At 46.3% G+C, this 71,144-nt stretch overlaps 2 protein-coding genes across 2 annotated transcripts; both read right to left on the bottom strand.

Moving 5' to 3' along the window:
* Nucleotides 1-4,977: 4,977 nt before the first annotated feature.
* Nucleotides 4,978-5,877, bottom strand: NFILZ (NFIL3 like basic leucine zipper; the record flags this gene model as incomplete). Its single annotated transcript, XM_082331135.1, has 1 exon — nt 4,978-5,877. The coding sequence occupies one exon, from the start codon at nt 5,875-5,877 to the stop codon at nt 4,978-4,980; it is 900 nt and encodes a 299-aa protein (XP_082187261.1).
* Nucleotides 5,878-41,502: 35,625 nt separating this feature from the next.
* On the bottom strand, nt 41,503-69,940 carry ZAP70 (zeta chain of T cell receptor associated protein kinase 70). The gene is made up of 13 exons (XM_082331570.1): nt 69,773-69,940; nt 51,864-52,320; nt 50,360-50,520; nt 49,589-49,727; nt 47,935-48,013; nt 47,155-47,195; nt 45,913-45,961; nt 45,144-45,324; nt 44,246-44,452; nt 43,790-43,982; nt 43,063-43,203; nt 42,419-42,531; nt 41,503-42,049 (listed from the first exon to the last, which is right to left on the bottom strand). The coding sequence occupies exons 2-13, from the start codon at nt 52,263-52,265 to the stop codon at nt 41,926-41,928; spliced, it is 1,830 nt and encodes a 609-aa protein (XP_082187696.1). The 5' UTR covers nt 52,266-52,320; nt 69,773-69,940; the 3' UTR covers nt 41,503-41,925.
* Nucleotides 69,941-71,144: the final 1,204 nt, after the last annotated feature.

Raw genomic sequence — 71,144 nt, 5'->3', positions numbered from 1 at the left:
CACAGAGGTGTGGAGTGAGCAGCCACGCGCGGGGGGCTGTTCTGCTGTCAGCTGTCACAGTGAGAAAAACTACATTTTTGATTTTATAAATAAAACATCTCTGCCTGAGGGAGCTGCAAAACAGTGGAAGTGTGCAATGCAGAGCCAAATTTAACAGCTTTTGCCTTCAAATGTAATTTGCCCAATGTAATTTCTAAATTTCACCTCTGCCCTAAGAATAAACATCACCAAGTGGTACTGATAAACACAGGCCTGTATTTTCCAGTGTAAATAATGATGATATTAAATCTGTGGCATTGGTTTACATGTTTAACCATGGGTTGAAACAACAGTATAATCTTAAATGCCAGTTGATACTGAATTGGGCTGTTGCTTTTGACCATTCTGTTCTGGTAGGCAGATAAAAAAATACCAAAATAGGTTTCCAAAGAGATACAGGCAAGAAATACCTTCCTCACCTCCCCCTCTTAGGACACACACAGAGTTTTTTTATTATATAACACTCACCCCACTAATTAACCAGCTTGAAAATGACCTGAAATTACTCTGGAACAAAGATTAGTTAATAAATTAATGTCTAAGCCTGAGCAGGAGTGGAAATAGGTCAGCTCCCTTCCAGGCAAGCCTTGCAGCTATCATCATCTGAAACGATTAGTACAATAATGGCTCTTATTTGAAGATGTTATTACATGTGCAACTTGGGGATGGGATAATCAATAGAGATGGCTGGATCTCTCCCAGGTACCGGTAGGAAACTCTCTAGGACAGGGGAGCAAAGGAGAAATGCAAGTGTGGAGGGAGGGGAAACACCTTCCCTGCCTCCATCCCCTCCAGGCAAGCGGCCCCAGAGGGGAGGAAAAACAAAACCTGGAGCAAGAGAAATAGTGGTGAAGGGGTTGTAAGAAGGTGTGAGATGAGCCAGGTGCGGGGCTGGGGCTGGCTCACTTCACACCCTTTCATGCTCCCCTGCTGCTGTTGCACCCTTCTGCTCCCTCCGTGAGGGCCTGCCAGCTTACACCGCCGTGAACCCCGGCTCCAGGTTTGGCCCTCGGTTTGTGCAACAGCAGGGACACAACAAACAGGAAGCATTACTCATTTCTTCATCGTCTTCAGATGAACTGTGCCTGCTCCCCACAAAAAGTCACCTTTGGGCACCTGCAGGTTTAAACCTCTCAGGGTCGTCTCGCCCTAAGCCCCAGGCAGCAGGGCTGGGGAGGGAAGGCAGGTCCTGGGGGCTACCTCCCTCCCTGCCAGCACCAAGCCCACCCTACATAGCAGGGGGAGCTGACCTCCCCCCAGCTCTGCTGCCACGGCCAGGCCGCTGCCTGCACCCCACAACGCTCGCTCACAGCTGCTTGCTGCGCCCTGAAATGGCTGCAGGCTCACGGAGCCAGAGAAGGGCCCTGCACAGCAGTGAGAAAAGCTGGTCCAGCAGTGATGGGGAAGGGCAGGAGCAGGGGGAGGCAATTTCTTCTAGCGAAATAATTTCTAAGCTGCCTTCTTGCTATGGGCTGTCCCTACCTGTTCTGAGGGGAAGAGAGGACAGGGGGAATAGGACAGGAAATTGAACCACTTGTGGTTTCTTTTAATCTGAAAGCATCACTGTGTCAAGTTTCACACCTGAAGAGCGGTTGCAGCGCTCTGGTTTCCCTTCATGCCAGCGAGTACGGTAGAGCTGCCCCCCTCACACTGCAGCCCCGGGGCTCTGGCCTTGGCAGCTGCGGGTGTGAAGGTCTGCCCATTTCCCTGCACTGACCTCGGCACAAAAGTGCCAGGGACGGGCAGTGAGTGGGGTTGACCCTTGTGGGGTATCGCTAGGAACGGTGGTGAGCTGTGCGAGCCCCGCCGCACCGGCCAGCACACTGGCAGCGCGGAAGCTGCAGGACTCCGCGGTGGAGAACTGAGGGTTCTGCTGTGAGAACATAGACACAGACAGGGGAAAAACATATTTATGGACAGAGGAATCAGGAAGGTATGTACCCCACAGCCTGCTTAATCTATGCCCTTCATTGCCGCTACCTGTGCTCCTGCTGAGCAGGACTTGTCTCCACGGGATATATTTATCACGCTGGCTGTTCATGAGGAGGAAAGTTCAGTGCAGATACAGTGCCAACAGACAGGCCCATACACCTTTCGCAGCTTCTGGAAACAGAGTTTTATTAGGCACAACATGTTGATATACCTCCACAGTTCAGATGACCTTATGTACAGCTCACATAAAGGGCCCCCTTTTCCAAACTGATTCGAGGCATTATTACATCCCATGTCAGGTAGCATGATTTGTCCTTTTACATGGTCTCATTATTGGTGCATTTCTTTATTAGCTATAAAATGATTTCTAGAAAAATACTCTTTGACAATTGTCCTTATTCTCCAGAGCCTGAAATGATAGTGAGAACACCGTAACACGAAAAGGAACAGGGTAGTCCTGTGAGCAGCAGAACTGGCGAAGCGGAGACTCCCAGGGATCTGAGCTAGGAGGTTGAGCTCCCACTGTCCTCTCTGGTTTCCAGTAGGGCTGAGCAGGCAATGCAGTTTTTCTGTCAGTAGCAACATGGTAGATGAAAATGTATGGTTGGGGCAGAGGAGAACAATGTTAAGTTGTTTATTCTCTTTGAGATCTGTCTTCTTCCATCAGATTGGGCTGTATTTGTCCAACATGTCAAAAAATGTTTAGGGCTGACTGACAGACACAGAAGCATCAGAACTGCATTAGCCTCCTTGCTGTAGGAAAAAAGAGAAAACACAAAAGGAGAACTGAGGACAAGAAGTTGCAGATATACCTGGGATATATCTCTGAGAACTATCTTTGCCTTGTAAACTGAGGTGACTGAGGAACAGCATAAAGTAGGCTTCAGAGACCTTCATGGGGGGCTACTGCTCACTGAGGCTCAGCTGGCTTTCAGCTCAACATAGCTATAGCTCAAGGTGCCTCCTGCCTTACACTAAGCCCCGTGCTTTAACCCTCGGCTGGGTTAAAGTTCTCCAGCTGTATTGCGCCTACTCCGCACTCGCTGCCACGGCTGCAGCGCAGGCTTTCCCAAAGGCTAAGCAGTCAGAAAGCAGGATGGACAGGGAAAGTGTCCAAGCAGATACCCCAAAGAATACATACACTATATGCAGCATGTGCGTATGTAAAAGGGAGCAAAATGCTTTAGAAGGGGAAAGGGGGTGAATCCAAATGCATTAGATAAAATCAAACAAAGTCTGAAGATGTGGAACACAGCAGTCTCTTGAGACACAGGATGGAAAACCCTGCCACCAGAAATAGCTAAAACCAATGTGGAGACGATGCTAGACATGTCTTAGCACAGACACTCCTTGAATGCTTGGGGATGGAGTAGAAGCACCATGTGAGAACCAAGCAACAGCTTGCCCAGTCTGAGAGCAGGTTTCCAACAACGACGCTTTGCTGAAGCTTCCCAATACATCTCACTGTACAAATTCGGTTGGGAGGGAGCATTTCCCACAGCCCAACTGACACGGGTGAAGACTCGGGAGGGGAGCAAGCTGGTAGCGTTATATCTGTAAAGGGGACCCACCTGCAGAACATGTTGGGACACCTCTCTCCCTGCCCTGGGCACTGTACGCTTCTAAGGCTCCTCCCTCCTTCACAGAGGGATGGAAATCAGAGCCTCCATATCCAGGAGATCTCTGAAGGAGCAATGTGGCCTTTACTGTTTTTGCAAAGTCCAGCCCATTCTGCTCCATATCTGCAGTTGATCCAGTGATGCTGCACACTCTGTGACAGCAGGGACCCAAAAGGTTACAGTTATGAGTATTATATTCCTCTATTATTTCTGAGTGCTGCAAGTATGCCAGGTACTGAAACTCAAGAGAAACCTTCAGTGCTAGGTCTCCAGTTCAGTCTCTCCAGCTTCCACAGTTTGGTAAATAGAAATAATGGATGAGTACATCCAGTGTGAGTCCAGCATTGGGCCAGTCGAGATTTACCTTGATTAATAAAGCAGCCAGATGTTAACTGAGTTGCTCATTTGCATCTAAAGCTGGTAAAATAATTTTAAAATCATATAAAAAAATCTAAAATGTTGAAATGCTTTTTAGTCAGTTAATTAACAATTTTGGTATAAATTATCTTTTTGCTTATTTTTTTTATTTTATAAGTGATTCATTTCCAAAAAAGGAAATGGTTCAGCCAACTCAGCTAAAGGTGAGAGAATGTTTTCAAATACAGAAATACCATTTCTGGAAATGTCTTATTTCAAAGAAGGAAGTAAAAATAAAATACGTTTTGCATTTCAGTATAAAACAAATATTTAGTCCTCCGAAATAATCATTGCAAAGATAAATGGAACTATCTTCTGGACTGCACTGTGTCCAGTCAAAGAGAAAAAGAGTTCATTCTCTCTGAAGATAAATTATGATAAACTAGGAATAAAATGGACTAGGTTCTGCTCTCATTTCATGCCAGTGTGAATCCATTGCCTTTTTATCACTATCCCTTTTTCTCACTCCAGAGAAAAAGGGTGGGTCTGAAACTGTTTCCATCCACAGTTTCCCATGTCAAGCAATTAAGACTTCAGGCACATTCGTGAGGATGAAGGCGGCGATGAAGCAATGGTAATTAAAATGGTTGCCACCCTCAGCAGCTGTAGTTGTGTTACACGGTGTGGGCACCACCTCCACTGTCTTAGCCTCTTCCTGCCTCTGGTCCCTTCACACCTCAAATCTTAGCTTGGTTTGTGAGCAGAGCAGCCAGGCGAAACTCAGACTTATTCACACTGCGACCGTGGGGTCTGGTAGGTCTCACCCACCAAGATGAACGTCATGGCCAGCTGCAGTTGTGCTGTAGTGATGCAGCCCAGCCCTATAAACTCCTTTATCATTTATGCAAAGCAGAGAAAATTACTTCCCTTTTTGAAGCATAAGACTTTCCCCCCCCCGCCCTCCTTCCAAACCCTTCATGTCTTTGGAAGGTCTTGCATTGGCCCCACAGTGGGCCATTCCTCTGCTGCCTCAGTGGGAGTCCAGGCCACTCTCCTCCAAGCTGCTGAGGGCTTTGGTCTTAATCCGGAGCTTGTGAGGTAGGGCAGCATAGGTTCGGCCCTTCAGATGGTCTTCTGAAGGGCAGGGCAGGCTGCATGGGGGTAGAGGAGAAGTTTTGGGCACTCGTTGCTCATCATCTTCATCAGAGGCAGTTGTGGTGCTTTCTTTGCTCACCTCAGCTGGACAGGGAGAAGGGCACAAGAAGCAAGCACTGCCTGACAAAGGCAAATGGAAAGCGTATTTGTCTGGGCAGTGGTAATTGAGGAATGGAGAGCAAACTGTGGATCTGAAGGCTGCACCAAGCTTCTTTGGCTGCTGAAGGCCAGGCGTGTCCATGGGAGCTGGCTTTAAATCACAGCCGAGGCTGTTTCTGGATGGGCCAAAGGTTTTGCAGGAAAAGTCAGCTGGCTCCAGCACCTTCGGCACAAAGCTCTTCGTTGTGAAGAAGCAGGACTCCCCAGCAAAGGGCTCAGCCTCCAGGAGTGGGGAGGCCGCTCTGGGCCCTCTGAAACAAACTCCCAGGAAGTCCTGGAGGGAGGGGCCCTGGTAGGTGCTGGTGTCTGGGCTGATGAGCCCAAAGCGCAGCTTCAGGGACAGCAGCTCTGTCCTGAGGATGGCATTCTCCTCGCTAAGAGCAGCCAACTGGCTCTCCATGGCAAAATCATTGAGGCGCCTCTTCTCCCGTGAGCGCTTGGCCGCCTCGTTGTTCTTGCGCCTCTTCTCCCAGTACATGTTGTCCTTCTTCTCATCTGGCATGAACTCCCGCTTGCGTCGGGAGGGACCGCTCACCTTGCCGTGGAGGAGCTTATCCTTGTTCTGCTGAAGCGCAAGCTCACTGATGGTGCTCAGTGGTGCCATGAAGTTTTCCATGGTCGTGAATACAGCCGGGGTTCTGCCAGAATTAGAACATAAAACTATTACCACTAAAGGTGCTATTAATTAATACCAACAAATAAATTAATATAGCCATGTGATTGTTTTATCTCTGTTGCTATCACACCAGGAACACTGAGTACAGCACTGTACGCACACATAACCAGAGGACAGCTTCCCTCAGCTATTTCTGTCATTTTGGAGCCACGTTTTCAAAATACTGTCAGCACATCAGTGCACTCACATCCCACTGGTGTCTGCAAAGTCCATCAAGGGGTACCAAAAAAATGTGTATGACTGAGCAGAGTTAAAAAGGACATATTTTGCCAACTCAGCGAACAATCACAAACACTTTGCCTAACTAACTTTAATCAGGAGAATAAAAACTGCTCTCACATACTATTAATCTCCCACCGGTCTCTTACCAAGCAAATAAGTCTCATTGCCCCTGTTTTACAGACACATGCAGAAGAACTGATTTCCCTCAGTTACACGCCTTAGTTAGCAGATGAAGCTGGATTACAAATCTACTGCATCTAATCAGTCCCCATTTTTCCCTAAAACCCCTGGTCTCACCCTGGAAAGCTGGATTCAATGAAGTTTGTGATTTTGAAAGGCCTGTAAGCAAATGTGGATGAACACTATGAAAGTGCCATCTAGGAGCTTGCAAGTACCTGCTGAGCAGTAGCATGGCACCAAGTGCTGGCACAGAAGTGTCCTTCTGAAGACAATGACCACGGTACATTCCTGACTACGGTAAGAAGCTAGCAGAGAAGACCAATGATACAAGTCTAACTTGTGAATTAAATTAATAAGGGATCACACTCCAGACATCCCCATCTAAGCTACAAGCTTCCTGTAACACGGCGATCTTCCAGGAAAACCACATCAGCCCTCCTGCCTCTGGGCAGAGTGGGAGGGATTGTACTGAGTGTCTAGAAGTAAGCAGCTGCGTGTGGTCACCTCAGACACCCTCTGTCCTTCACAGCGACCTAGTGAGGGAGCTTAGCATGACATATATCTTACCCTGAAGTAGTCACTTACATTTGATCATGTGAGCTCCCTGGACTGTTGTCTATTGACTGTAAGAAAGCCCAGAGTGACTAATTCTGATTTAGACCTTGCGGGCTTCTTAGGTCTGGTGAGAGGAATCACATCTTGTGAGCCTAACTTAAGTTTTGGGAAACTACTTTGTAGAGTCAAGAGGAGACAGCTTGTTATAACAGCTTTACAGGATGGATGGGGAAGGAGCAGAGAAAAGATCCCACTCAGAAATGCTTCACTGCCAGACTGCTCAGGACCTAGGTCCCATCTAACAGAAAGCTGGGCCAGAGGGAGCAGCCAGCACTGAGCCTGACAAGCCATCACCTGATAAGCCATCACCTCTCAAGGATTACCCTAAAATGGTAAAGAAGGGCATAATTGTTTCACTTTGATTAGCAACTAATGCACTGAAGCTTTGGTATTTGCCACGTTTTGATCCCCACAGCCCTTGCACAAGGCCCTTCACTTTAGCCTCATGACTACGTGACTGTTGGGACCCACAAAGACCAACACACAAATGGTGGTCAAGATGCCCTCCGCATTGTCTGGCTGGTTGCAGTACACTTTATTAGCACTGCAATGCAATCATGGCTCACCACATAGCTAGAATAATAATAGTACCTGTTTACATAATTGCAAAGTGCTTTTTTGAGTCATGGGGACAACATCACCAAGGTTCCTGGCAGGGCTGGTCAGAGTGTTGCGAGGAGGAGGGCTGGCTGACATTTTCAGCTGAAAATGTTTCCCCCCACTCCAAGACAAAAATGTTTCAGGCTGAAAATTGCCCAAACTCAGAGGCAATAAAATCAACATAACATCCAAAAGCCAAGCATTATTCAGTTTTTAGCCAGGAACATTCAGTTTGAGCATTTTTGGCTTTCAAACAGCTATTTAGGAATCAAATTAAATGGACTTATTCAGAGCTACAGGTGAAGTGAGAAGTCAAACTCCTTCAGAAAGCCTGGGCCATATACGTTCGCGCAGATAGGTGCTGTGAGCTTGTGAAAATCTGGCTTGTGACCTTTCTGAAAATCAACACAGCTAATAATCAGCATGACTAATAGCCAACATTCTTGCTAAATCAATTTATTGCATGAGTGACATTAATTACTCTTTTCTTGATGACTGATAACCATCTACAAGCAAAAGGGGAAGATATAGTTCAAAATAATTCAGGGCATCACTTTGGGCAGGGACAGTATGTCCCTCTGAACACCAAGGGCACTAGTTCAATGAAGGACATACAGAAACAGAAATGGTAAAGAACCGTGTTTGGGTGCTCCACTTCCTCTTCATGAGCATTCACATCAACACTAATCAAAAGAGCTCACACATCTGTGGAAAAAACCCAATTTCTAATCATTGTCCAGTTGTAATTTGTGTTTAGAGGTTTTGAAAATTTCCAGTGATCTTCACTTTCAAAATTTCATGTAAAAGACTACATTTGAATGGTCTAGTTTGCCAAGAGTGATTAGTGATTTCTTAAGAATCCAACTCATAAATCATAGAGAGGACAACATTTTGGAAGCAAAGTACTCTCCTTGTTTTCTTGCATAGCTCTTCTAGCACCCTATGCACTTTTATGCACTCTATGAGGCATAAAAGATCACTAGAGGATTTTGAAAATCAAACCATGTGAGAATGTATGTAAAGGAGTTCCATCATGTACACAAAGAGTTACGTACATATCATACAGCAGAAATGTGAACACTGAGCCTAAAAATGCTAATCTTCTGTGGAAGCTATTTGATTAAATATTCTGCAGCTTGCAGATAAAATATCAGCTATTTATTTTTACAGATTTAGAGACATTCAGTATTGGCAGGTTGTCATCAACTGTGATCTCTGCACAATGCAGACCTGCAAAATAGACAAATCCACATCTATTCGCTAACCGAGTTTGCTCAGTGTGACCAGAGTTTTGTTCTGGTTTAAATCAGGACAAGTTCCATGAAAGTATTCTCTGTCCAAATCAGTGTGATTTTGTAATTAAATACATTTGGAATGCGTGTGTTTGAATTTAGCTATAAGTCTTTGAGATCTCAAACAGTATGCAAAGGTTCTGAGAATAACTGAAGACCAAAACAAAGAATGTCCTTTAGCGTGAAGATGTTTGGGGTAATTCCTCCGGCTTTTGATCAAAATTACTTCTGATCTCAAAGCATCAAAGGGAGAATTTCAGTGAGTGTACCTGTGGTTTCTGACAGCGTCAAGAGGCAGAAATACACTATTGTTTCAGGGCTTAATCACTTACCAGGAATTTTTCACGTTAGTATTTGACGTGACTTCTTTGTTGAATGAGTCAAAGATCAACAGGTGGCTTTTTCACTGTGTAAACTCGCATTGGGCAAAGTAGTTTGTTTTCTCCCTGTCCTTCTCTTGCTCCTGGTGCCTGTCATAAGGAGATCCTGTAAGAAGTTTCAAGATTACTGTAATCAACACTCACTGTCCAATAGAGCTGGAAAGTGTGGGAAATAAAAGGAACCCAAACCATATGTTTTTTATACAGAACAAAACAGTTATGATGAACCCGAACTTTTCCTTCCAGCAAGCTCATTTCAGCCCATTGGTTGAACCTTTCCCGCCTTTGTTCAATCCCTCACACTCTAATCCATTGCGCCGAGGCGGGAATTTTCTTCAGACCCCAACTTAATGCTGTGTGAATCGAAGCAGATGGAAGTGAAATAGTGAGAAGTGGGGGTTGAGTCCAGGAGAAGAGGCAGGAGTCAAACCAGAGGGAGGGCACAGTTAGACTTACTTGGAGGTGGGGAAGGTTTGGAAGGAGGTTGGGTGTGAAGTGGGAGGCAGGGGAAGTTCTTATCGGAGGCAGGATCTGGCCTTTTAAGGGCAAGGAATGAAGATTTAGCTGGGCCAATATGTGAAAGCGTCGAGTTTTAGGCCACAGAGTCTAAACTCTACCTGTTATTTATATCTGCAGCCCACAAAGTCACACATATACCCACACGACATTTGTCTTGGGACTCTTCATGAGTGCAGACTCTAGCAATCAAGTGCACAAGGTGATACACAGCTTGCACTCGCAACGATGAGTGGAAACATTAATATTAGTAATAACAGTAGAACCGTTATGGTCAAGTGCATTATGCAACCAATATTTCCTAAGGTGCATTGGTATCCGTTGTTTCTGCGGCTATAAATGTAGAAGATAATTACTAATGTCTTGCCAGAACATTAGCCATGTTCTGTGTTATCTGCATCCTGAACAGAAGAGAAAGCACCAAAACCATTGTAAAATGATGGCATTCCTTCATTTTTCATCTCTGATTTGCACTCAATCTGCTAGTTCTGTTCAAACAGAGCATCTTTCCAAAGCCCTACTTTGCTAGAGAGAGCAGCCTTTGAAATTTTCCAGTCTCTGAGCAGGCAGAAAGCAAGCCACGTTTTTATGTAAAGACTGGTAAATATGTGAAGATATGCAACAAAAACTATCCTTGCCACTTCTACAATGCATCTGATCAGCTGTGAAGGGCTAAACGTGTAATGTCCTAGTTTAATGCCAACGCTAAACCATTTACACCTCTGTGAAAATGAGGACACGTTGTATTGAGGTTTTTGTACATGCACTCTATCTACCTGGTCGAATGATCCTCATTTCTCATAAAACTGCTTTCCTGCCACTAACAGAAGACCACGTTAGGGCTCAGGCTCCAGAGATTTGGTTCAGACCTATCTCCCCTTCTTTCTCTTATCTCCACCCTGAGCAGCAGATCAGAGCAGACTCCGATGAGTTGTACTTTCCAGCAGGTTGTACAAAGCCCTCCAGGAAAAACTTATATCTAACAGGAACTGATTCACTGCAGATCTACAAGAAAATATACACTTTTCTTTAATCAAAACACACTGCCTCATAAAACAGCTGGCGAATCTCACTTTTCTGTGATCGTAAGTCAAGCCCTCAACCCTCAGATTATTCTTTTTCCCAAGGATGTAGTAAAATTAGAATAGATCCTGCAACCAGAACAGCCATAGATTCAGAACAGTTTCTGTAAACAGATGCTAACTCACTATTTCGCAAGAATAAAGAACATGCGCTGGAATTATCAGGCAATAGATTTCAAAGAAACAAAAGGAAGTACATCTTCATCCAACATAAAATTAAAATTTGGAGTTTGTTGCCTCAGGATAATGTAGTAGTAATGTAGTAATCAAAAATAAAAAGGGAATCACAAAAAATATTAGGCCAAAGATCAGGCCAGGTAGACCTTTAAGCCGACCGAGTCTGACCATTCTTATGTCCTAAAATACTGCGTGAATTTGAGTATTAAATAAATTTCCAGCAAATGGGTTATAGATGCCGTAGAACTGAACTATAGTCATGTGTCTTACCTTTTCTTTGGATTAGAAGAGAGGATGAAGTGGATTACATACAAAATTAAATCATTTTAATATGGTGAATATCTATATTTTATTCTTCTTAATTTATGCATTTTTAATGCATGAATCTAAATTTTACTACCTCTCAGTATGAATTCCCTTTCTATAAGTTGCAAACTTTTTCTTACATCTTTGCATGTCTGTTTATTTCCCCCTATTTATATCACAAATTCATATCTACAACCATCAATAATGTTTTTGAGTTTGAAGCCTCGTTTAAAAACACAGCCGAGAGGATTAGTCTCAACTAAAACCACAAGAATGAAGACCCAAGCAGAAATCTACATATATTTTTATTAAAAAGGAAAAAAATCAATGTAATATAGAGTGCAAAGTGACTTGGTGTATCTTCCCTGTGTTAGAGATTTCTTTTCTTTACTCTGAAGTGAAAATGGTTGGTTTTCTGTGGTATTCCCATGACATAGAATCATAGAATATCTCAAGTTGGAAGGCACCCATAATGATCATCGAGTCCAACTCCCTTCTCCTTGCAGGACTACCTAGATCTAAACCATATGACATGCACAGATTTCAGCACATACTGTGTATTTGATTTGCAATATAACTTTAAACAAACAAAGGGAAGAAAGCTTCCAATTATTTTTCATAAAACACATACTTCCATTATGACATTAACTACCCTACAGACAATTTTTGGATCAAACTCTGATTCCCAGCTTCCTTATCACACTCGATTCAGCACCCATATACATAAGAGCCCATCCGTGGAAACATCACTGGAATTTGCCTACCTTAATTAAACTGGGAACAGAATTTAGGATTTAAAGAGTTTATAGCAGCACAAAGTTTGAGCCAAGCTACCCTTGCTTTACGCTAATATAAAGGAGCTTGATAGCTGCCTATTTTTTTACTCTTAAATTATATCATCCTAAACAAAATCAGAACTCAGATATTAATCTCAAGCCACTCTAGTACATCAGTATCTAACCCACAGAAGTTATTCAGAATTTACTCTGATAAAATGAGATAATAAACAGGCCCCAGTGAGCATGGCATGATTTACAACAGAAACTTCTGAAAACTTCTACCAGCAACACTGCGCTGTACAAACACTGCACTGCAAGCACCTTAGTAAACAAGTTTCGATCCTCGCTGCTGCTTCTTCACCTTAGTAGTAAGAAAAAAAAAAAATCTGTGGTTTGGTAGTATCTTACAATACTCTCTAAACCTACTGGCCTATTTAAGATAAAAAGACATCAGTCTAATGACTCATATTCCTGAGTATTTCACATTCATGCTAAAGCAGCGGTTAACAGGTGCTATTGAGGAATAGGTATTTGTATCTCAATGGGAAATAGCACGGTCTATTGATTAAAGCAGGCAGAAAAGGAGAAAACAGAGGAGACCCTAATGACCTGTATGCCTGAACTCCAGGCCAACTACTTCTGTGGCTGCTACTGATGGAAGACTCGCTCTTAGTGGTGTAGCTTTAAACTCAAATTCAAAGCAAAACTGACTCAGAAACAACTACAGTATGCCAAAGTCACAATTTTGCTCTGCGTCTATTTTGAAAACACACAAATGATTGTTGGCTCAGAGCGCCAAATGTTGCTGCAAGTCTGTCAATGTATTGCAGTGCCTTTACAGACAGATTTTCAAAATCAAGCATTTTCACCATCGGGCCAGGTTTTCTAAAGTCTTGTTTCCACCGAAGCTTTGCACTCATTTGGGCACTTGTTTGAAAATCAGATTCCAAGACCCCATAAGGATTCTCTGGAGCGGATCACTTTTGAAACCTGGCCACAACCACAGATGATGAACTCCTGAAAATCAAGTTTTTCTCTACGGAGTCTGAAGGATATATTGAACTTTCTGGTGTACTAAAATTCTAGGCTAAAAGATATTAAATCGCTGTCTCTTCAGCTTAATCACAACAGGTTGGTTGTTAGGGGCTTGGGGCTTGGTAGAATTAGTTTTGCCTTTTGGTCTTGAGGTATGAGACTTCAAACAATGTGAACCTACCCAAAATTACCAAACCACCTGCAGCAGAACTGCTAGGTGTTACAGCTTGTAAGCTGTATAAGCCTTCCTTGATTCCTCAGTTCTTGTGGTCAAAGCCCACACTACTGAGGCTGCATTGCTTATGGTAACTAGCCTCAAAACCAGTTCAGGTATTACTCTATTTGGAACAAACTGACCTCTAAATTTTACTGTGGGTCTACAACAGACCGTGAGACTAGAAATGTATTGCAAACCCCTTAAAACCCCTAAGTTACTAATGGTTCTTTGCAAGCAACAGATTTTTGCATTTCTTGGTCTGCAAATGCCTCAATGCGTGCTGCTGGTGAATAATGAAGTCTTCGCGGTGTTTGCTCCGTTTGGCTTGCCTCTGCACCCAAGACAGCTGACCCCGTCATACCATGGCTCAATGTAAGATACTTCATAAACGTTTATTTTTTTTCTCTGGGAAAGAACTTTAAAGAAATCCTTTTTCTTTCTCTGCTTTATTTCATAGTCTGGGTCGAAAGCATTGACTTTTCAGCAGATTATGCTTGGTGGGGATAGTTTAGTTGAATTCTGAAATACCGGAATCGTAAACTCAAGTGTTTCAGCTGAAAACACAAAATAATTAAGATCTTAGTATTTTCAGATAATTTTTGCTGATTTTTTTTTGAAACAACTAAAACTTTCGTTGGAAATCCAGCTATGTCTGAAGAACGTTCTGGATACTACTGAGTATTTTACAAACAATTTTAGTTGTCTTGTTCCTTCAGTTTCAGCCCCTACTTGGTAGACCCTGTTCCACGAACATATAAAGCACGAATAACTGAATTATTCTTTTTCCCCTTGCCATTTCTTCACTGCACAACACAGGGCAGCACAGAGATATATGAGCTATTTCATTCGGATGCAACGAGGCTGAGACAGACTGGAATTCCCCCAAGCTAAGTAATGCCAGCAAGCTCAATTTGGCAATGCTACCATGACCAGACTACATTTACTACTGAAGCTGGCTTACTGAGAGGATGCATAGTGCACAGATTTGCAGGACCAGACCAGACTGTATCAGATCTGCATCACATCGTTTATAGAAAAGCAGTAAATAACACATAAAACCATTACGCTACACAGCAGCGTAGATGGCAGGTATGAACATGTTAATTCTTCCGCGTGGATATTTTAAGTGGCAGCTTTTGGTCTGCTGCACTAACAGGAACCGGCAAGGTGTGGCTGCATGTACCTTGGGGTAACTCAGCCGTAAGTCTTTTCCAGTCAGCAGATTTTCACTCACACGACTGACGGGAGAAGAAGAGAACTAGCCCAGGAACTCACACGTCTGGCTCCGGGTGAACGAGCAGATGGATGCTCATGCGCAGCGTGCCGCTGGCAGTACGTGCAGCCCTGCATCTGCTCTCCACCTCTCTCTGCCTACCCAGAGGGATGGAAAATTCCATCCGGTTCATACTGAATCTGACAAAAACTGCTGTTGCAGTAGTTTTTTTAAAAGTGAAGATCGATTCACAAAGATAAAGCTCATAATTATCTGAAGGCTACCCCAGAGGTTACGGTGACGCCTCATCATGAGGAAAAGGTGAGAGGCAGTCCAGACCCAAAGGTAAGTCCCTTCCTCTCCGTAGCACAAGAATGTCATTGCAGGTTACAAAATCAATGAGAACTAAGCATGTGTTTAAAATTAAGCAGAGCCTAAGAGCTTTTTCTGAGACAAGGCCACAAATGCTGGCTTAAGCAGGGCTGCCGTCGACATTAGCAAGTCAGTGGCTTTCTGTCTTGGAAATTAGAAGTCAAGAACCACCAGGAAAGAATTGAACACATTTCTAATCTTTCCTAGATGCAATCATCCGTGGTTAGTAGGTCTTGAGGGTACATGAAATCCCTATTTTAAAAACGTAGTGGAATCATTTGCAAATGACAAAATCCCGCGCTCTGCAGAAGCTGCAAAGATACCACTGTAACAATACTTTAAGAGGAAAAGCAGAACAAATCCTGATAAAAACAAGGACCTCTCCCCCATCTGCAAAATCCATTCCCCAGCAAACACCAGTCATCAGGAAAGACAGCCTTCTCCTATATTTGATATTCCCTATTCCTTTCTTCATCTTTTCATATATCTGTTTCAAAACGCCCAATGCAAAATATTTTTTTTCAGCCAGTTAAACTTCCAGGACCTGCTTCATTCCCCATTCTCCTGCTCGTTGTGCAGTCACTTACATCAGCAGTCGCAAATTATTCCTTATATAGAAAACTGAATTAGGCCCTCAGCTTATCGCTGAGCCATAGAGACGCACATACGCAGTAGAGCCCCACAGGGTTTTGCTAACCCACCAGTGCTGTCATCCGGATTCCAGCCCTAAGAAATTATTTTGCTTTAAGCAGACAAACCAAAGTCAAGCTCTCCCACCCTTTCTCCCAGACTTTTCCTGCTCCTAATTCCAGCACAATCACTTTCAGAACGCACGACTGATCATAGCATCCCATTTACAAAAGTTTTTGCAGAACCTAAATAAAACTCATCTCATTGCTTACCCTCCTGTTTAAGAATGAGAAACTGATGATCACAAAATAGAAACCATTCACACTAAGATGTATAGAAATATTTAGCAGTTCAGGAGCGCAGCACCTCAAGGGCCACCAATTTCTGCACACGGCGCCTTTCTCACCGTTTTCTGGCAGGAAGACTCCCATCCTTGTGTTCTTTTGCAGAAGTCCTGTCAAAGGATCCGATGCTCTCTTAAAAGCTTTCCTTTTTTATTTTAAAGGAAGTAAGCCATCGCTACTGGCTTGTCTTGAAGGCTGCCAGGCCTCCTCCACTCATACGTGCGTGCAAAGGGCACTCACTGCAGAATGTGACCACATCTCATTCATTAATTGTTAATATCAAGATTTTCTGTCAGAAGTTTACCTTTCACTCTGCTATCACAGGAAATAAACGAAACTTTTGAAGATTTTACAAGGCAGAGTCATGCATTGGCCACTTCTGCCTGAGCTTCTACAATACACAGAACCGGTGACAGCCCACGTGTACTAAAGATGAAACTCCTAATTTCAGTCCCAAATCATTGAGTTTCTCTGTGCCCAACGCAACAGGGTGTTTATCAGTGCTTTATCAGATTCAAAATACTTACTTCTGGGTAACTAAAGTGAAACGCTTATGTAAATTCACATGGTCCAGTCCTAGAAATAATTTTTCCAGATTCAAACTGATTGCTGCAGTTTCCTTTTGAAATCATCAGAAAAGAAGATAAGGCTCTAAATTAGGACTCAGGTTTTGTCTGAAACTACACTAGAGTCAAATCTGGAGTGCCTCGATTAATGCTGTACAACTCATTCCAGATTTCTGCCAAAGCAGCAAAAATCAGCAGCCAGAGTATAATAGTCTTTACAGAAACCAGCAAAAGACAATGAACTATCTCTTCCATCCTTTGGGTTATTCCTTGCAATATTAATATTCACAGTACACTTTCACTAGATGGAAGCAGTGGGAATTTCTGCCTAAACTGCTTGACTCCACAAGAAAATAAAGATCCTCTTCCTTCTCAAAACACAAAGCCAAATTCTGCTGTTAACTGCATCTTATCTGACTTTCTGCTCTTAACTGCATCTTATCCGACTTATTGCACAGGTTTGAAAAAAGGAGGGAGCTGTGGCCTTGGCACAGATTTCAGCTAGGCACACGTCAGATTACTCACCAAAGCATTTTCACCTGCCAGAGCTCGTAGGTTCTGAGAGATCCCCAGGAACACGGGACCAGTCCTTGACTCCCCGAAGACCGAAACTCAGGGGAGTCAACTCAACTCCCCTAGTTGCCGCGGCCACATTGACATGGTAGCACAGTGAGAGCACACGTCAAACCAATACTACACAATAACCTAGCCAGGAAGCAGAGAACAACACTGCAGCCAGGGGAAACTGTGAGACAAATTACAAGGAGTGAGAAAGGCTAAACAGCAAAAACTGGATTGTGCTCTAGAGGCTTGTGTTTCAGGGAAAAAGTCAGGGCAGGAATCATAAGGATGAGGCCAGGTCCTTGGGTTGTTGCTTGCAGGTGGACATGTTTCAGAATCGCTCAGGCAAAAAATCCTGAAGCTCAATAAGACTTTTGTAATATCTGCTGTTTTCCTGAAAGCCTCTGCTAGCTGAAGTTACCTCATTAGGTAGAGTCTCAGCTTTCAATTAGAGAAAAATGTGTTTAGTTCTTGTAGATGCAGAGGATTAAAACTGTAACATTGAGGAGTCTCAAAACCAAGGCAAATAAATAGAAAGCTTCCCGTCAAAAACAACAACGAAAAAACAACCCCACAAACAAACCAAAACAAAACCAAAAGTTGTTCACATTTTTATTTTACCACTCAATATCACTTGAATTTAGCTTTTAAAAATACGCTGCAAAGAAGACATCTTTTAAAGTTAGAACCGGAAAGTTTTATTAGAATAGTTCATGATTTAAAGTCTCTTTATTAGAGGACTGTAGTTCTGAGACATCTTAAAGGATGCCTGAATTTAAAAAGCAGTCTTTTTAAATGAAGCCTGTTACGTTTGGCAACCAGAAATGTCAGAGTCTGGAGTCATTAGTCTTTTCTGAAATACTGCCTGATGTCTGCAGATTATTCCACTCATACTGGCATGGAAGTCATCCTACAGTTAATTATTGCAATAATTATTTCTGATAAGCAGAGATGCTAGATATGGGATAACTGGCATGTAGTACACTTACGAGCTGCATTTTCTTTCTCTCAACAAATCTTTGAATGTCTCTAAGAAATTTAGCCTGTCATAAGCCACAGCACAGCAAAGTTCAAATTTAGAGCAGTAAAAAATTGACCATACCTAGATATTTCAAAAAAGTTAAGTCTTCTGTTCTGTATGATACAGCAAGAGCATTTGCTGCATGTAGAAAGAGGAGGTTCCAACCTTTGGGTGGGCTCTCACTGCTCGCTTCTTGGTCTGGGACGACCCGAGAAATGTCCTTCTCACAGTTTTTTTTAATCAGCAGAATAGTTATTTACTGTCACACTCTCTAAAAATCAAAAGCAATGCTGGCTATTAATTATTTTCAATATTATAGATTAAAAATAATCTTCTTGTTTAAAATGTCCACACCTCATATATAAACTAGTTTTGGGTAGTGGCTACTTGCATGTTTCAGCTACGCTGACACGACAAGACCAGTGTCCTTCATTCAAAGCTTCATTCTCTCCCACCAGAAAGAACGCAGCAAACTGGAATTTCACATTTTATACTGCTCAGACCTCTATACTCACAATATACTAGATTTTGCATGGGGGTAGCAAAACCTGCTCTCAGGGATCATCATTGTCTTTTGATAGGAGAAGCAAATCTGGTGCCCACGTCCAAATTCTGCCATGTAGGTATTAGCTATACGGAGCAGAAGAAAAGGTTTTGCTGGGAATGTAAAAAATATACAAAAAAATATACAAAATTGTGCTGCTCTCTCTGAAGCTGCAGTTTTGATCTCATTATACTGACTGCATGACTCTTGTCCCTCTATTTATTTATATACCTGAATTCCCTCTTCAAGTGCAAAGTGCAGCTCATGTTGGAATGCCCTACAAGAGTTCTTGCCGTGGCTGAATTGAAGAGCTGCAGAACTGTTTCTATGGGATCAAGAGAAAGCATTTTGGTTTTATCTGAAATTAAATGTTTCAGGATAGTTAACCATTTTCTCTCATAAGGAATTGATCAATTTCAACACGAAAATGATGTTTTGAAATTACATTTTGCGTGGTAAATTTGAAGTCGAAGATGGTTAGAAGCATTTTGAGTCTTCCTAAAAACAGCTTCCCTTTTTTTTTAGTCAAAATTATTTGCCAGTGGAACTCTCAGAAAAACAGGTTTAGGGTCACTAATGTGGTGCTGTTTTTTTGAATGTAGTCTCTTGCAAAAAAATCACTCAGTTGGAATCTGTGAGGTCTAAAATTACCCAAGGGCTGATTTCCTTTCCTGTCTTTGTAGTTCTTAATACACTGTCAAACAATATGGATGCGCGTTATCATATACATTATGTTAATTTAAATTTGCTTAAATAAAGAGTATGCCTTATGAACTGGTTGCTTCTGCTAGACCAATCTGCTGCCTAAAATCTGTCATGACAGAAAATACAACTTGCAAAAGCAATTGAAATAATCTTACTCCCATTCTCAAAAATAACCTGTGAAATTCAGGAGCAGAACACAAAGAATGTAAACAAGATGTGGCATTGTAGCAGTAACAATTTGAGGTCTCTACAACCTATTTTCCAAAAGTATTTAGATATATGTGTGTCTAAACCACACTGAAAATTAATAAGCCCTCTAAATCTGGTGAGCTGAAAATATGAACTGTCTTATGATGCAAGAAATCCCAGAGCCAAAGGGGAATGAAGGTGAGCTGGAGTATCAGGTACGAGGGTTGGGTGGCTGGGAAGAGGCATAGACATAAAAAGGTTCAGAAGCAATAGCATGAACTATTAAAGAAAATTAGAAGAAGTTAGAGCTGGTGCTTTTAAATCCTTCTGTAAACCTCATCAAAGTGCCCTGGTAAATGCTTAGATCCAAGCAGATTTTGCAAATTCGAGTTTTAAGGAAAAAAGTGCATCTGTTAATTTCTCAGCTAAGTAAGTACACGCCACTGGTGTTGAAAGTCAGTGAATGTGAGAGTTCCTCCCACAGTCTTAATTTATTTATCTAGTGACATAACTTTTCAGAGAATTTCATTAAAAATCTTCAGGAAGAGTTTTTTAGCATGCTTTTGATACTAGTTTACTGTTAATATTGTGTCTGGTAGCAATAACAAGAGGCTGTAGCTGGAACTGCATTTTATGTTGCTTATATAAATAACGAAATGATTATGAACAGCAGATTGAGGTTTGGCAGATTTGCAACATCCAGATAGATATACATCTCTGTCATATAAGACTCACTAGCTTTTTCAACAAATTTACACTGTTTCATTAACTTGCATTTTATATCTACAATCTTGACACTTACGTAGAAGGGGAAATTTGGTTAATTCCACAGAATTCAGGATGGCAGTTTCATTTTCTTTTGCATTTCAGCTTTTCTTTTTTTTTTTTTTTTTTTTTTTTTTTTGCGATGACTATAACATATACAAAGAATATTGGGTTTAACATTAGACAAAGAGCAAAGAAAGGGCCATTACTACCGCAGTGACCTGAAAGAGTTTGAATGTACCATGATTTTTGTGTGGTAAGGGATGCACCGCGTGCCCAGGGGAGTCAATTACTCCAAGGCAGCAAGACCTCTTTTCAGGAGTAATTCTCAAGGCCTATTGACAGCACATTCCCAGTTCTCCTGCATTTTAATTAATGGTAACAACATTAAAGAGAAACTCTGGGCATACTTTTGCCCGCAGGGGAGGAAATGCTGTGTTTTGGAGTTCGCTGAAAGCCAGTAGGAGAAGTGGCTTCAAGGCACAGCCTTTGGTTTTGTGCTTACAGACGATGCAGTAGTGTTCAGCCCTGGCTGCAGATAGCCCTGCCACTTCGAAGTGCTTCTAATACCAAAGACTGCCTCTGAAGTGGAGGTTAGTGAATCCTCTAAGTTCATGACTGTGCCGTTTATCACTTTCCTCAATTAATAAAATTAAAATATTTAATGTGTTATTTTCTTCACTGTAAAATTCATTGTTTTGCTGAAGCAAAATAAGGACAGCAAACCTCGGGCAGAAGGAGGGGGATTAAATACACCTTTTCTTCATATAAAAATTTCATGACAGCTGTCAGCTTTAAAATTCAAAACCAGCATTCTTTCATCACAACCTTCAGAAATAACACACAACAATGTTACACCTTCCTCCGGGTATAATAAATATCTATCACCTGCCTTTATATAAATGCTGTGTGCCTTCAGAATAGTTTTCTCTCTGTCTTTTTCTCTCAAACTTGCTACAGAAGGGGAAGTCTGAGAGGGAGAGAGGGAAATGACAACAACCCCTCCCCGTCTTTGAAATTAGATGCAAAAGGGTTTTTAAAGCAAGAGAGGAAAAGGCTTGTCCCCAGAAACTTTGTGAACTGAAGAAACCATGTTACAAGCTGAGCAATGACAGAAAGAAACAAACAGTCCTACGTGGTGTTACTAATTTTTTAACAGTTTTCAACGCCTGGATCATTTGTATTTTCTATCCTGGTTCTCAGTGCTTCTGATACTGTAAGGGACATGGCGAAGGGCATATACAGCAATATCTTCCCTATACAGAGCAAGCAAAGGGAAAGCCAATTTTCTAATGTTGTGTTTTTACACAGACTTTGACATAAAGGATGAGGTGTTCAGAAGAGTTTTGAATCTAGGGACTCCAACACTGCCAAAAACTGGCCAAAAGTCTCACAGGAGAAATTTAGACCAGGGAAGGAGAGGATGAGGAGACAGGGAGATGGAAGCAAAAGGTTTGAAGCACATACAGACCAGCTGGAACAAAACAGGTTGTGTTTTCAGTGCAAGCTCGCTAGATTAGGAAATTCACAGCAGAGTTTGCCACGGTTAAAACATAAAGTTGAGCAAACGCCGATATCATACAGGGACCTCCGTGACAGGAGTTGTTCTTGGCCTAAGCAATCATGCACTCCATACTAACCACCGGTATCACTAAGACCAACTGCCTGTCCTGGCCTCGTCATCTCCGCAAGCGAAGCTTTGTGCAGAGACTTGCAAAGGGCTCCATCCGCTGAGAGGGAGGTCCTTCTGCCAGGGTGGGAGCCGCCGGCAGAAGGTCCTCTCCAAGGAAGCCACCCTTCTACTGTGGCTCCTCCAGAGAGGTGGTGCCGACCCCTCTCTTCAGGGCTGCAAATCCAGCACCTTACATCCACTATGTTATTATCAAGCTCTACTGCTGTGCTGGCAGCCATACAGACACCAGGTGATGCTCTAGAAACAACAAAAATCTGCCCAATGCAGAAAATAAATTACTCCTTAGTCCTAGTCCTTAGCCAGGCACGTGCAAGTGCATGAACATTGGTGTTTCTGATGTGAAAAGGAGACTGAACCAAAGTAAGCACATAGGAAAGAACAGGCAACAAAAATGTCCAACTTGACGACTAGGCAAACATAGTAGAAGCATACAACAAAATCTACAAATATAACCACCTCCATCACTCCCCCCGAGGATGTGAAGAGAAACTAGGAAGATATCAGGCACTGCAATATGGTAAGTGTGTGTGCATCCATGTGTGTGCGCATACAGGTGTCGGTGTGTTGGCAGGCGTGGCAGGCAGGAGTGCTGAATGTCAGAAGTTTAAAGAAAGATAAACTCAGGGACAGCTGGGGGGAAGCACAGAGTGCATAGGGAGAACATATAAGGGAGGGGGAGAGAGAGAGAGAGAAAGGAAGGAGAAAGAAGAAAAAAGGAAAAAGGGAAAGATAAAAGAGAAAAAAAGAAAAATAAGATTAAAAAAGAAAAAAGATGAAAAAAAGATTAAAAAACCAAAAAATATTAAAAAAAGATTAAAAAAGAAAAAAGCCAGCAATTTTCACACCGAAAGTCATTCACTGTTCAGGAAAGCTAGCACGGGTCTAGGGACAAGCCCAGAAATGGTTTTCTGGTAGGGTATTGCTGCCTTCTTTGCCCCACACCACCTGGAAAAGCCCCAACGCCGTGAACCCCCTCTCACCATCCTGGCCAGGACTTACCTTGCGGATTGGATGTGACACCCGGAGTCATCCGGCATTGGATCCACACCCAAGAGCCACCCAGGCAAGGTGAGAGGAAGATGACAAACTCCTCTTCTGCTGAACGCTGCCTCACCGCACACCCACTTGTGACAGCCCAGCACTGAGAAACATGTCAGTGGGTCAGTGAGGATTTTTTTGGGCTTTTTTTTTTTTTTTTTTTGCTTGCTTTTTTGCATAACCAGGTCCCAGGAAAGCTGGAGTCATGTAGTGATTACGTAAGAGGCGGTGACACGCGGTGGCAGAGCAGGCGGCATCACTGGGGGGGGGGGGATCAGGTGGCTCCCGCCAGCAACACAGCTGCTTTCGAGCTTCCCGTTAGCATTTACACCGAAAAAGCGTGTCAGCCTGTCAGCCCCGGCAGTGGCAGCGAGGGCGGTGGCCTCCCTGCCGCGCTTGAAGTTTAAAAAGCTGCTGTAGGTGTTGAGTCACTCAGAAAGCTGGGCGACAGGCGCCTTGCCCAGCCGAGCTGAGGGAGGCACAGGGGAGCTCCGTGGGGCGGTGGGCACTGGTGCGACATGAAGAGGAGGAGGAGGAGGAGGGCTCCATGGCTGCAGCCAGATAAATCTCGCTTTAAATAAGAGGCAGGGCAAGTCAGTACAGCACAAATAAATAGGGAGATTCAAGGCTGCATCCCCTCTGCCTCAAGGGACCCCTGGCAGAGCCCTCCTTCCCTGCCAGCCCCCTGCACCCAGCAGCCGCCCTCTCCCACCACCTCACCCCTTCCTCCACCCTCTCCCACCTCTGAGGTTTGCCCACCCAGACTGCAGCAACAAGGAGCCCCGGAGAAGGGTCTCTCCCTGCCTCAGGCCCTGCATGCTCCATGGAGGCCTTAGCGAGGCGCCTTCCCTCAGGGGAGACACATTTGACGTCCTGATGCAGCCATGCTCGCGGCACCGGCTGGCTCCTTGGGAGCCAGGGGGCCAGTCGCTGCTGAACATGGCAACCCAGCTGCCTGGGCCCATCTTGTTATTTTCTGTCAGAAGCCAGGGCTGGGATTTGCCTTTAAATCCCCAGAAGCTGATAAAATCAGCCGTGCTGGGCCTCCTGCTGCTTGCCCTGTGGGCTGCACCCAGCTGCTGCCCGCTCTGTCAGCCCGCCCAGGGGGAGAGGGGCTCCCTTGCTGAGGTGGCTGCGCCCTCGAGGTATGTGAAGAGTTTTAATATACCTTTTTTTAGAGCATGTTGGAGTATTTATGGCACTCTTCCCTCGCATAAGAACAAGTTTGCACAACACAAAGGTGGCAGTTGAGGAGGCGCTGAGGTCGTGGGGCCTGGTGGGAGGCGAAGGCGTCCCTGCTTCCATCATGAGGGGAAGGTGGAGCCGTTGTTGCGACACTGATGCCTCTTGTGCCTCCTCTGTGACGTGGGAGATGTTACATACTTACGTGCCATGTAAAATCCTCCAAGAGCTGATCTATAGGACCTAAAAATTGTTACCCCTCCAAATGCTGGGACAACTTACTAAGTTTTGTGCAGGAACTCTAAAATCCCTGTGGAGAATACAAGCAAAAACAGTTATCTGGGGGCAGCAGTCAGTGCGATGGACCTGCGGGTGATGCTGGGGACTTGCTCTTTCCCATGGGATGTGGCGTTGATTCCTTGTCTCCCTCCATGGTTCTCCTTCCCACCAATTGTTTTTAGATATGTTTCATTATTGATGAGTGAAGTATTAGCACACAGCAAAATACTGTGCTAAAGACAGCCGCAGTTAATTAATTGATTCTAATCAATTGATTTCTCCCTCTGAATTCTTCAGCGTAGCAGATTACAGCATCCTTCACTGATGTTTCTGCTACTGTTTTAAGCAGGTGCTATATCCCGTGCTCCACAGCTCGTGGGAGGTTTGCTCATTGGTGGTAGTTTAGAATGAACCAGCTTCTTCCCTTGGTGAGGAAATCCAGATACAAGCCAGGCAATAGTTTGCTTTGGATCAGGACTCACCCTGCAACGCGTATCACAAAGAAGGGGTAGATGATGGGCGCAGGTCTGAGGCTTCAGGCAAGTCAGTGGTATCTCTCTATAGATTGAAATTCCAGATCAATAAAGTAAGGATAATCATTGTTTAGATGGCAGATTTTGTTTTGCACGTATGGTACATGCTGCACCTGCCTCGGCAGCGCTAGGATCTTATTTGTGCTTTTGTGTTCTGTTGTAATACAGTGATGAAACTCTGTTGATACAGGCGTGAAACTTTGTGTGCATACCCCGAGGACAGAAAAACAAGGAACTAGCCCTGCTGAGGAGTCAGTGCAGTCCAGAAAAGTAGAAATCACCTTTGTGGTCTGCTGCTCCATTACCTGTTTGTAAACCTGCCAGGAGCCTGTGCCACCTGGTGGACACCAAAGAAGAAACACTGAGCTGCACTGGAGCGAAATAAATGTTTGCTGAAAGCGCAAATACTGCCCTGGGTCCCAGGTGTCCAACCCAGCCCGCTCTGATCCTTTGAGACAGAGTGTAAGAGCAGTGAGGGCTGAGCCTCCCAGCTGGAGGGGTACAAACGGGATTGGAGACATGCTGGTACAAACTCTTAAAAGTAGCGGTGTGGAGAAGGTGGCCCCGTACGCTGTCAGGGTGGACTGTTTCGTAGTAAAAATTAATGTGCCTCTTCCCAGGCAAACGTGCCTGGCCGTATGCGCAAGTCTGTGCTGCTCACCGGCACGCGTTTGCAGTGCGCAGTGGCTTAGCTACCAAAGCCCTCCAACCACAGGAAGGGACAGGAGTCTTACCAGAAGTCCTGTATTGTATGACTGCGTTTGAACCATCCCAGTTGCAGGGAAAATTTTGATTCATTTTGGTTTCACTGATAGCAGTGGGCGTTAGCTTTTACCGAATCTTGCTTTTCAATCAGATGAAGTCAAAATTCCCAGAGTATAGCTTGTTTGCCTTTTTAACCAATATGAATTAAAATTTGCAAAAGCGTTGAAGGAACCAAGGTCTTAGTCTTCTGGGTACACATTTTAAAGTCTCTCTGGATGTTTAGTTTTAGCGTTATTTTATTTTTAAACTGACTTTCCTTTAGCCTTCAGCAGTAAAATTTCAGCAGCCTGAGGGACATGGGCACTTGTATATATGAAGTAGCCATGTCGCCTTAAGTTTGGCTTAAAATTTTTTTTTTTTTTTTTTTCTGGTTCTGACAGGGTGAGTGTGAGCAAGGGAGAGAACAAATCCTTCCTCCCAGGACAGCAGGCCTGGGAAGGGGCTGAGCTGTAGAGGTCACTCTTCTCCCTCATTGCTCCCAAAAGTGGGAATCAAGACACTATTGATGACATTTAGCTTCAGATATCCTCTAAGATTCCTCTTATAGTGAATGGAGAAAAACAGACTTCTGTGGGGCGTGAGTGATCTGATCTATTTTAGATTATTATCTTGAGAAGAAAAAAAAAATAATCTTAGCATCTTTCTCTGCATTGGGCATAAAGGCAGTGTAAGGCAAGTAATCTGGATGAGAGCTACAGTGCTACCAGATTGGTCTGTATTCCTGCTGTAAGATTAGAGTTAGGAATGCCAGTCAGAAACAGCATAATGCCTTTTGTGAGCAGGCTGTTGTGGACGCAAAGCCCCTCAGATTGCCCCAGAACAGGAAAATAAACCCAGGACTCAGCGTTTGTGAGGAAATAATTTGTAGGGTCTGAAGATGTAGACTATCCATTGCTATTCTGTTATCACTGACAAACCTCTTTTTTTCCCAGACCCTCTAAATCATGATCAACCTTCACAGATTTTTTTCAACACTAACATAGCATGCTTCAGGAGCATGTATTCTTGTGAGAAAACCATGAAGCTGATCACAGAAGATCAGCGATCACCTCCAATTCAATATTTTTTTTTAATTGCAACAACACACCAACATTGCCTCAGATCATTGGCAGTACGTATCAACCGCACACATTCAACCCAAGCACGAACCAGTGTGGGTGCTGAATGCTCCCTCATGCACTGCTGGATATGTAACATACATCATGTCACTTCTTTTGAACGTAACTATTGCAGATGAATTTTACTGTGCAGTTCCCAAGGCAACATCCCATTCACAAGTGGGTTTTCCTGAAATAGCCTGTCATGGGAATCTGGTGCCCTCGCATCCCTGTTCTCTGTGGGCTGGGTTCCCCAGCAGGCTTCATTCTTCATTGTGCAACGTGATGTGGTGTGGCGGTTCAGCCAGAAAACACCACAGAGACAGGGCTGCCAGCCCGCCAGGGAGCTGTGCCAAAAGGGGAACGAGGGCGTGCGGCATCTGCACCAGGACTCATTAATGAGCAATGGCCACTGCATATGGATGCAGTTCAAAGCAGAGTAGAACTGAAAATTAATACTTCTGTCAGGCTTGACAGACCAAACAATATTAATTTTAACCATGCTGAGAATAAAATATTTTGCTTCATTTTTTCCAATGGGAAATAATGCTGTGGGGTTATTTTTGTCTTGTGAGAGAGAAATTTTCCCTCAGAAAATGCTGATTTTGCGAGAACTGTTTTTTATCTGTGAAGAAAGGAGATTCTGACCTAAAGATCTCTAGAAGTTAGAGGCAAAATGCTACATGTTTAAAGTGGATTGTTAGTTATGAAAAGAGATAAGAATAAAAGCATTTTTAAGGATATGCGCAATGAACAGGGATTAGCCCATCACATCAGGTTGTAAAAGCAGGCGGTGTTTCTCTAGCGGATTGCCTACATTTCAAATTTTCAGAGATCAGGTAATTTCATCCCATGGCTCCCCTGTCGCAGTCTGTTGTGTGCTGTGGGCATGAAAAGAGCTGTGTGAAATGTTTTGTTCAAAACATGTTTGAACATACAGAAATGTATGTTTTCATCAAGTAGAACTTTTCCACAGCAAATAGCAATTTTCAATTAATACAGAATTTTCATAATAGAAGTTTGAAAACCTCTCTTATTTCTTCTCCCTCTCCCCAGTGGTTTTCAGCTTGGACAATCAAAACATTGCAGTCAAAAGATCCCCAAATAGTTTTTTACTTTTCAGACATGTAGTTTTAAGAATGCCTCCAAAGGTTGTGAAGAAAAACTTCTCAAAAAAGCCAAAACCTTTTTCTGTTTTCTGTTGTCAAAATCATTGCCAGGAACAGAAAATTTATAAGCAACTCTAAATACATAGTCATGGGACTGCTAGATTTTTTTGCTGCAAGGACAACATCTGCCCAGCTTCCCTGGGGGTTCTTTTGTGGCTCCCAGACATGCAGTTCCTCTCTGTTTCTCTTACTAACTCAAGGTAGAGCTGAGCACACTTAGCGCTGTTACAGGAATAGCAGGAAACCTGCAAATGTCATGTTAAGTCTCACCTTTCCTGGTGAGATGCTGTATCTGAACCTCATCTTCAAAACCTCACCTCACCCATGTACCCACATGAGCAACCACAGAGTGTTCCTCCTTTGCGCTCAAGACCATGGGCTTACCTCCCTTTCGGCTTCTTTGCACTCTTCCCCTGAACCCCAGCAAAAAAAATCACTGCTCTGCCAGCACCTTTATTCCAGCTGAGCTGGGCTTTACCTGTACGGACATTTTACTGACTTCAAGAGGAATTACTTGCATGCTGGCAGCAGAGAAGGAGAGGGAGTAGAAAGTGCCACAGCAGCAATTTTAGGGGATAGCTGCCTTCAGTGGTCATTCACCCCAGCTACCAAGAAGAATAGACCCTGTCTACAGCTTCTCATACTGTTCTGCCAATTACTGCAGGGACTTAATAACAAGACACTACACATTTTAGCCTAAATGAAGCAAAAACCTTTATACAAGAGTAAGCTCTGGACCTTGCTGCCACATGAGGTGAGAAAACTCAGCCAGAACCGGAGAAGGATGGGTGGTGATTTGGATTTGGACTGCAAGGGTGGTTGCACTTCGCTGGGTTCTCGCTACTCTGGTCTTGGAGGTTTTTTGAATTAGGATGGATTTTGCTTTTATCACTGCAGTCCTGCGCATTCGGTCGAAGATTTTGGCAGGATTCATCCCTGGGAAGTAGTTGGCCTGAGGGGCTGGAAAGCTCCTTGGTCCCTTCTGTCATGCCTGAGCCATTGTTTAAGAGCTGGCAGCAGCTTCTGGTATTAAAACACTCTGACATCTGTAGTGTCAGCACTGTCATTCTGGGACCAGGGCGTGCCAGCATTTTACCGTTTTGTTGCTAGGCTAAAGAATGATGCTATTCAAACAACTCGGGACGAAATGGGGGCAGCACAAGAGGCATGTGCTTTTCTGACTGCAGCAGGCAGCTCTTGGAGCGAGGCAGAGCAGAGGGAGGATTTTTCACTGGATTATTCATGCCCACAGGACACCCAAAGAGTCCCCTTTGCCATTTCCCAGCAGAGAGGATTTTGTGGGCTTAGTGAGACAAGAGCAAAGGTGCTGCAGGAAGCTTGCAAACTACAGGGAGAGGGACTGAAGTGGCTTCACATGGCGGCTGTGTGTCAAACCCAAGCACAATCAGAAAGATTGCGCTCTTCCTCTTTTTATTCTCTTAGGAAACTCTTCTTCCACCCTCCCTGTACCTGTCCTCACCTTCTTGGCTTTCAGAGACACAGACCATACTTTCTGCTCAGCAGAAATGCACTCGTTACTCTATACTCCAGTAATGACCCTAGGCTGAGCTGAGAATCTGCTCCTTTCATGTACAGATGTCTACTGAGAGAGAGTCACATTCTCAAAAGCCTACTTAAGGGTAGATGTTTAAAGGAACAGATACTTTAAGATCCTCTTGATGTGGGAGCTGAGGCCTGAAGTTTCATTTATGGTTGCAATTCTCCCCTTGAAGTCGAAGCACAAAATTAGAGCATCCCATCTAAATAAATGAGCATTTCTGTGCCGTTACCGAAGTTTGTACACGTGTGTGCTCATGCTGACATGGAGTAGAAATGTCATTGCATGCTTTATGGCCAGCGAAAATGAGAACCATCAGAATGGTTGCATGGAGAATGGTCAAACATCCTAGGCAAAGGAGTTTGATGATAAACATCCAAAAATCAGTATTTGTGACACTTCTTACTAGGGGCAAATTAAAACAGGCATTCATTGTGATAGCTATATATATGTGGGATAACAGCCCTTCGAAACGGCACCAATGAGACTGAACAGAATGGGGCAGGGAAAAAAAATTCAGACAGAGGAAGCAGTTATTCAGGGTCACGTACCAGAAAACTGTGGAGTAAAACCAGTCTTTGACTTCCTTTCCTCTCTAATAGCAAAGGCTGGATTTTCAAAGGAAGCCAACTGCCAAAATGACATTCATAAACTTTTTGTTCATCATAAACAAAACTTGTGAGTGTGGGTGCAGAGCTGTTCTGCAAACCTTTTCCCTATGTTTGTGGCTGAAAGTGTTGCTGTTCTGAAAACCGGCCCCATCTGTGTAGGAGGTAATGTACAAAAAGCTGTCCCTGAGCATTTCCAATAAGACAGCTATATGGGAGAAAGGATGCTGCTGTGGTTAAGGTATAAACCTGGCATGTAGTAATTTCGATGCATTATGTGATCTAAATCAAGTAAGTTAGTCTCTGTTTGACTTAGTTCCCGTCTTGCTATTGTTTGATCTACCCGATTTCCCAGAATCTCTACCTGTTGACTTGCATATTTAGATTCATAAAACTGCAATAAAAATAAAAACAATAAGCTTACAAACAGTAAGTTTACTTGTTCGGTTCCTTGAGAAATACAACTCCCATAGCCCAATGTTTGGGCATGTACACAATCCAGTACTGGAGTCTATAAAAGAAGAACCTGGGTGGATAAGAGGATTTTTGTAAGATTACTTTGTGGATTTTTAAATGAAAATAGTATAAAAACTATTTCCAATCAGTGATATCTTCCCATGCTTCACTTAAATCTTTCCTGCACTTCTCATTTTAATAGCCTATTGAAATTCTCGATTATTTTTCTACATTGCTGTGATGTTAGTGCTGCAACACGGAGGCCAAATTCTGCTTCCACTTGCAGCAAAGAGGAATTAAGATTTGCTCGAGATCTTGAGCTAGTTGGAAAGTGGGGACCTGAACCTGGAGCTCTGACTGCTCTCTCAGGCAGGGCTGTGGCAACGGTGAGTGACTGCACGAATGTCCCCTCTGTATGTTGACAAGTGCGTGCCAGCGTTTGTCCACTTCTGAACTAGGATTTGTATCATTTAGCACTTCTTCTAAATGCAAAGCAGCTGAGTTTACCCACTTGTATATTTTACTGCTACATCACCAATAATTGTATTGAAATATGCTGCCTCATCCTGTGCAGCAGCTTGTCACTATAATAAATGGGAAATACAGACTTTTCATTACTTGCATCAGGGCAGTTTATCAATCAGTTCATGCAGCTCAATAGAGTAAACAGGGTTTTTAAAAATGAACAGGTTGGGAAGGGGATGGGTGTATGTGGGGAAAGAAATGGGTTTTCTCATAATACTTAAATCACAGGCACCAGGGAGAGCCCAGGAGTTCACATTCACTGTAGTTACGAGGTTGAAAGGACTAGGAGGTTTCCACTCTGGGTAGATAATAGCTAGTGTACGAACAATGCGACCAAAAGTACAGCCTTTGTTATTGTGTGCATAAAAACACAGACCTGCACACGAGTGTCCTTGTGTTCATGTGTATATAGGCACACACACAAAACGTTCTCTACACGTGCCAGGGCAAAAACATGCCTGACAATTTCTGCACATGCACAAAGTGCCACAGAGATGTTATTCTGCAGTTGGGTCAAAAACAAAGTGCAGAAAGGGAAAATGAAGATTAGACATTTTCTGACTGTAAGTCATGTTGTCCTTTGGAAACTGCTCAAAAGGAACATTTACATCCTCCTTCCATTGACTCTCTGGGAAGAATGATCTCCGCAAATTCCCATCACTTAATTCCCTCTTCATTTGAACTCTACCTATGAAATCTATTTTCCCCTACATTGGTCTTCTAGAGCCTGTGACCGTGCTAAGGCATCCTGATCCTGATGACAGAGGTAGAACTATGGATGCTGTGTCCTTCTTCTCCATCAGTGTGAGCTCCCTTTTCCATCCTGTCAAGCTGGCTTTCTCCATCCTCTTCTGAGCTCTGACCCCTGCATAGAGGAGGGCAAAACAGGTGGGGTATGGGAAGCAAATGGGGCTCCTTTCAGAGAAGCAAGGTTGAAAATCCCTAAATCATAGTGAAAAGAGCAGGAGTTCTTGATTAGGGGAAGCTAAAATAAAGTAGGGTAATTGATTTAGAAAACCTAATTAAGAAAACCTAGAGGGGAGATTTTTGTTCATTTCTGAAGTCACATTAACAGAGATGAAACAGATGATTTTACATGAATTGGAAGATTAAAGATGGCAAAGTGGAATAAAATATCACCTTTAAAATGTGGTTCCTATAGTTCATACTTGCCTCAGAATATAATCTAAAATTTTCACTGTGCGAAAGTCTTAACTGCCCTTTGCTAAATTCCTAGCCCTCTCCGAGAGTAGATTGTTCTGAGTATTTTATATTATATCACAAAAAGACCTCCTTACTTTCCACTTTCTGTATCTGAGCCCATGTAATTATTTCTGCTCCTACTTAGTAACTTCTCTGACCCTTCTCCACCTTTGCTATGTCTTTGCAGCTCCTCCCAGTGTAAGTATATTTGTGATTTTTCTGAATATGCCAAAACAGCACTGGAGGTGTTAAAACAGGCTGCCCTAAATATCAAGTCTTAGGCTTCTGTACAGTTTCTTTCTCTTTGCTGATTCTTTGCTGCTTTACGTTTGGGAAAATGGATGCTGTACTAGGTGAACTGCTAGCATGATTCAATATCTGTCTTCCTGTGTCTGTTTTTTAACCCATTTATGGTCCATAAAACACTTTTTCCATCCTTGTTTCTCTTCATAACAGTTGAAGCACAAACACACAAAACATACCGCTTTCCCCTTTTCCACTGATTGTATGATATGTTTTATCTTTTATTAATCATTGCAATTTTTTTCCATATCAGTACTTTCATTTTGCTTTGTTAAAGTGTTTGACTATCTACTAGTTAAATTTTCTATTATAACGGCTGGAGCAAGACAGTATATTTTGTGATTATCTTATTTATTGCCACAAAGATCTTGAGTTCTTTTTTGAAAGTATGGCTTGCATAGGTGCCAAAAAGATCACACTATCACTTTCACCATAGCATCTGTGTAATATAAGCACCTGCACAGAAGTGGGACTAAAATGTCCTGGTTTATGAAGCCTTTAAACAATGTGGTTGTATACACATTTGGAAGCATGCTGGTGAAAGTTGTAACATAATCAAACAGTTGCAGTGACGCAAATATTACACTCAAACCTGGTGTCAGAGTTGATAAAGGACCAAGTTTGTGATCCTTGCTTTACACCATTAATTAAGCCAGTTTGCTTATTAATCTTTCCTGTTAGAGGAGAAAGCAACAATGCTGCTTCCCACTCTGGAAATTAGAGCCTGCCCTTGCTAGCATTTCCCACGTAGGCACTTGCTATGCTTCTTACTTGCAAATAAACCCATTACTTTCTGTAAGATTTGCTACAGTGGAACATCCTGTGTTAAAACTGCAAATGAGTAGGGCATTGCCATGTAACAAAGAAGCAAATTTGCAAAGGATTAGGTTAACTGTATATTTCTGGAAAGTACTGCTCTGGGGAACAAAAAAGGCAGAGAGATATCTAAAAGGCAGAGATGGATGTCCACATACTTCTCCAGGCCGAGACAGGATTTCCTATTCACTTTAGGCCCAGGGCTCTTGACTGTTTGACACGACAGCCTATTTCCCAAAATTCACTGACACATGGCCAAAATCAATTTCTTAAGTTTGTCCAGGATGACACGGCACACTGATGCTGTAGGTCTGGGGAGGGAGCTGGTTCTCCATTACCTGTTACACCACATCCCTATTTACATCATGCCGAAGGATGTGGCAACCGTTATATCTCTGACACGACCGTGCTTTACACCCACATTATACTCATTTGCCCTGGGAGTAAATGACTTGGGTTGGATGGAAATTTTCCTACAGAAGAGTTTTCCATCTGAAAATGCTGATTAGACTGAATTGAAATGTTCTGTGGAAAGGTTTTGATTCCGTCAAAGCTTTCAGTGGAAACAAAGCAAGCCTTGGCCAGGCTGTCTGATGGGCAAGCCTGCCTCCACTCCTGCCAGCTTACCCATCTGCCTACTTGTCCCTGGACTTTCTGGCTCTGTGGCTACAAGCTTTCCCAGCTGACTGGCCCATGGAGGCCAAGACACCAGTTAGGTACCAGCTTTCACAGCTCCCTCCCTGTATGGGGGCAGCCCTGTGACCAGATGCTCTCTGGCTCCCAGATTTGGATGTTTTATTTTTAAAATCTCTTTTGATTCCTTCGTCGTAATTTTTCATCCCACTGAAATTGTCCATGGTTTACTTTGCCATTCAATTCAGAGTTACTCTTATTATAGTTGTGTCCTGGTTTCAGCTGGGATAGAGTTAATTTTCTTCCTAGTGGCTGGTATAGTGCTATGTTTTGGATTTAGTGTGAGAATAGTGTTGATAACACACTGATGTTTTGGTTATTGCTAAGTAGTGTTTCTACCAGTCAAGAACTTTTCAGTTTCCCATGCTCTGCCCAGTGCACAAGGAGCTGGGAGGGGGCACAGCCAGGACAGTGACCCAGACTGGCCCAAGGGCTGTTCCATACCCTATGGCGTCAGGCTCAGTATATAAAGCTGGGGGAAGAAGAAGGAAGGGGGGATGTTCGGAGTGATGGCGTTTGTCTTCCCAAGTCACCGTTATGCGTGATGGAGCCCTGCTTTCCTGGCGATGGCTGAGCACCCGCCTGCCGATGGGAAGGAGGGAATGAATTCCTTGTTTTGCTTTGCTTGCATGCGCAGCTTTTGCTTTACGTATTAAACTGTCATTATCTCAACCCACGAGTTTTCTCACTTTTACTCTTCCGATTCTCTCCCCCATCCCACCGGGGGGGAGTGAGTGAGCGGCTGGGTGGGGCTGAGTTGCCGGCTGGGGTTAAACCACAACAAGTTGTCAGTAGTGCATGTTTTATGCAGCAGAAGGTGGTGTCCATTCATCTGTCTTGGTAACATGATTTCCAGCTCCAGAAGCAAGCTCTGAAAATAAAGCAGGGGGAGATGTTTTCTTCCCCATTTTACCCTGTCTGCTCACAACTGCCACCTACAGTACATCCCCTAATACTTTGGTCTCTTCTGTCCTTCCCACATAACCCTGCTCTGTGCTTCTGCTCTGTTGCCAGTGGAAGTTCAGATGTGCACAGGGAGGCTGGTGCTTCTCATCCTCAGGGGGAGAAATATTTGAACCTCACCACAATGCTGAGAAGTCTTCCCAAGAGAGGGACTGAGTTTCTGTGGATTAGTCAAATTCCAGCCCCAGAGAGCATAACGAAGAATTTGCTGTTCTGTGGCCCATACATAATCAGCAAGGAGGGCAAGGTGCTGACTCCTGCCAGCTTCTGACTATGAGTGGAGGCAGCTGCCTACCCTGTGTTTGACCTGTGTTCAAGCCTGATGACACTACTGACCTGCTGCGGGCCTGTCCAGGGGAGAAGGCAGCCCATGGGTCTTGGCTGTGAGAGACACCAGACTCATGGAGAAGCAACAATCACTGGCCAGCAGCAGTGGTTTCTGTCTCTCTGTTCATACTGGTGAGTGCCAGCCTGCCTCACTCACTCCTCCTTGCCACGGTCCATCTGCCACCTTCTGATGGCGGGATGCAGGTCCTGAGCAGAGCAGCAGAGAAGAGCAGCCATACCTGGCTCTGCCTCACCTGGGAAGGGACAGTCAGCAGCCTCTCAGCTGAGCTCCTCTCAGCTCCTGCAGGACTCTCAGCCCCAGCCTTAGCTCAGGGAGGTGCTGGTAGGTGTTTTACAGACAGGGAGCCTTTGTGGGCCTGCGCTCCAATCTAAACTGGGAACGGCCACCCAGCAATTGAGAAATGGGTTTGAGTAACGTTGTCACTTGCCACTCCATCCTTCTGCACGTCAGAGGCACCGCAACTGGTGCAGCACACCAGCTAGCTCTCCCCTGACCAAAAGGGCTCTGCAGCCAAGCTTAGGGCTTCAACAGTGAGGGCAAGGACCACAAGTCAAGCTCAGCCTCAGGCCAAACGTGCTGCATTGTCGTAGCCTTGCCTTTCCTTCCTGCATTGTGCCAAGCCCGCCACTGTTTCTGAATCTGCAAAGGATATATTCAGGTTTTGATGCAAGATGCAGGTGGGCTCCCAACAGCAAAAATCCACAGACTTCAGACAGACTGCGAGACCACCGGCTGCCTTCTCTTGAGGACAGTTGGACTTAAAATCGCTCTGCAGACAAGCGCATATATGTACAAGCTTTAGGAGCAGCACAGCCAAGCTCTGAACGATGGCAGTGTTTGGGAGGACACAAAACAGCCACATTGATTAGTTTATTGAAGAATGCTGTGAGTAATAGCAGTAGTGCAGCTGCTGGGCCTGCAGCCGTGGTTTCGTTCTGGAGAAGCAGTCCCTGCACAGCCCTGCATGAGCTGAGGCCCCTTGGGAGCGAGGTGCAGAAGGACTCTGCTGGAGGGTAGAACCTTGCAGGGCATGTGCTCAGGCTTCGATCTACAAGGGGAAGCACATACAAAGAGCCCTCCAGCCCATGAAGGCCAGAACACAAGTTCCTTCAGCCGCAGCAGGGCTCTCTGCAGCTACGCTTTGCCGGTGGAAGGAAACTGCTCTCGTTTCTCTGCCAGCTCCGTCACCTTTTTGGGAGACTGCTGCCCTCACTGGCCTCTGCACAGCTGGGATATGCTGAATGTACCTACAGAGACTGTCCAGACAACCCTATATTTTACCCTCTTTCAACATTTCTGACAAAATCTGATTTAAAAAAAGGACAGAAATGGATCAAATGCCATTTTAGTTTGTAAAGTTTCTTTCTGGAGCTGTTTTTTCGTTTGCTGCCCAGACAATGTTGCAGACAGCCTAATGCCCCAGCCAGGCTACCAAAGAAGAAAAGCAAACCCTTTACAGCAACAGCAACAACAAACTGGTTGGTTACTTAATAGATGAATTTAATAGTAAAATATATTTACTGAAGGAGTGGGTTATTTAACCTTTCAACACCGAGTAACTCTGGACTGTGAAGTCTTTGCTCTGTGAGAGGCTGCTTCACCCTGTCCCAGAGCTGCAAGTGGAAGGATGGGCTGGAGGTCACGGGCAGGGAGGGCCAGTGAGTTGAGGAGATAGGGAGGACGGGACATAAGGGGACCTCTGATCAAGAGCCAAATTGCTGGGTATCCGCAATTCCTCCAGGCTTTATGAACAAGGCTCTGAAACTGCCGTCTTACCAGAGCAGAAGCCTTGAAGAGGCAGTGGGAAAACCAGCCACCGTACCTCGATTTGCCTGTGCAAATCAAACAGAGCAACATCTTACATTGATCAAAGTTGATCGCTTAAGGCCACAAAAACTGACACAGAGAATTAGCTGCTGAAACCACCTGTCACTGCTTGTGCTGTTTGCTGACAACTAGGGACAAAAATAGCCTCTCTTCATGACACGGTGTCTGTCTGATGCCTCTCTGCATCGCCTTGCTCGCTGCAGGGCCTGACTCTGTACTGTGGCTCCGGCTGGTCACTCAGGCAGACAGGGGCCCCGTGCCTGTCCTCACGCTGCAAGCGTGCTCCTCTCCTCAAATGGGATCGTGTGAGGTCAGAAGAGATGAGCAATGCTGAGTTTCCTACTGCTCCCCAACAGCCTCTCAGCCAGTACCAGCACCTCTCTTATTTTCCAAGATTTCTGTTGCTGATCAAAAAAACCACTTGTGAAGACATGTTTACAGTTTCCTCTGCCAGCACAGAGCTTTCTATCTGATGGGTAAAACCAAGGTAACATTAAAAAAACTAGAGACAAAAGAAGAAAGGGCCTTTTGGCTCAGTCTAAGTCTCACCTGGTCTACCAGATTTCTTGGTGGCAAAATAAGTAATTTCCTTCTGCTGTGAAAAGAGAGTTTCTTTTCCTCAGGACTTGGATACTTGTTAATATCTAAACCAGCTCCATCACTTGCTCTCCTCTTGTCAGTGAAGACCATCTAATTTTGCACTTAGGTTTGTATCTTCCAGTGCCTTGCACATCCTTTTTTCTTCATGTGCAACGGGTTGATGGTAAAAGCCTCTACAATAAGACTTGGCTAATTCTGGGCCACTGCTGAGTGATGCATGTGATGGCACTCTGTGCTGGGGCATCATTTGGCTTGTTCAGCTTCTCTGAACCATGAAGGCCTTTGAACATAAATGAAGACATCATCTGGAGATGAAAATATGAAAACAGATGAAGATGGATGGGAGCTTTTCTTCCAGGCCCCTGCGCAACCACAGACAAGTCGTATCCTTGCCTTGTCTCACTTCCCTCTGCTGTCGTTAAAATCAAGCTGATCCCCTATCATGGAGGGAGAGAAGTGGACAGTGTAGGATCAGTGATTCATCTGACTTTTATGAAGAAGTCTGTGATTTTGAGGTGTATTTTATCAGGGCAGGACCAAAGCATTCTGTGACTTCACGGTTGCCAGACCTTTCGTAACAAGAAGGGTGAGGACAGTGAGTAGGTCTGTGCCCTGCCCTTGCAGTGTCTCCAAGTTGCCAACAGCTGGAGCCATCCAGCAGGACAGAGATCCTGAAAATGCAAACCTGCCTTTTCCCCAAAGACAGAGCAGGTCTTCGTGCTGCAGTAGCTCATCTCAGCAAGGGTGCATGGAGACAGCTGCCGTGGAGCCTGCCAGTGCTCTTCTCTCGGGCTGGTCCCCTCTCTCTGCCTAGTGCTTCTAGTTCTGCCTTCTTTGCTATTCAGAAATACCTAAGGCCCAGAAAGCAGCCAAAACTGAGCAGCTTAACTGCTGACCAAGCTCATGGGAGAGAGGACAGCCCAGCAGCAAAGCAGGAGTCCCCCTGGCAGCGCTGAGCCGTGCCCTGAGCAACCTCACAGGCAGCACTTCTTGGGGAGAGAGGGGAAAATATCCAGTGCTAAGCTTTGAAAATGTACTTTTGCAATGGTTCAGTAAATTACTTAGGGGTATGATATAGAGGTCAGTGAGCAGAGAGCTGTGTTAGTCACGTAGCTGCTGTGCTGCTGAACAAAATGAAAGTGCCTAGATAGCTGAAAGAGATAGAAAGGTCAGTATGTGCTTGTGATATCGCAGTGCAATTGATAAATAGGCATGTACTGGTGATAAGATAGGCTTATTGGTGATAAGATAGGCTGGAATGAGATAGATGCGCATCGGTGATATGATGGAGTGTTACACAGTGTTGATCAGATGTGATTACCGATACTTTATCGTGCCTCATATTATCTCTGCAGGTGCTTAGTTATAATACGAAATTCATCTTTTCCCTTGCAAGATGGAGAGCATAAGAATCAGAAGAGCTTTAAAGATTCAGGTAAAACAGAGGGAAATGGGGGGAGTGGAGAGAAGGAGGTAAGGAGAGGTCAGCAAGAAAAGAGAGGATTTGAGGAAGTTTGTGGGAGAGCAGAAGCAACCATAGAGCACTGAGCTCCGAGTCTGTGCTAACTCTGTGCCTATGCCTTTATCTTATCAGTGACACAGCTCTTGCTTGAACACCCAGTGCCTCCGTGATCAGTCAGCAAAGTGTTTCAATATTTGGCGAGGAGAGAGGACAGAGCTGAATATACCCATACTGTGGATGGGGAAGAGGAGGGACTGTGCCGGTCTGCAGGACCGTTGCACTGTGGGACCCAGAGATGTGTCTTACAGAGGGGGCTGAGCCCCTTCTGCGATGGCAGACTGGGGATGCCCAGGAGGGAGGCAGTGCCTGAAGTCAAAGGAGATTCCCCTCGGGGGTGACTGTCAGACCTTGTGCACGCCAAAAGCAGGAGTCACAAAGACGCAGGAGTCACAGGGCTCTGTGACTTCAGGTCCTGGTTGTCTCACTCCCTTTTTTCCCCACAGCAACTCCTGATATTTTGCGATGCTCTTGGAACAGCCAGAGCAACATCCACAGCCTAGATGGCTTTCCAGAGGAGAAGCCCCTGCCCCTCACTCTAGTGGCATGATCTGGAGGGATTTACATTCTCTCTGTCAGGGTGTGTGCACACACACACGCTTGAAATTCTCTCCAACTAAACCAGAAGCTCCTCTGGGGATATGACTTCTCTGGTACTTTCCTTCCCCATTTGAAAAAATACCAGCAACAAGCTAGCTGAAAATTTAAAATGAGAAATCATTTCAAACCGGAAAATGGATTTGTTTAGAAAGAAAAGTCTAAACAAAATGTTTTGGCAGTGGTTTTCAAGCAGTAAGCACATCAAACCTTCTCTTTCCCAGCAAAATATCTGCTTTCTCCGGGAGGAAAACATGACACAGGAGATTTTTTTTTTGTTTTTTGTCTCTGCTACTAACTCACTGAACAAACAGGAACAAGCCACTTTCCCCTCTGATACCTCTGTTTTCCCCTCTAATGGTAGGGATAATATGTCCGTAGTTCTCAAGCATACAGGACAGTTAGAGAGAGAAAATGCCTTGGCGTGTAAATAGTTGGTATCGCCAGAGGCTGTAGTCTAAGCAAGGAGAGGGGAACACTTGTTTTTCATCAGACCTAAGTTCTCTGAGTGCTTAAACGGGCTGCACAGAGCAGATCAAATCCACCTTCAGATCAAATCCACCTCACATTAAGGTTTTTTTAGATAAGGGCTGTGCCCTGGCCTGGGCTGTAGGTGTTTATTTTACCTCCAGGACAAGGTAGTCTGTGTGAGCTACTGTGTGGCTTTCGGATACCAGAAGATGGTGAGAGATAAGCTTTTCTATTCACTCTATCTCAGGGCTCTGATCTTCTGCTTCCCCCACTTCCCCAGGCTTCGCAGCCACCCTGCTCTCTGCAACAGTGCAGACCACAGTCCCCCCAACATGGGTAATCCAGGGGCAGGGGTAGACCGGTACAAGCCTTAACAGGTGGGTTTTCACAGTGGACTCAGCTGAGCTGCTGTATATGCCATTAGCTGCAACAAAGCTGCAAGAAAGCTCCAGCTCTGCGGTGAAGCCAGCCCAAGGGTGACCAGGTTGGTGACTCTGCAGGGTTACGGAGAGCATCAAGGAGGGAAACCCTGGCCTAGTGGAGGGAAATTACAATTATTTTCTCGTTAGCTTGAAGCAGTTGCAAACATTTATGGTAGTTCAATAGTCTGAGTAATAGGTATGTTAAAAAATATAGAATACTTTATTTACAGGGTGACCAGTTTTCAGGCTTGAAAAGCAAAATGTTCATTTCAGTAGCACAGAGGAGCCACATGGGACCCAGGAGGTGAGCAATGGGTCCTGGGAATTCAGTTGTTTCAGGAGTTATAACCAGCTTGGAGGGCTGTAGCCATGCAGGGGGCATGTACACCATGCTCTGCGCTGAACAGGCACATGACAGTGCCCTGGGGTGTAAGAGCTGTGGCTGGCAGGGTGCGAACAGGACAAAGCAGTGGCACACTGCAGCTCTGCCCCACTGCTCCTCCCCGTCTGTGCTGGGAGCGAGCAGCACACCAGCTGCTTCTTGCCCTAAGCCAAGGGGAAGGGGACTTGATGGCTCCCTGTCCTGTGTCCTGCCCCCTGCAAACCTCACCAGAAATGTGTACTTGGTGGTTTCCCGTGAAAGAATTGTTTTTTAAGGGATCTGGAAAAATCCAGGTCTGCTGGAGACAACATAGTTCATCCTTAGTGAGCCTGGTAGGCATTAAGCTCTGAGGTCCTGGGATAGTTTTGGAAGTGGGTAAGAAGGAACTATAATACTGTCTGTACTGTCCTGTGCTGGGTCAGGCTGGAGGTGTAAGTCGTGGCTGGCTGTTTGGAGACACGAGGCACGGCTGAGTGCCCTTGTCTGCTGTGACAGCATCGTCGCCCAGGTTCTTAGTTCTGGAACTACTTGAGAAACAAAACCGGCATTTGAGAGATTAAAGCAAAAATTCGCAAAGAGCCTTTCCAGGTCCCATGTGGGAAGGGCATGTGTTGAGTAGAGAGCGAAACTCAAGGAAGAGTTGCTTTTGACTTGTCCTCTGTCTCTGGCCCATTTTCTGTCTTGGCAGCAATACTGTAGTAGTAGGAGCGGATTGTGTTTTCCACAGAAATAAATCCTGGACGCTCTTCCCATCTGCAAGGGCAGAAAGGAACAAATAGAGTCAACAGAAGGACAAAAGTGGACTGATGCAATGAGAAGATACCAAGCACAGAAGAACTTGGGGAAGAACAGGAGCCCAGTTGTACCAGGGCTTAGGAGGGCAGCTGAGACTTTTCTGGGATGGAAAGGGGCAAAGGCGCAGAGGCTCTGACATCTTCCAGGGTTGGTACAGGCAAATGGAGGGGTATGATAATAAAGAAATTGGAGCATCATTCATCATAGACCGTGGAATGAAGCCAGGGCAGGAGACACCGTTTGCTTTCTGTTGCCACCATCCAGACAGTGTGTGCTCTTCTCATGGGCCTGCCACCCAGCAAAGAGTTGAACTAGTGAAAGCCTTACCTGTAGGTCCAGCATTGCTGCATGAGGGCATAAATCTCTGCCGGGCAGTCTGTGGGGCAGTCCATGCGCTTCCCTTGCTCTATGAAGCTGATGACCTCTGGCCCTTTCATTTTCTAGGATAGGATCAAATGGGAAAATGCTTTAATGTTTTTGGAGCTGGCAACAGGATTAAAGAGGCAGATTAGAGCTGGGCCTGGGGTAATGCTTTGGATCCATGCACCACACACCCCGTACAGTCACTGTTTTCAACCCTGGCACTCAGCAGTGGTGTCTCGCATTGTGGCCAGCCCAGCCTGCAGATCCCATCCCAAGCCTGAGCAGACCAGTGGCTGAGCAACCGATTTTTCAGCTCTGCAAGTGAGCAGAAGGGTCAAAGAGAAGGTCTGCTTAGATTCAAGCCCAGATTAATTTGTTTGTTTTCTGTTTCTTCTCCCTTAAATGAACACAAAGCTGCAGGATCCAAACAACCTAATTTGTGCCTTTTGTGAAGTGGAAGCGAGCCTGTCTCCTTTCCCCTCTGTTCAACAGTGGGAAGAGCACCCGCTCAAGGAAACAGAAATTGTAGTTTCAGTGTGTGTCAGCCTGTTACAGAGTGAGAGACGAGACTGTGGCATCCATCCGCGATGGACCCAGCTCTGCCTCACCTTGTACGGTTTCTGCCCGTAGCTGAAGGCCTCCCACATGGTCACGCCATAGCTCCATACATCACTCTTGCTGGAGAACTTGTGATAGAGGATGCACTCTGGGGCATACCATTTCAAGGGCCACTTTCCTGCTGTCCTGGCCTGTAGCAAAGCAAAGAGAAACATTTCCACTCTGAGACACAGACTGCTCTGAGTTGAACTGGAATTCTGCTTTGCTAAATATTTGTGTCAAACGCAATCCCACGCTGCTGAAAAAATCCCCTTGCCCTGGGCTGGGAGCTCAAGGCCCTGAGCCCCAAGCCCCGGCCCAGGCCCTGCTGTCTCACTGGCCCTGCTCAGCCATCCCTGGGTGCAGGATGCTGTCCCGCAGTGCAACCCTCCTCCTGTACCCCAGCCCCAGGGGCTGGTGCACACTGCTGGGAAGATCAGCCCTGGCTCACTCTTCATCACCTTCTCGTCCCTGCTCTCTGCTCTGGCTCCTCTCCTGGCTCCTCCCTCCTGTCATCCCACTGCACTGCATCCCCCTCGCTGCCTCTGCATCCGTCTGAATTTCCTCCTTGCCACACGGAGCTTTGCAAAGCCCGTTTTAATGTGGCCGCAGTGAGGCCAGCCAGAGTGCAGCAGGGGTCCTAGGAAGAGTCCAGACCCCCTGCCTCTGGGGGTCTCAGCCCCCCAGTTAGGAGTGCTCCTGCTAGATACCGGGATGCTTCGCTGTGCTTACACTTACCTTGTAGTAGCTGTCATCAGCACCAAGAGCCTTGGAGAGTCCAAAGTCACTGATCTTGGCATAATGCTGGTTGACCAGCAAGACATTTCTGGCTGCCAGGTCCCTGTGGACAAAGTTTTTTTCCTCCAAGTACTTCATCCCCATGGATACTTGGTGCATCAGCTCCACAATATTGCTGACTGTAATCTCGTCTCTGGGGAAGATGAAAGGACAATGCAGTAATAAAGGATCTGCCATTACTCTGCACACCACAGTCACCTCCAAGCTTTCTAGCTGCAAGAGAGAATGAATGTGGACATCTCCGCTCCAGAAGCATCAGTCCCTATTACCTCACATGAAAAGACATCTCTTTCTGCTATCAGCTTCCCTCCACCTACAAAGCCAGGCTCCCCTGGCAGAAGGGAGTTTGATGAGAAGTGCAGAAAATCAGCCAGCCACATTTTATTCAGTACTCACTTCTTGGAAGACAAGAACTTGTTGAGTGGCCCTCCAGAAGCCATCTCCATCACGAGCATCAGGGACTCTGCCTCGCAGACCCCAATCATGCGGACAATGTAGGGGTTGTCCAGCTGATGCATGATCTGGGCTTCCTTCATCATTTCATCCTTCACTGTTTTCTCATTGTTGCTCTTCAGCACCTTTATGGCCACATCTATCTGCTTCCTGCACAGGGCGCAAGAGGAACACACATGGGATGAATTAAACAGCAGCTGAACTCACGTATCACAGCCAGGAATGCAAACCACTTCTCATGTGATACTGTTTGATCTCTCAACGGCAATCTCAGTAGCCTGTTTTGGTGAAGCCCTGCACAATACTGGTATCCCAGGCCTGCTAGAAGGCCAAAGAGAAAAGGATCACCTCACCCTTATAAGTGTAGGCCAGTATTTGCCATGTGTAGACCTGAAGGCGCATCATCTCACACAGCGAGATCTGCATCATCATTGCCATTTTTCAAGGGGGAAACTCAGGCACAAAGTGGGCAAAAGCCATCTTTGTGGACTCAACCAATGACAGAGGATCACACGTCTCTTCAGTCTCACTCCTTTGCCCTGACATGGACCAAGATGACCTCAGAAGCATGGACTTGCTCCTCTGAGCCCAGCAGATGCCTTCAGAAGTGGCAGTCTTATGCCCGGGACTGTGCAGTGCAGATTACACTCTCAGGGCAAGGAGGCTGCCACTGAAAGTCTGTGGAAAGTCATCACTGACCTTCCAGAGTATCTCTTACACCTCCACCCCATTATTGCTTTAGGGTCCATCTAGCTAGAAACAGGATAGCTGGGGACACGTCTGAGCTCAGCCTGGAGCATCCTCCTCCCGCTTCCTCAGCATCTTTCAGGGCAGCACTCACTTTCTCATTTTGTAGACTCCTTTCTTGACGCAGCCAAAGTTTCCTGCCCCCAGTTCCACTTCATCAATCATCAGGTGGTCCCTCTTCAGGAAAAGCTTCTTATCCTTCAGTTCTTCGGGGTCACTGTATGGGCTCTCGTAGACACTGGTGTCCATGGGTAGCAGGCGTGACTTTCCTCCACCTTCCCAAGAGATACAGTTTTTAATAGCTGTAAACAACATATCCTTCCCCATCCCTCTCTCTCTCACTGGTTGGGGAGGTTTTCTCTAGTCTCTTGGTCAATTCTCCTTCAAGCTCCCAGCATTCAAGCCTCCCTCCTGGGCATCTCCCTTCCTTTCACAACCCACGGTCTCTCCTGTCACAGCTGCTGAAGAAGCCAGGATGGGGTGAGGTGTTTGAGCATTCCCACTCCAGACATCAGACCCTGCAGGACCGGGGCACGTGCATGACTTCACCCCACTGAAATGTAACTGAATACACGGAGTATTTAGTAGGCAGGATGGAAAATGGGGAATGGGCCAGGGCTTGATTTACTGGGTATGATGGGGAATGGGACAGGGCTTGATTTATTGGGTGCTGGGTGTGGGCAAACAGTTTTGCCCTGAAATGGGTGCGATGCTTCTGGGTGCCTTTGTAAGAAAGGGGCTTTGTAGCACTGCTCTTTGACCAGAAGGTGAAACAGATGTGTCAGGTAACCCCCATGGTTCCTGTGGCATCCCCAGGTCCTCTCTCCTCCTATTAAGAGGAGAAGGCTTTCAAAGATGCTCACCTACAGGCTCTGGCGTGTATCCATCTGCATTGAGAGGCCCAAGGTTTCTCTGGAAAAGAAATGAGGATAAAGTGGAGAATGCAGCCAGGGGAAAGTGCTTCAGTCTGAAATGGGAGAGGAGAGGGACGGGGAGCCTCTGCAGCCCACAGAGCCCCAGCTGGTGACTTCCTTTAAAAGGCCTTGAGGCGGGCACAAGAAATTGCAGTGGTATCACCCCTTCCAGTCCTGGCTGGCAGGTACCCCCACTGCAGCTGCACAGCAGGGATCAGACCCTGGGGGGATTCACTGCCATGGAGCCTGAGTGCAGCATTGCCTTCAGTAACCCAGCCTGTGGGCTGTGCAGGGTGAGGACCCTGTGTTTACCCAAGCAGCAAGGGGCATGCACACAGGGATGCATTTTGCTCTCTGCCCCCTCTGCTTTCCCTATCCCAAAGTGACAAGTCTCCTGCAGCAGCGGGGGCCATCCCAGCCAAGTCTTTGCAGCTTGTTTTGAGGCAGAGAGCGAAGGGAAGCCCAGAGGCAGCTCAGCTTGCAGCCAGCACACCTGCCTGCCTGAAGAGTGGCCCCGGTGAGCACACACGGACTCTGTAAACAGCCACCGTCCCAAATGCAGACAACAACAAAGCGGTATGGTACGCATTTGTCCAGCACAGCTTTGAACGCCAGTGCTGCTTGCAGCGAAGTGGCTGCAACATGAAAGCCCACCGCAGATTGTGAAAGCTCTCTGAGAAGATGGGTGAATGCTCCGGCCTTTCTTTAGCCTCCACTGGGCTCTGGGATGGGCTGCTTGCATAGCCCAAACTAGCTGGTTTCAACACTGCTCGGCACTCAGAGCAGTGACTGAGCCCAGACGTACCCCGAGGCCAGGGATGCAGAGGGAGCACAAAGACCTGGCGGGAGGCCAGCGGCCAGCAGCAAGGCTGAGTGTTCCCAGAATCCAACCACGTCTTCCTCGCTCCTGCCTGGCAAGGAGGGCAGGGGGGAGAGAGCTCCCCAAGGACAGGCCCACATGTTGCAAGGAGTGGAGTATGAATGGAAACCATTTTCAGCTCTAATGGTAGCTGTGCCCAGCTATTCCTCGTCCCCATCCAAGCTGGAAAGGGGACAACATTGCAGCTGGGCTTAATATATTGCATTTGAATGATTGCCTTTTAAAGAAGAGCAGAGTTTGATCAGCAAGCCTGAAACACAATAACATTAAACTACTGAGGTGCCAACAAACAGATCCTCCCCAAAACTTACGCTCACAGAGGGGTGGGTTGGTGGAGCCGGTGCTGCAGACGCTGTGGAATCAGGAGAGAGAAGTTGTTATTAAGAGCTTGCCTATGCCCCAAGCACCGTCGGAGCATCAGTCCTTGAGGGACTGTATGGATGGCTGGGCCTGATCCCCTCCCCTACAAAGGCCCGTTTCCCCAGCTTTAGCCAAAAAAGATGTGGAAACGGGCCTGGATGTGGGCGTTATTCCCAGAGCAGCCTTCAGGGGAGGTGCAGGCCCACTGGAGGGCCCTACAGTCTCCATTGGTCCCATGGACTGGCTGAGCTGTACCCCAGAGCCCCTGCCTAGGAGAGCGGGGGTCCCATGGGCAGGCTCTGAAGTGACGTTTGTGATACTTGGGCCAGGACAAAGGGACCTATGGTTTTGAGTGTTCAGCTCAAGAGACCCACCAGGAGCCAGACTTGCAGGACATGTTGTTTCCTGCTGCCTAAAAAGCAAGTCACTTTTCAGAAGCTGTCTGTTTGGCACCAGAAGTCCCTAATCCATTTGGAGCACTGATTCGCCCCATCTGCTCCTGTCTTTGGGCCACCCTAAGCCAGGCCTGGAGAGTGGCCACTTTCAGCAGACAATATGATGTGAGACTTGCCCAGTTTGCCAGAGGAGCAGAGACCTCACCGTTCCCTCCAGACTGCCAGGGTCTGAGCAAGGTTGGACACGATAAAGGAAACTTGGGTTGGCGCTGCTCAAACTGGCCCCACTCGGTGGTAAACCAAGGCCAAGGATGGCACCGAGAGACATCAGCTCACCTGGCATGTTGGGGTTGGGGCAGGTTTCCCTCAGGTAGAAAATCAGCCCGTCCGGTTTGAGTTTTAGGTACTCCACCAACTGGGAAAGGAATCAGAGGAAAAAGAGATTATTGCAAGGAGAAAATAATATCTTTTTTTTTTTTGCAGGCAACTTGTGTGGCTTATGGTAATGATTTCTTTCAGATTTATGGCAGACAGGGACTCAACTATTTCTTTCTCTCCTCTCCTATCTGTGCACTCAGAGATCTGCTAAAACAAGCGCTTGCATACCTGGATATCTGCCAGAGCTGGGAAGAACTTGGGAAGTTAGATAAGGACCACAGAAAGACAAAAGGAAAATCTCCAGTAGGAGAGCTGGGTAGGGCATTTTCAGTGTAATGTTATTTTTGTCCCAGCCAGAAAGATTTTTAAATTGTGTTGTGTTTCATAAAGCCTGAGAGAAACCTTTTGCTTTCCCAGAGGAACCCCAGGGTTAGCTCTGTGGATCCCGGGCAGTTTTTCACTGCAGCAACCACTGGTTCAAGCACAATGGGGACTTGACTCTGGCTGGAGACAACCAGACCAGCCCCTGGCCACCAGACCGCAGGGAAGACGAGGCTTTCTCTTCCCCTCCTGTCTGGCTCAGATTTCATCTGCAATTGGGAGCCTGGCACGGTTCTGTTTCCATAAAAATGCCCCAAAGTATTTGTTTTCAATCAAATTCAGAGTGAAAACAGTCCTGGGAATTTAAAAAATTCAGCAAAACAGAGTTACCGTCCCCCCGCCAGCCCTGCCCAGGAGGAAGCGCTAGTATCCGTCCCCTGGAGCCGGTCCAGGTTGTGTGCCACGGGGCAGAGCTGGGCTCCGGAGGGACATGCGACTCCCCAGCAGTGCCAAAAGCTGCTGGGCCATGTGTCACATTCCCTAAAAACCCTGCCCCACCCTCATGAGGACTGCTGGGGCATCACAGCCATCTCCACTTCCCAAAGCCCCTGACTCTCAGGGGTGATAGGATGTGTCTCCTGGCACTCGGATCTTCTGTCATGTAAAGATTTTGGCAGCTGGCTCGAGACTTCTGGCCTCCCGTACTCTTTGCACAGAAGTCAGTCACTTGGAAAATAAATTGGCAATCTGCACGCAACAGTTTTGCTGGTCCAGGAGCAGTGTGGAGGATGCGCGAGAGGGACAGCCTGGGATGAGCAAACTCATCAGGGCTTGCTGCAGGCAGAGGTCCGAGGTGCACGCTGTGGCTGAATGTGTGATACTTGCCGATGGGGTGCAAGTGTAATTAGCATAACCATCTCAAGTATCCTGGCTTAAAGCTAGAAATTAAAAGCACTGATCCTCTTGTGTACTTGGAAAGGCACTACACTGGTGTAAAGCATGAAGGCAGAGGTAAAGCCAGCACTATTTCAGAGCTGCTGTGATATCCCAGACTTAGATCTACTTAGCTAGGAGTGCACAGAAATTAATACAATGAGGTGAGCTGATAGACAGCCAGACCCAGAGAACATAAGGGTTTTCTGGAAGGGGCTACAACCACCCATGTACAGTCCTAAGGCCTTTAAAGCTCCACATGACCTTTCCTGTCCCTCAAGGCATGGGCAGCTATAAGAAGGGAAAAGTGCCTTCGCTGTATTAGGACAGCAGTGGTCAGCATCCCACAGTACAGTACCTGCCAGAGCGTGTCGAACTTGGTCCCCTCGGGGATGGAGTACTTGCCGGACTTGTCCTGGTCTATCCGATAGTGATACACTGTTTTGCCGTAGACGAGGGAGAGGGCATAGGCACCATTCTCCTTCCTTTCTCTCAGCCTGGTAGGAAGGAGAACTATTAAAAGCAACTCTAGGTTTTGCCCTGCAAATTATCATGGCTGCAGCGGTGGTGGGTGGCTGGGTGAGCATCCCACCGTGGAATTGCCACCTTCCTGACACCCCTCTGTGGAGGCTGAGGAGGGACCCTTCACCTTCAGTCTCTTGTCCCTCTCCTCCACCCTCTGCAGCTAATTCTTTCTTTCCCTCACTCATTCAGGAGATAATTAAATGAAGGGCTGCCTTCTGCGGCAGAGATGCAGAGCAAATGCTTTCTCCTGTATTTTATTGGCCATACATTGTCTACATGTCAGTGTTAAATGTGTTCACCCACTAAACCCTGTATCTCATATCATCTGGTGCATTAACAAGCGTACGCTGTGGAGATATGTAAACATGAGAAATAAATAAAGCTCAAGATTGGCCCTTCATGGAGGCCAGACACTGTCTGGACAACAATATGTTTGGGGTGTCAGACCTTGTCTTTGAAAGATCTGTAACCACAGTCTGACCATCTTCAGCTAAACCTCCTCTCAGGAACTGTCACATGAAACAGATAACTACAGGGTAGTGGAGGTGGGGAAATGGTAAAAAGTAGAGGGGTCACAGCGTCTGCCAGGGTTTTGCATACTCACAGGAACTTCCCATCAGGTTGTGACCCAGAGTAGAGCCTCCGCTCAGCTTCATCCCGGGCGATGTTGCCATGGTACCAGGACATCCTCTCATGGGCTGTGGTGGCGATGAGCTTCTCCACCTGTGGAGCCTGGCTTATGATGGCCTGTTCGAGTGCATCGCCCTGGAAGAGAGTGAGAAATGAGGCCTCCTGCCACTCTGCTGCATTGTTGCATGGCTTCAGCACAGTTTTGGGCAGATGACACGGGAAACTTGGAAGGTTTTGTAACTGAAGTGCCTGTGGCCTTAATCATGCGTACACCAATAGTGAGTTGAATTCTGTTCTGCTGCAGAGCAGGATTCCTTGCTTATTTAAACTGGTCCCATCCCTCGAATCCAGCTGAAGTCCATTGACTTGCTGGTGAGGGAAGAGAGAAGGTATCATATTCATATGGGGGATCTTGACGTCAGGCTTGCAGGGTGTCTTTCAGCCTTGCATTCCTGGGAGAGCAGGACCTCTTTCTGGTGCCTCTGCCTTCCTGGCTGCTCACTGTCCCCAAACACTACAACTTGTCAAGAGCAGTGCAGTCTGGAAATCATGTGGGAGAGCCTAAATTAATTTTACTGGCCCCACATATTTTATAAACAACTGTAGTTTTTCGTTTGCCAGTAGGTGGCAATGTCCTTTGTGTTATCTACCAGTGTCCACAGATCAGCTTCAAGGAGAAACTCCATAGACAGCTCATTCTGTAAAGCACCTTTGGTCTAAAACAGGCCAAATTTAGAGATCTCTCATGGGAAGGCTCCATAAAGAGAATGCCTGAGCTATCTTGCTGAGAGGACTTGGAAGTGTCTGAGTAGCCACTCTCGAGGTGACAGCAGGTAGAAGGAAATTAATTACGTGGCTGCCAGTGTGACCACTTACAGCGTTTTGCCTTATTCATATATTATATATATTCCAGTCTGCAATAAAATGCAGGAGCCTGTCTGTAGCTATTTTTAAATTTAAATAACAGACAGACCTGATCCAGTACCCAGTACCTCAGTCTCATGGGCAAAACCTCCACTGACTTCAAAGAGCGAGGAAAACCTGAGCGAGAATTTAAGTCTGGTTTCATTACATCTTCAGCACAGTGTTATGGAGGCACAGACACCTCACATGGAGAGTGATGGTCTAACTGCAGGGAGCGTCCCGTGTGCTGCAGAGGAGCAAATGGCGCATGGGGAAATGCTTGCAAAGTGGGCAGAGAGCTCCAACGCCCTGCAGAGCAGACACAACACAAGCTGTTCAGAGGAAGAGTCTGAAGGCTTGGGAAGATGTTTAGACCTGTTTCTGAAGAAGAAACTGGAAAAGGAGAGATTTAAGACTGCTCTTAGTGCCAGCAGCCTCCGAGGAGAAGGACCTGGCTTTACCGTGCTGTAAGAGGGGGATGACAGCGACAGAGGAGGTCAGGGCGGCAAGCGGCAATAAGCCCCCAGGGAGCACTCCTTGCCCAGTCCCACACCAGCTTCGGCAATGGCCAGTACCTCGAGTTTCCATGTCTGTCGGACATATTCGCGCACCATATTGTCCCTCATGCTGTCGAAGACACCGGGCTGGGGTTCCACACCACTGGGGCGGTTGCAGGGCTTGCGGAGGGTGCAGCAGAGCCCGTCGGCATCCTTGGAGTAAAACTCACAGAGCTCCTCCGGCCCACAGTGCGCTTTGCCCCCCGCAATGGCATAGGTACCGTTCATCTGGCGCTCAATGGCGTAATGGTAAAACTGCAGGTTGCAGACCATGGAGAGCACATACCCCCCGAGACTGCGCAGGCATTGCCGCAGCAGAAACAGGCCATCCGACATCCCCGCCAACTTGAGGTACTCCTCTGCTTCTGACCTGGCAATGCTGCCGTAGTAAAAGGGCAGGTGAGCAGCAGCATCTGGCATCTCTGCACGCTTACCGGGACTGCTTGGCTCAGCTCACACGCTGCTGGTGCGCAATCTGGAAGAAAGAAGCAAAGTTCTTCACTGACACATAATTTTGCAAAAAGGTTTAATTGGAATTCAGACTTGTCTGCCTAGAGGTTCTTCAGCCCTCAGCTGACGATCTGTAGTGTCATTTCAAACATCGCATGGGGAGTAGCAGTCGGTGCATGCATATCCCCAGCCAGAGAATTCCAAGGTGATTCCTCTGTCCTGCCCTGAATGCAGCTAGAAAGTGTAAGTAAAAATCCATCTGATCTTGATTTAAAGATTTCAAGCAATAGAGAATGAACTGAATCCTCAGTGAATTGTTCCAATGGTTAATTACCGTCCCTATTAAAAATGTGCTTCTTACCTCCATCCCGAAGCTTTTAGCTTTGACTTCCTACCATTTTCTCTCCAGCCCTGTTCACAATAAAAGGAAATTCTTTTGCCTCTCTGAATAAATTAGTTTTGCCATGAGGGCCTATAAGGCCAAAAATCTTAAACGGAATAAGATTAAAACATGAGATGGATATTAAATGTCAAAAAAACATTTAGATACACAATTGCACCAAACACAGCAAAAGGAGATAAAGATAAACCCAAGTGCTTCTGGGCAGACATTAACCATCAGTTGACAGACCAAGAAGAAACCTTCCTCTAATTGTCTTCTGAAAAGTTTATGGATTTTTTCCCACGATGCCCGACTCTGGCTGGTTTCTGAATTTGGCCGATACTCTGATCCCGTTTGGCAGTTCCTATTTCTACATTGTGCACATGCTCCAAAGAAGGCCGGAGCTCAGATGCGGCCAGCCATCACCGCAAAGTGAGTTTAATCCCACCGTCTCTGTTGAGCTGCAACGTGCAAGCGTTAATGGAGCCCCCGGTTCAGAACAGCCTAAACCCAGAAATGAACCTACCGCCGTGCTGCTGCAGCACCAGTTCGTGGTGGGAATCCAGCAAGAAATGGCACTTTGTTGACTGCGTCACTGCAGAGCCCCTTCTGTCAAAGACCTATAGGTCTTGTATCAAATCATCTAAAATCCCACCCACAAAGAGAAGCCAATTTCCGGTGATTAATGGAAACTGTCTCATATTCAAAGGGTCTCATTTGTTCCCTGGAGCCTGATCTTCGATTTTGTCATTGCACAGATGCTGACCCCAAAAAGATGAGAGTGTTTTTCTCCATTTGCATTTCCCGCAAATGCGTCACTCGCGTTCAGAGTAAAGAAAACACTGGCTCTTTGGCCAGCACGATGGGTATTTGCCCTGATTCTTCCCAATGTAGCTCTCATTTCTGAATATGATGGGAGAAGTCGCTGCCCAATGGGCTGGGCCCACTGGGCTATTCCAGAAGTGGCCTGTGCTCTCAGGCAGTGGCTGGAGCTGTGCCCGGGCTGGTGGTCAGCCCTGCTCCGTCTCACCCAGCCTGCCACAGCCCGCCCAGCAGCATAGCGATGGGGCTGCCTCCTGCCAGACGCTGGGACTGCTGGAGCTGGGAAGGGGCTGGCTGGATACGTGCTTTGTATGCGCAGGAACGGGATGGGGGTCAGGAGGAAACCGCTCAGGAGAAACCGTTCTGCTGTGTGCACCCTGCTCTGCTCAGCCTACAACAGCAAAGACCCACGGGGAGCTGGATTTATGGCAACCAGACTCTTCTCTACCTATTTGTTTGTTGTCTTCATTAAGCCCAGAAATGGCCCTGATGAGAACAGGAAGGGAGAGCAGGCTCCGCCGAGGAGGAGTTTCAGCCGAGGCAGGAAACCACAACAGGAAGCCGTCAGTGGCGTTTGCAGCTTGGGTACGGGACTAGCGTAAACTGTACCAGGCGCAGCACAAATAAGCCTGAGTTGTGAAGCCCCTTTCATCAAATTCATCAAATGAAGCAAAGCGGGGTCTTGGCAGACCTGCCAGTCTGGGACACAGAAGGCAAATGAAAACACCCTGTAGCTCAAACCCTAACTGGAGTCAGCGCTTGGAACTAAAGCAAACGTCCTGATCCCTTGATGCCTCCAGTTATCAAAGCAGCCCAGACACTGGACAGGCGTATCACCCAGGTTCAGCTCCTGAGACGAGATGACTGCCAGGTCTTCCCGACCTCAGCCCGGTCCCAGGGGAGGGCAGGTCCCAGGAAGGTGGGCTGAAGGATGTGAGCAGCCAGGATGGCAGCTCTTGGTTTTAACTGCAGAGTCAGGCTCATGAGTCACGTTCACGAGTCAAGGAAGAGGAAGCACTGAGTGGGCAGTGGAAGGTCAATGGCCTTCTTCATGTACTGCTAATTTCCACTAGCTACCTGGGATAAACAGTGTTTAGGTGCAAGGACACTGCGCCCAAACATGCTGATTCCCTTTTCTGGAAAGTCCAGAACCAGAACATCACAGCAAATGGAACATGTTTGAGAATTGTTCAGACAGGTGAAAATGAGATGGCAGAAGCCATTGATCACCACCGAGCTCCCACAAAGTTTCCAGCTGCCTACACAGGCGGTTCTGTTATAAACAGACTGTTTTTCTTCTCCAAGCACAGGGCTGCAAGTCAAGAAGGCCTCATGGAGATATGAGAGAGAACCCAGGGATCAGAGGCTGGTTCAGGCTATGCCACCCATTTCATACAAGCCTTGCTGCCACAGATGAACACTATTAGAAAATTACCCTTATTAGAAAAAACTTATAAGTCCCATGACATGAGAAAAAGTCCCCCTGAAGTCTGACAGCAGATTTGAACAGGATGATTTATAGCCTCTCTAAAACTCTTGCTTTTAAAAAGTTTGTCCTACCATCCTGGCTCTTTCTGTTGCCCATACACCAGCCCAGGGTCTTCTGGCCGTAGCTAAACTCCTTTTCCAAACTACAGCTCTGTTCCTCAGCACTGCCTCTGGGTGGACCTGAGCAACCCCGATACCACCTCAACAGACCTGCACAAACCTCACACAACTTTGTTTTCCCGCGCTGTAAAATGCAGACGAAAATGAGAACAGATTTCACGGATTGCTTTTATGAACATAACAAACTAGTGCCTGGAAGAAGCTGTGCAAGGGACACTACTATTAATTTCAAGTAACAGGACCTGATTTTTCCAGCACCTGCTTAATCTCTGTCCCTTGGGCTGCAGCGACCCAAATGCCAGGTGTTCCTGCTGACTTCAGGTGCTCCCCCAGGTTAGAAACAGCACTCAGGGAGAACAGCCGTAAAAAACAGGGCTCCTGTGATAATGGCCATGTTTGCAAGTTGGTGTTACGATGTGAAGATGCACTGAAAAAAGTAACACCCACGTAAAAAGTAGTCGGATCTGTGTACCATGACACACAGGAAAGCCAGGCAGGAAGCTATTGAGATGTCAGTCAATCAAATCTATATATAGCTGGCCACTTGCTTTTACTTAGATCAGACAAGAACCATCAGGAACTGGTTTGATTTTATAATTTCTCAGAACAGCAGAACCACTTTGTGTGAATCCGGAGCCAGTCCCCGAGAGCAGCGGGGTGCACTGATGAAGCCGGAGGAGGCACTGGCAAACTTTAGCATGCTGTTAGGACCATATTTTCTGTATCATAGTCCTGGCAGCAATAATCCCTTATAACACAGCCCTGGCTGGCTGGGCTGTCCCTTTAAGGCGGCTGGGTCAGCCTGGGGTAGAGGATGGACCTGCCCAGGGGAGAGCAGGGAGGGCTGGAGGGTGGGAAGCATGCGATGGGGAACCAGCCTGCAGGGGTATAAAAGGGGGTCGGGGGGGGCTTGTGTGCTTTGGAGGTTGTGGTAGGAGCTGCTGCTGAGGTTTGTCTTGGCAATGTGGGGAGGGTGTTTTTAACAATTCTCTGAAAGGTGTTTAACTGGGAGTGGGGGGAAGAGGTAACTGAAAATAAGATCTGCCATGGTAAATGTGCCTGTGGCATTGCTGAAAGGTCAGGTCAGCCTGTCTGATGGGAACTGGGGTCTCTAAGCTCCTCTGTGGGTCACTTCTGCTGCCCCCCCCGGGCTGGGGGTGTTGGTGGGGGGTTTGAGCTGTGGCACAGGCAGCTGGGGGGTTGCTGATGGGCAGGGGGAGCAGCCCAGCCTTAGGGGCTTGCCTGCCCTGCAGGCAGGAGCACTGCATGGGTGGGTGTGGGGCATCAGTTCTCTCCTGAGCTCCTAACTGGCCTGTGCTGCCTTCTTGTCTCCTCCTGGTGTGAACTGGCCTCTTTGACCACCTCATGGGAAGGAAATCTCCTGGTGCCTTGCCTAGACCCACCTGCAGTTAATGAAAGAATAAATGTGCTTTCTTATGGTGCTGTTTACAGCCCCTTCTTTTCAGTGCTTTAGGAAAGCTCTGAGTAAAGGTTTGTACCCTGGATCATTTCAACCCCCCTGTTGTTTACTGAGCTCTCCAGGAGTGGCTGCAGGAGCTCTGCTGGTCCCCACGGAGGGGCAGCTGGCTGGAGGTGTGCGGCTGAGCCTGAGGAGCAGGGGCTGTGGCAGAGCAAAGGTGTAGGCAGGATTTAGAGGTGGGAGCAGGGTGAGGTGCAGAGAGGGATGGCAGAAAGCAGAGCGAGCTTCAAGCAGCAGCTGCTTCCTTCTATACCTGCGGAGGTAACGGGCATGTACAGGGACCTTCTGGCTTCCCCAGAGCAGCTATCCCCCATCCCTTCCCCTGGATTCCCTTCTGTTGTGCCTGATTTGATCTGAGAACTAGATTTACAGCGGAGAGCCTGGTCAAAGATGTGAAGGGCTGAAAAATGTCTACAGCGTACAAGTTCCCTTTCTAAGTCATTCTTCCCAGGAGCAGCTGGCACTGTGCAAGAGGATGAACTGAAGAGCTGATTCCTGGAGCTCAGGCACATGTTTTTTTTAAGTCTTAAATAAAAGACTTGAAATTACTTTGATTCAACTTGAAATGCTCCTGAGTTTAAAGAAAAACCTGAAAACCTGAACATTGGATTGGCTTGACTACACTCTTCTAATTGTTCTTGATTAATGTTTAATTCTTATTTATGTACTCCATGGCAGCTCTTCCCAAGATTTCCTCATGAGCACTTACATTCCTGGCTATAACTGCTTTCCTAACCTCCCTGCTGACTACTCATTAAAACCTCAGCTACCCAACCATTTATTAACACTTGAATTATGTGTGAGTGGGAGTTTATGAAAGTGTGAGCCCATTTATGTTTGTGCTCATAGTGTGCCTTCTGCTTGCATGTCAAGATAATAATCTTTTCTACTTCTCAGTGAGTATTACTGACTCAGTCCTGCCTGAAATGGTTGTGTTTACGCAGAAAAACCTGCCTGACTTCCACTAAGGACCTTGTCTGCTCTTGCTGTCCTTGAAGCAAGCAGGTAAGTCCAAACTGCCCCTCCACTGCCTGTGGGTCCCAGGCCAGGTGCAGAAAAGTTTCCTATACCTCCTACCCTTTGAAGTGGAGCATGAGAGCCATTTGGCCCCAGGGACAGTCCACACTCCTTGGAAGGAAAAATGTTAAATTCCACAGCCGCACTTGCAAAGCCCAAGGAGGGACCTGGTGCTCCTGTGATGCACCCAGTGTGAAGGCTCCTAAACAGTGGCAGGACTGTACCAGAGACAGGCTTTGAGAAAAGCTGGTACCGTGGAGATCAGTACCCCTCTTCCCCCTTCTAAATCCTTGGCCAGAGACCTAGTGCCACCCCATCACAGTATTACTGGAGATCAAAAACAAATAGAGGCAATGGCTCTGCTCAGATGCTTGTGGTCTTGGTCTTATGGCACATGTATGCTAGAAGCAGCCAGTGCTGACCCAGTGGCAGGGCTACTGCGTGGCTGGTGTTCTGTGCCTCCCTCCATCCAGGATCTGAGCTAGGCAGGCTGCCTTGGGTCCCCTCAGCTCTGTTAAAACGTTTATTCCCACAAGCCAGTGCTCTTGCTTGCGGTTAGTGTTTGAGGGGTCAGTGCATGAGCACGCTGCTCACAGCCCTTCCTGCAGAGCCAGCCTGACACTTGTATCTGTGCCCAGAGGCTCCAGAGTTGCCATGTGTCACCTCTGCTCCCAACTTGCAGCTCTCAGATCATTCCTTCTTGCTGCTCTGTTTTGACTTGGCCACTCTGAACCTGCCCAAGCGGGCGAGGGTGCTCATCCTTCTCCAAAAGGGAGAAACGGTGCAATAGAGCATGGAAAATTGATGACATGCTTGTTTGGTGCAGTCAGATGGCAATAAAGGCCTGAGCTCATTCATATCCTGCTGGGGACTTGTTTTCCTTCTGTGGTTATTTGTCAAATGCTAATGAGCGGAAGCAATTTGCTCCTCTAGCTTTGAGAGCAGGAGACGGGGAGGGGGCTGGGGAGGGAGAAGGCCACCTGCATGGGGCCTGGTGGGTATAACTATCTGCCTCTTTTGTTCAAGCTGTTGTTTTAACGGCTGGGATTGCCTCGTTCCCGGAAAGCAGTTTTCTGGTGTTACCCTGCTTCCTCTGAGTTTTTCCACTGATGCCTGCAATGCAGCTGCCTCAGGGGCAGCATGAGGCAGGGCTCAGTGCCTCCCCGCCGGAGACCGGGCAGATATTTCTGCAGTGCCGTAGCAGGGGAGTCAAACAGGCAGAGTGCAGTCCCCTGAGCCAAAGCACAGTGAGAATATTGCAGTAGGAAATACCGATGGGTCTCTGAAACACGCACATGGTGCGTTACTACTTCTGGATTAACAGAGGTGAATTGTATGCGTGAACTTGTTTCCTATTTACATGTGGTCATGCCCATGGTGCATCATATGCTCTTTCTAGCAGAGTGCACCTGTCTCTTACTAAAACCTTGTTCTCTGGTTGTACACTGCTTGGGGAGTGTGGGTGGAAAGACAGCCAACCATGTGGATCTCGGTATGCTCCTCAACACCCAAGGAGTGCGGCACAGAGCAGTGCCCTTAGTCTGCTTTGCAACTGGGTGATCACTAGCCACAGAGCTGACTCTAGTTCTGCCACTAACTATAGGAGTTTGGGCTAAATACTTGGCTCTTTCCCTAAGAAAAGAGGTATTGGTTCTTTATATAGTGCTTTTCTTCCATGAAAAGATCCCTCAGCCAGTGTTTATCCTAGGTAGGAGATCCTGGCAGACACTGAAAAAATCAGAATGTAAAGAACCATGTTTTTCTTAAAATGCTGCAATGAGGGGCACAGAAAATTTAACTGAATGTGGTTCTTTGTTTAAACTCAAGCTGACATTAACATTTCGGGAATATCCAGTGATGCAGACAGGCACAAGTACCCTGACCCCTGCATCCCACACAGAGAAGAGGAGAGCTTTGCGGTAGGCGTCAGTGGCTGGGTTAGTGCAGGAACAGAAACCTGAGTTTTGGTGCCACACGCAGCTGCCCTTAGAGCTGCCCCTACTACTGGTTTGTAGTAGTATCTTCTCACAAGCCAAATGTCCCTGGTGAGCAGCTTCCCTCTCAGGGCAGCTCTGGAATAGGTGGGGTGCTGGGGTCCACGAGCAGGGTGACGCTGCTGTGTGATGGGGTAAAGCAAAGTCACTGTGTTGAGCGCAAGCTGCCTTAGGACATCTGTTGCATGTGGATTTAGTTTGGAAGGCTGTGAAAACACCCTGCTGATCCTTTGTAGAGCCACTGAAAACACTCCTGGCTCCAGACCCATTGATCCTGAACAGCTTTTAATTAGGGTCTAATGTACATAGTTAAACACCACAGTACATGCAGTTTCCTGCCTGGCATCCCCAGTGCTCTTGTGGTCTGATAACTCAGCTATTGGTCATTGCGTCTAAACAAATGATGGCAAGATGTTTGTCCTGGGGATGAGTAAGCACAGAGCTTGTCCCTGCCACCAAGGTGGAGCTGGTGTTGGTACACCATCGGGATCCTCTGGGTTTTGGGTCTAGCAGATGGTTTCATGGAGCCAATGACAGAAAACTGCAGTTACTTATGCTTAAGTTGGAGGAGGAGGGCTCTGATTTTTTTGCTTGCTCCTACCTGGCTTCCCTGCCTTGTGACGGGCTTTTGCTGAAATAACAACTTAGCACACAACATCGCGGGCCTAGAGATTGACTCCTGCCAGTACAGAGCATTTGGGCGGTGGCAAGCTGCAGAAAGATTAAATGAGAGATTTATGTGAGGGATTGATGGTGAGCCTGTGGCTTGAGTCCGTTCTTGGCACTACTACGAGTAGCGCAGCCCTCAGCAGGGTGCAGTAAAGGTGACACAGAGGGCTTTGAGCCGCATCAGTGCGAGAGCACGGGCTGTGATCAGTCTTACTGGAAATAAATTTATTGTGTCCTGCACTGGCGTGGGTCCTTCTGATGGTGCCGAGCGGGTACCTTCTTTGGAAGAACTGAAACCTGGTGAGCAGGTTCGATGCCGCTCTGAGCAATGCTCCTTCTCACCTCTGCCCGCCTCCCTGCTCTGGGTGGTGAAGTGGCTGACAAGTCTATTTCCAACCGCAAAATGCTGGTGCTTGTTACATAAACATCTGCATTTATGCTTTGCCTTTGCCATTTAAAAATAAATGTAATAGCTGAGCTTAAAGTTTAGCAGCATTTATTTTTTGCAATGCCTAGAGACTCCCTGAAAGATCACAGCCACTGCCTAGGAGTGTGCAGTCTTTGCCCCGAAAAGCCCAGGAAGAAGAAAAGGCAGGGGGAGGAGGAGGAGATAGAGGCAAATTGAGGAGAGGAGGACTCGTGTGTGCAGTTGTGATCAGGTCAGGTATAGAGCTCCAACATCTTGTTCCTTGGCTCCTGGTGTACAAGGCTCTGCAGCCACTGGGCTATGATGCCTTCCTGATGGGGTGCTGACTTTTTGTGCTGTACTTGACAGGGTGCTGTGTTATCGGGTCTGCTGGGGAGGGAGAGGAGCTGTCTGGAGGTAACATGGAGGGGGCTCACCCACCTGCTGGCCAACCTTCAGTTAAGAGTTCCTCTTAAATGCTTCATATGAGTTAAAACTTGATTCAGTGAAAATGCATTGCATTTGACTTGTAGGCTAGTGCTTTGTTGCTGGTCGGGTTTCAGGCCTTTAATCATTTGGCCTTAATTCAGCCTGGAGAGGAAACAGTTACTGTGTTTCCGTCATTAACATCTCCCTACTGAGCACAGACTCTCTGCTTTGGTCATCGGGCTGTTTCATATGGCGGATATTGTCAGACATAGATTGGTCTGTCTAAAGCTACCTTGCTTTTCCTCTGTCTACTATACAAGATGTAATTTTAAGGTATTCTCACTCTGGACAATATCTCTATGCAGATGTGGCACTTTATAAGCTTATTCTGGTTTATAATCCTCCTCTGAAGCCATCCCCGGAGCTTTGCAAGTCCCCCTCAGAGAGGAGGAGGATGGGGGTGGGAAGCAGACAGTTGCCATTCAAGCCAGTGCTGAGCTGGGTTGTACTGGTGTTGTGTCAGTGCCATGTGTTGGTACCTGAGCTTTGTCCCGGACAGAGGCTTCCATGTGCCCTGAGCTGCCCCGTAACTGTACACAGCCACTGGATAGGGGGCTCTGCTTGGGGGCACGTCGGGTGTACGTTACAGCTCACACGTACGGAGCCGGCATTGCTGCAGTGGCTCTCCGAACGTCTCTGAAGCAAACGTTAGAGATGGTTCACCCTCATCTTCCAATGCAGCTACCCCCAATATGGGACATGGCAGCTTTTGTGCTCCGCAGTGCTGGCACAGGAGTGCCTGAAACAGGGAGACAACCTTCTCTAGGACTACTAGAGGGGATGTAGGCAGGCAGAGTACAAATATCCAACTCAAAAGTTGGCTGAGACACCAAAGCATCTTCTCTGTGCTTGCACTAAGTGCCATGGGCTCTAATGGTCATGAGTCACTGGGTTTCTCAATCTCGCTTTGAAAGCCCAGGCGAAGGGGTCTAGCAGCAGATCCAAACATGACAAAATGAATGTGTTGGGCACCTGGTGTTTGCCACCGGCGCTGCAGCCGTAGCGCTTGCTTTTATGAACAAAATATTACTGCAAGTAGAGTGGATGAAAGCTGCTGCCAGGTGGGGAAGAGGCTGGCAGAACACTGGGTGCACTCATTGCTTCTCAGACACGCAAAGATGAGTTTTGTTTACATGGAACAGACCAAAGCATAGTTCCTGCAGTTTAAAAGTAAAAACATTAAAAAAAAACAAACCACCCACCCATGTGGTTCAGTACCGGTGGCGAACATGATCCCACCACCTTGGTGTTATTGAGATTACTTATTTCAGTAGGTGATTTGATACTAGAAATGTTGGAAACATGGCAAGTTCAGGAGAGAGCAATGAAAGCGATGAAGGGCCTGACTGGACTGATTAATGAGTACAGCTCTTAGGGATGGAGTACGCACATTAGTTGTTGACCAAGCACGACGGGAAAATTTGAGAGCAAGGTAGAAGCGCGTGATCATCTTTCAGAGAGGAAAAGCTGTTTTGGATGCACCAATAAGATGATATGGGGATAAAGGAGAAGATATTCATCAGTGGAAAGTAAGGCTGGTTATCAAGGAACATTTCCTAAGAAGAAGATCCATCAGGATGTGGAACAGGGGAAATCGTGGAAGTCCCATTGCTAGTCACTTAACACTGGATCAGAAAATGTACTGTAGGGAACAATCCTCCACAGTCAGGAAGAAACTGGGATGAGCTAATAGGACTTTCCCATATCTAATTTCTGCAATTCTGAGTTCCATTAGGGAAAATAATACTTTCAATTTCTTTCTCTGGCCAATGTAATTTCCAGTTCAGCCAATGTTCTGTGGAAAACTGAAAAACACTGAATACAGAAGCATTTTGCTTCCGCTGTTGACATTTTTGGTGGTCTTTTGTTGAACATCAGGGTCTGAAATGAGAATGAAGTCCTCTCCTTGCTTGCAAACTAGAGTTACATGCACAGTGGTAAATATTCTCCTGCACATTTTTATAATGTGGCTCAGTGATCAGCTACATGATGACTAAGGTGAAAAAATAGCTCATTCTCCAGGGTCTGGGAAGTTCTTGGCTTTTGTCCTTTCTGTGCTGTCAACAGGAGGTTGCGTTAATCAATATCTACCTGTGCTCAGTCTGTTCTTCTTACCATGGGCAAAATGCACCATCTCACTTAACTTTTCCACCAAGCAAAACTATCTTTGGGCTAACGTTCCAGCTGAACGTCCTGTTGCAAGCACCCATCCCCTTTTCTCTCTTGGATGCAAGACACTAAAACGAGCAGCAGAGGGTTAACGCCATCTTAGAGAAAACCTTCTGGTCACGTAGCTTCTGCTTCACCCTCCTGCAGCCTCCCCTTGTCAGCTGGGTGTGTGAGATGCCAATAACCCAGGAAAATAAATTCCCCAAGGAGAACATCGTGGCCCAAGGAACGGGGCTTTGTGCTGCAGAGCCCTCTGGGCTGCTGGACTGCATCCAGCCGTGGTGGGACAGGCTGGATGTTCCCGCCTGGCAGTTGTTTGGGCACTGCTAGCAGAATTGTTGTTGCTCTCGTAGCCCGCTTCATAGCGGGTGTGTCTCAGCAGCAACAATTAGTTGCAAATAGGCTTTTCTTCAGCGCTCTCAGCAGAGACCGAGTGGAAATCCTTCCAGGTCCCAGGGAAGCCAGGGCATCGGCAGCTGCGCAGGGCATGTCCTGCCCTGTGTGCGCCCAGCTGAGTTCCCAGAAGTGCCCGGTGCTGTTTAACCCTGCCCTTGTAACATGATTTCAGAGAGATGCAGGCAGCACTGAAAGCCCCTGAAAATTTTGCCTGTGCCTCCGGCATGCGTTGCCACATTTGGCTGTGGCTGTAGGGCTTTTCTCTCGACTATTGTCTGTTCCTGCATCAAAATTATGTTTCTTGGGGCAGTATTGCTGGCTCCTTTCCCAGCTCAGCCACAGCACTGGAGTCTGTGCTGAGTACCCGTCTGCACAGTTTGACTCTGGCAGGACCCTCACCGAGACCCCTCTGTCCTTTATCACTTGATATGACACTGGCTACAGGACCTTGAATATCTGATGTAGGATTTGGGGAGGACGTTTATTCCACTGGTTTGTAGAAATATGCATAGTCTCCCACTCTTCCCTAGGGCTGTGTTAACTTAATAAAGTAAGGAAGGCTCTCGTCATATAATATTTATGCTGGGTACTCCTACCTCTGCTGCCTTAGCTCTGTGCATGAACGATTATAATCTCAGATAAGAAATGAGGGGCAAACCATATGTGTGTGTCTTCACAAGTAATCTTCAGGATCTGTACAAACATCTCACGGGAAAAGGGTCATTGCTTTCACTTAAAAAAATAAATAAATCTTGCTAACTTTCCACCTGCCCTGCAGATTTTAACAATTTGTTGGGTTCCAGTGTGATCTGCTCCAGAGCCACACACTGGGAGTTTTCTAGTGAGATGGAGAAGAGGCAGCTAGGAGCAGGATAGCAGATGGGCAAGGAAAAAACTGAATAATCTGTTCTTCACTGCCCCAACCTATTGTAACTTTGTTACTTAATAGGCTTCTGCTGAGGGATTATTTAGAGGCTTTTCAGAAGCACGAATAAGTTTGGGTTTTTTGGGGGTTTTTTTGTTTTTTTTTTTTTAAAGACTTTAAGGGTTTAAAATACTCAGCTGGCTTCAGTCTCCTTTTTGGCCAAAATGAGAGAGAACCTGGGCAAAATGCGGTTGTGTTAGGCATCTCAGATGCAGAAGGACTTTTTCTGAGATTTGAGCTCAGGATTTGAGTCAATGACTGAGAGATGGTGGGTCTGGTATCTCTTCCAGCTTTGTCATCTGCTTTTCTGTCCAATTAATTGTTGACAGGCAGCATCAACTCTAAGTGCTTGGGGAGAGTGACTTTTTTTGATGAAATCCTCATGAAATAAGGTTTGAGACTGTTCACTAATTATTAACCAGGTGCTCGAATACTCATAGTTAGTGGTTAACGTAACGCCAGAAATGGCAGCTCAGTTGTTTTGCTGCTCAGTCATTTCTGCTTTGCAGTTTTGCAGCTCATCCCAGTGCTGCCTGATCCAGGACCCTTCTAGCAGCCCCGGGCAGAATCCAGTGCATCCCATCGACTCCATCCCGCTGCAGCGCTAGTGGAGATCTGAGTAGCCCTGCCAACGCTCCCAGCAGATGAACTGGGAGCGTTCACTGAGCATTGGAAGGCTCAGTGTTCTGCTTCGGGCTTTTAACTCTTGCAACAGAGGATTTTCTCAGTATGTGTCCAGGCAGGCTTTAAAATAGCTCTTGTCTTCTTTGCAACCTTGCTGTGCTTCCGTGCTCTCAACTGGAACACCTGGCAGGTAGCGAGCAATTCTAAGAGTCGGGACTGTTCCCTGTCCCTTCAAAGGCTTTACCCCAGGTTTCGTCCAGGGTGAGGAGAACTTTGATCCTTGAAAATGTGCTGATGGTGAATGTGCTCTGCACCCATGTGCCACCTTTCAGTTCTTCTATATTTCTAGGCAGCTGAGGGATGATATTGATGATCCCTCTCCTGCAGATGAGGAAGCTGACGGAGGCAGAAGAGCTCATGCCACGGTAATGCCGTGGGCTGGAGTTCTCCCAAGTAACACGCTTGCTTTCGCATTATGCTGCCTATCACAGTAAGCACATTGCATCTCTGGATGATCTAGGGTGGGCCTTGGAAAAAGAGTCAGTTTGTCATCTTTATGCATGCTTTATTATGGCCAATGAGGCTCAGAACTGAAGTTTCTTGTGATGTTTTAAAATCCCGTGGATTTTTCAGAAAAATACAGCATTATCTGAAACTTCTTACCTCATTTATTGTGCCAGGCCCCTAAATCTGTTTGAGTTATTAACTTGCTGCAAAAATTGTGTATTGTCTCATCCCCCCAGGAGCACCTGGGATATGAACCGATTGCTTTCTGATGTACTTTAGGATCATTCAGAATAAAAAGACCTATGTATATGTCCCAAGGTACAAGTAAGAGGTCTTGCCTAAAGTTTCAAGTTCTATAGCATTCATACTCTGTGGCTTATGTGCATCTGTCCCTGCTAAAGTAATTCTGTCATCAGCTGAGAGAAGTTTATAAACCCTCCTGCCATCCCTTCAGGTCCAGATTATCTGTGCAGTTGCTAATAGCTTCAGTCCCGTGAGGGCAGATTTTTGCATGCCCAGGTGTAGTGTCCAAATACCGGGTTGCTGCAAAGGATCCCTGTGTTCTGATGCCCCTGCAGAAGGTCCTGGGTGAATCGGCTGCTCAGCTCATGCAGGGTCCGGCTAATGGCACGGAGAAGTGTTTAGTAGCTGTGGTTGCCTTTAACACCTATTGCCTGCAAAGATACTGCATTAGTATTGCGCTGGGTGACCGCAGCCAGAAGTTTCCAGTCCGTAAGCCAGCTCACGTATCTCTGCACGGTGAACATAATGCAGGGGCAGCCATTGATCAGCAGAACTGCAGAAAGTCAGGCGCCCCGATCCTGTTGGAAGCCAAAGGCTGTTACGCAGGCTGTCTTAAGAGGCTTCAGTCCTCTGTGACTTACGAAACTAGGTCTTTGGCTAAGCTGCCCTGATATGAACTGGGAGACGATGGCAATTAGCAACCCTGTTCCTTTCAACAGTCAGAAGCAGTTTGAGGTCACGCTTCACCGGGGTCTTCTGAAAAGGCTCTGTTAGGTGATGAATTTAAGGGCCCCACACTTGCTCTTTGGCACTTGCTACTCACTAAAGTAGCCACAGGTAAGTGGAGATGGTTCTTGTATTGGCACGGGCATGTTTAACATCCCAGGAAATATCTTCCCAGCTCTGTAGAAAATGGCCAGAGCAGTGGTGAGCTATGCTGTGTCTGACTGGAGCCAAGGGCACTGCACTGGCAGAGCTGGCAGCTCCCGGCTTTAAGGTTATAAACTAGGCAAATAAAGTGGAAAGACAGCTCAGAGCCTAAGAGTCATCTGCAACTCGACAGCAAAGTTTATTAAGCATCTGTTGTTCTGTTTGGAGTTTTAAAAGACAAAAGATGAATCTGATCTTGAAATCTAATCCGCAACAAGGAGGGGAATTCTGCAAGATCTAGCTTAGCTTCCAAAACCGCAGGTGTAAAATACTGTCCTGATGGTTAGTGACGGTCTTGATAGGTCTTCATCGGAGCGGGAGCGCAAACTTTGCCTTATCGCTGCTGTTCAGGATTTCTTTGAACATTATTGCAAAGCAGAGTGAGACTATTCCTTTACTGGTGTATGTTATGAGGATTAAACATAAACTTCAGACTGCGCAGGATTACAGAGTGGTCATAGGAAATTCCTGAAGAGGAAAATGAATACAACTGGAGGCAGGGGAAGCTAAAGACTTGGACTTCACCAGTTCTGTTCTTCTTGGAAAAGCTTATTAGCTCTGAAGGATGTGTTTGCATGTGACCAGCATGCATTTGGGCAAAGCGTACGACCTGCAAGTGGCAGTGGAAGTTTGCGTTCACAATCAGTCATTTCCTATGTGAAAAAGTCTGTTCTGAGTGTTGAAATGCTCCACTACCAGGCAGCTTGCTATCTCTGTTTTCCAAGTATAAAACTGGGGCACAGAGAAATAATGGGCTAGATCTGCACAGGGCTTTTTGTTTATTTTAAATAATAACAGCAAAGGATTTTTGTTCCAACTATTTGAATAGGATTTAGGGAAGTAGAGTTATCTAAGTTATCTCAGTTCATGCTTTATCCTTACTATCTCCCTTACAGTGGCTGTAACTTTGTTTGCTGGCTCTGTATGGAGTCTGTAGAAAGCTGCCCATGTTCTGCATGGCCCCTGGTATCAGTCTTGTGTTCTGGGCTCTCTCCAGCCTGGCCCCGGTCTCTGCTGTGCCCATTCAATTCCATACCCAGCAGGGCCTTTCCTGGCACCTCAGGGGGTATTACAAGACTAAGTAAGCACGTTCAGTGATCAAAACTGTGTTTAAAAATGCATATCCCTGCACTGGTGAGGAAATGACCAAATGAGTATTATACTTTAACTCATAACCTAGTCTGTTTGATATAGCCCATCTAATGCTACCATATGAGTTACCAAAGATTCCTGGGAAAGCAAGTGCTAAACTAAGTGTGTGGGGCTTTAAATTACTTGGTAACAGCTATCTCTACTTTTGTGCATTTGCAGCCCTCCAGGTTAATTTTCTGCATTGCCCCTTGGTAGTGCCTGCCCTACTAACAGCTGCTTCACGTATCTTTCTGTTCCCAGTCATGTTGCTGAACTCAAACCCACACAATTCTTAGAGGTGGGGAAAAAAATCATCTCAGTGGCATCCTTTGCCATTGGCATCTCTGCTTTTGTGCTGCCGGTCCCACCTGCTCGGGGTTTGTGTGAGTCAAAGCTTGGCTTAACTGACACGTGTTGTCTTTTCTGACCACATTGGCCCTCCCAGACTTTTGCTGTTCAAGCCAAGTTTTATGTAGCTGGTTGAGTGGGCTTAGGTTATGTACAGAGCCGGGTGCTTCAAAGGTTTTCTGCTCTTTGTGAAGCTGGTTGCCTTACGGGGCCGTACAGAGAGTGTGGCATAATCATCGCTATCTGAGAAACTCTTTCTGGTTAAGGTCTTAATGGGAATTAACTTTTAAAGTCATTAAACACCAACATGCATCTATGTGTGGATTCTGAATACTGCTGTGGCATCATCCATGTTTGTTTAGGAAATCCTACTCCCAGGAGCATCAGCAAGCTTTCCAGAGACTTGAGTCCCTTTTCTCAAGAGGAAAAAGGATGATGAAAGGTTGAAAATACAAAAATCGTAAACACATCAGAAAACATAACCTTGTAGATCAGTTTGTTCATCCCCCTGCCAGCGAAGGAGCCTTCTGCCTGATCCTTTCTCCAGTCCCCTCTCCAGTTCTGCCCATGTGATGGGTTTCCCTTGCGTCCTCGTGGTGTTTATTCCACAGTCTAACAGATCTGCCCATTAGGAAATGTTTTCTGAGGTATAATCTCAACTTTCCTTTGTTCTAGTTTATTCCATACACCACGGACTGTGCTTGAATTGATGGGACTTGGAACTGTGCCTGTTTTCACAGAAAAGTGCAGAGCAATAACAGACGAGATGACAAAGAAATTAAAGGAAGTAAATGTGAGTTTGCCCGAGGCCTCTGTTTTTGAGTATACTTGGTGTTGCATTTGTCAGTAGGAAACCTCTGAAGTCCTTCTCAAGTATTTGGAGCATTATTCAGCAGGTGCCAAGTATCCTAAGTCTTCCCACATTGCCACTGAGGCTCGCAGGCAGTTTAAAGACAAACTTCCAGAGGAGACAAGTTTTGATGTCATGTCCAGAGGTAAAGGGAAGAGAATGGCTGGCCCTGAATATTGGACTACAAGTCATCATTTCAGCATCTTCTGACCTATCTAAATACCCGGCAACTTCAAAAAGAGTAGGATGCCCCCTAACTTACACCAGTTTTTTTCCTGAACCAATGGGGTAATCGGTAGAAAAGCTAGAGCGGTTGCAGGATGAATTAATCGGGGCCTACTAATGCCAACATTTCATAGGATCTCCCCTCCCGCCACTAAACCCCCGATGCTACCACAGTGTGAAGAAAGGTACGAGACAAGAAAGAAAGCAGCCATGTCGTGTAACAGCTACCGAAGCTACCAACAGCAAAAAAAGTGCGTCTTACCTGGTTTGCAGATGGGCAGGATGTCTTGTTGGGGCTTCGTTACAGCAATTTTGAAGAAAGAAAGGAAAGAAGAGGGAAAACGTTCTTCGGCAAGTGAGAAATGTCTTGATTTTGGAAGATGAGAAGGGAACGGGCCACACTATCCAGCGAGCTGTCTGGCGTTCGCTAACCTCCGTTTGCTGGTTTCTTTGAAATGTGACCTATTTCCTTGTTGCACAGGAAAGGAAAGAAGAGAAAATAAAAGCTGTGTAGTTCTGAAGAGTGAAAAAGCTCTGAGACCTTCTCAGTGCCAGGGCATGGGTCTCCTATGGAAGAAAACAAATCAGAGGAAGGTGGTGAAGAGCACCAACATTTAAACAAACGTGTTGGGGGAAGACATTGCCTGGAGAGCAAAGCTTTCTTCTTGCCCATTGAACAGATGTTCATGGGGAAGTAAGCCTTTTTGCACAAGTATCTCTGCCATGCCATAGCGTGTCCCGTGGAAGTCACGAGGGGGTAAGGAGAGCTTAGTTTCTTTGGCTTTGCCACATCCAGGCTAGAGGCTACTGAGTAAGGCCTTCTGTGTAGGGCTGCTTTGGAGTGACCATTTGCGATGGTCAAGACCAAGGCTCAGTAACCCAAGAAGCCTCTCCTAGACTGTTTTTCCTGCTCTGCTTTCTGATTAGTTCTTTGTAGTGCCAAAATGGCCATAACACTAACAGCTGGGCTGGGAACCATCCAACACCAGTCCCACCAAACGGTGCTTATTTTTGGCAGGGTTTTCAGCTGCTCCTCAGGGACACGTCTCCCTTTCCAGAAGGGAAAAGTTTCCATGTTTCATCACGAGCCACGGCAAACAGGTTACTGCTACTTGACAGCTCATTAGCCTGGAAGAGATGGGTAAAGGGTCAGTGTTCAGTGCCAGCTTTTGGTGACTGGGGAGAAAGGCTACAGTGCCGTGACTTCTTTCTGCTGAATGCAAAGAGGTGCCCCAGTGAGGTGGATGGGCAATCCTGAAGTGTTTTGCTGTTGCAGGCAGAAGACTCTGTACTGTAAAAGTTGGGACTAGAGCCCTGATCACGGCAGGTTGAGCTTGCTGATGTTCAAGACTGACTGGAATAAAAACATAGAGGAATAGGGTTAGATACGCAAAATGCAAGCTATCCTTGAGCATTACTCAACTGTATGGAATTTCATTGCCAAATCTCCCTTGAGGAGCCCTTTGTTTACCTTTTGACATGGAGCTGTACATGATGTTTACTCAGAAATCCATATTACAGGTTTTTCCAAGGACAAGGTGAGATCCTCAGATAGAAGGGATGAGTCACTTAGGCAGCTTACAACGGTGAAAATGCAGCATCCCAACACACCCAACCTTGCAGTGCGAGCCGAG

The sequence above is a fragment of the Platalea leucorodia genome (assembly GCF_965183815.1).
Source record: "Platalea leucorodia genome assembly, chromosome: 21".
Lineage (NCBI taxonomy): Eukaryota > Metazoa > Chordata > Aves > Pelecaniformes > Threskiornithidae > Platalea > Platalea leucorodia.
The sequence above is the reverse complement of the archived record's forward strand: the minus strand, read 5'-3'. Positions and strand labels throughout refer to the sequence as shown.

Bases quoted from the DNA above. Each gene is read 5' to 3' on its own strand.
- ZAP70 (XM_082331570.1), bottom strand. From the start codon at position 52,265: ATGCCAGATGCTGCTGCTCACCTGCCCTTTTACTACGGCAGCATTGCC. The intron at 45,325-45,912 runs GTGAGCATCTTT...TCTCTTGGGAAG, and splicing joins ATACACGCCAGAGCCTGTAG to GTGGAGGAAAGTCACGCCTG. The intron at 43,983-44,245 runs GTGAGTACTGAA...CATCTTCCCCAG, and splicing joins AAGTTCTTGTCTTCCAAGAA to AGACGAGATTACAGTCAGCA.